The following is a 72,089-nucleotide window of genomic DNA, read 5'->3' as shown; positions in this document are numbered from 1 at the left end:
AATGAACATAGCTAATGCTCTAAGAAGAAAATGGTAATAGAACGATTTTGATTTGTTAAATTACCAGAATACCCTGGAGAAGACCGAGTCATCCAGAAAAATATTCTCTTGATATGTTTAGAGATTAGAAAGAATGTAAGAGTCGTGTAAATGGCACATGATGACGGTACTGTGAATCATCATGCTTCATTAGAAACTCAGCATGACTTACTGTAATATAATGACATTGATCAAGTGTCATTATATTATACTAATCCATGCTTCAGTTCCCAACACTACTTTAAAACATTCATATTTTAAACTCGAAGGTTTCAGAATTTAAAAACTAACACAGTTTCTTTTATGTTGCAGATATTACGGAGAGATAAATGATCTCAGATAAGAATAGTTGTGAAAATATCGCCAGAAATATGGAGGATATTTATAATAGAACATACGAGAATATCTTAGAATTTCTAATATCAATGGATGATGAAGAAGATCTGTCTGTGAAGGTTTAGAATGAGAAATAAGATGTTTGCTAACGATTTCAGCAGGCACAGAATCATTTGGATTCTTTGAAGGCAAACTTATTCTTTGTGATTTGTCCACGGCTTTCTTCATAGTTTCGCATAATCCGCTTTTCGGTACTAAATTTTCTATCGAGCGTTCCTAACACTCCTTTCTTTATCATCAAACTTTTGGCCATTAAGATCATCTACAACATGCTGCTTCATCAGCATTTTCAAAGTTAACTGATCTGGGTCATCGGTTATCAAACCGAGGTAGTTTCAGGAGAATTGTGTTTTTTTAGAATGATTAATCACTGATGGTAATATTGTGGAATATAAAAGGTTCTCCAGTAACAATAAAGAGTACGCATATATATCGCGGTTATAATAAAGTTGTTTCGGATGAAAAGTCGGAGTTGACTTGCTGGAGCTGTGAAAAAATTAGCTACTTTGGAAAGGGATTGCAAAACGATCTTCGGTAATAACAATTTCAAAGGAACTAGAACAGATACGTGTCAAACGTTTACTCAGTTTTCGAGAGTTTTTCAGGTGCATAACTATATGCATCAATCTTTTCTTCCGTAGATGAAGTGCGGTTGGTTTATCCTCTCGATTGAGGTGTTTTTAAGAATCATGATAGATTTGAACGCTGATTGTAATCGTCGAGATACAATGAGGTTTAAGATGAAATGAAGTGGCAATCTTGAAGAAATGTTTAGTTTCATATGTTATAATCAATATTTTAATTCATTTTAATTGTCCAATGTCATTAGTCCACAGTCGATAGTCCACAGTAACAGTCCAATAATTCATATATAGTTTAATATATAATATACGAATTAATTAATACGTGTCGTGACCCGTATACGTCTCAGACTCGATCACAACTCAAACTATATATATTATTGTAGAATCAACCTCAACCCTGTATAGAGAACTCGATCATTACTGCATATAGAGTGTCTATGGTGATTCCAAATAATATATATAGATGCGTCGATATGATATGTCAAACATTGTATACGTGTCCCGATATTTAAAGTACGTAAAATAATTACAGAAATTAAATGACGATAAATAAAAGTGCGATAATTAAATTGCGATAAATAAACTGTGATAAATAAAATGTAATCAGTTAGCTAGGAACAGTTAGCTGGAACAATTAGCGTGGATTCTTAACAAAATTTTTCATAGTTAATTTGTTTGTTTCTAACAGATTTTATTTTGTCATATGTTTTCTTCATATGCCACTTGTTGGATTCTGGGAAGTCAAAATCCAAATATGAAATTGAATGAAAATGGTTATTCTGCGGTGAACGGATACGTATATCGGTGGTTGTAAGTAGGATAGTAAATGACTGTTGAATCAGCTTCGACGAATGTACAATGTAACTTATTAAGATGAAATCTAATTATTCCTCGGGTATTACCTACCCGTTAAAAAAAATTTCACCATTAATATTTTGTACAAAAGAACTTTTAATTACAATCTTTATGAAAACATATATACATATATATTTTCTTCAGATGAAATCATGAATTTAATGAGTTAATATGATATTAATCTCATTTGCTTTTCGGTTTGAGCTTGAATAAGAAATCTCGAAAACTTTTTGAAACCACATATTCTTCGCAGAATATCAATGAAGTTATGGATCAATACTTCATCGTTCATTATTGTTAGTACTCCTTGGTATCTATGGTGCGTATGATGTTGATGTTTGTGGGACAGATTATGATGTCGAGACGTGTGATGCGGATGTTGTTTGTTAGTGGTGATGATGGTATTGTTGATGTTATTGATGGTGGTGCTGATTATGCTGCTGGTGCTGCTGCTGGTGTTTGCAACCTTCGCACCATGTTCTCCAAAGTCGTCACGCGAGCGCGAAGTTCGTTAACTTCTGCTAGTACACCGGGATGATTGGCGGTTGGAGCGAGCGAATGAACAAGATTTGTAATATGGGATAGTATATAATCGTGATGAGATACTCTAGAAATGAGAGAGAAAATGGTGTTTCGAATAGGTTCGCCGGTAAGTGCTTCAGGTTCATCGCCAAGAGGGCAATTTTGTGGATGGAATGGATCACCTTCTTCTTGTCTCCAGTGATTTAGTATATTACGAACCCATCCCCAATTCATCCAGAATAGATGATGGGAAATTGGTTGATCCATTCCGGTGACGCTGCTTTCGGAGCCCGAATGGAAATCCATATCGGCATAACAGTCGGAATCTGAAGAATTCGAACTAGATGCGGAATCCATCTTGTATAAATGGGGAAAATGAATTTTTGGTACGGAATAGATTATAGGAGTTAGATTTGGTACTCTTCAATACATAATTTACATATGTATATATAATACCAAAATCCCGTAAACTACGGAGAATCTTTGAAAAGATATCAATCAAAGTTCGCAATAACAGATATGCTAAGATAAGAATTCGTCTATACACTATCAATGCAGTAAATGCAGTAAAACGTGTCTATACTTATGAATGATAAGCAGGTAATTTTCTAAGGATGATAAGCAGATGATTTCCGACTAGAAATGATAAGCAAAACTTTTGACATGTAGACACGGTCGAAGTCCAGACTCATTAATGCATCCTAACAACTACTAGTTAGACACACTAATGCAAGACCTGGTTCGCTACGACCACCGCTCTGATACCAATTGAAAGGACCCGTCCTAATCCACCTGGACGAAGTCATCAACATTTGGTCCCATTGCAATGATCGGCTCCAAGTAATGTCCTTATATTGAGCAAATGCACAGCGGAAGACTTAATTCGTACCTGAGAATAGATATGCTTTAAAGTGTCAACCAAAAGGTTGGTGAGTTCATAGGTTTATCATAACAATCATTTCAATATGTTAATAGACCACAAGATTTCATAATCATAAACATAATACACTCGCAAGTGTATGTAAAGCATTCTAAGTGGTTGAGCACTTGGTAACCATACTTAACATTTAGTCAACGTCGCATATTCCCTTTATTATGAAATCTCACTACACCGTACCAAGTGTAGTCACCAAAACGAAGTACTGTGCAACCGTTGAATACTGGTCGTCCAGTCCGATTGGGGTTGTCAGGCCCGATAGATCTATCAACAGGATTCGCGTTTACAATACCCATGTAAATAGTAGTTACCAAGCTACAGGGAAATATGCCAGTGGTACAACTCAACGTAGAATATATTTTTAAGTACTTGTGTCTATTTTGTAAACATTTATAAAAGCAGCGCATGTATTCTCAGCTCAAAAATATATATTGCAAAAGCAATTAAAAAGGGAGCAAATGAAACTCACTTTTGCCTTGAAGGTATTTAATTCGACTTGGTCTCCGATAGATATCACGAACCTAACCATATATATAATATATCAACATATTTTCTTTTTAAGTAATCGTTACATATATATATATACTTTTAATACTTTTAATATTTTCTTAGTCCGTAGTTAGCAGTCCGATGTTAGTGGTCCACAATTAGTTGCTTAAATAAAATAAATAAAGACCCCATCGTATTCGTATTGATCAGAATTAATCTCGACCCATGGTACCATGTTTTCAAATGACGTGTTGCGTACATAAAGTACCGTGTTGTCAAATGACGTGTTGCGTACAATCATGAGGTCTTATGATTAATCTTCTCGTGTTGTTTACGGGTGGTCCTGAAATATATAAAATCAAATCATAAGTAATTATATATAAAATATCATATTAATTAGAAAAGATATGATTAATTTACTTTTTCTCCAAATATTTTCGTAGCTAAACTAGCTTCGGATACCCAATCTTGTTTTAGTCGTAGTTTCTTCATTACAACTCCGTTTTTATTGGTTCAACTTGTCACTTCCTTGGATCGAGTCAAATTTTAAGAATATGAACTGAAAATAACTTAGTTTGTATTCAAAATCATAGGTTATAGATCAAACTTTGGTGAAACTTATGAAAGTGATCATTTTCCATCATAAAAACAACATTTAATGATCATTTTTCTAAAAATACTTACACTTTGAGTTAAACCATGGAATTTTTATGTGTTAACATATTCATAAGAAATATCATTTTTCTAGAACATGAACTTCCAATTCAATGTTCAAGATGGTTTTTAATTATCCAACCCAAAACAGCCCCCGGTTGCACTTCGACGACGTAGATTCAGTTTTTAAGATGTTCTTTGTAAAACCAAGTTATATCTTGTTAGGTTAGCATATCATTATGATATATTATAGGTCTTGAAGTGTTTTAAAAGTTAAGTTAGAAGGATCTATTTAGTTTGCGAACAAGTTTGAAATCATTCAAACTATGTTCTTGTTGTTAAAATTTTATACCACAAAATAAGATAGCTATATGAATAAGATTATGAACAAGGTTACTACCTCAAGTTACTTGGACAAAGTTACTGCAAAATATAAGAAATAATCTTGAAATCAAAGAGTGGTAGAGTTAGATCAAAAGGTTGGAAGTAAACTTCTTCAAATGGGTGGTTATTTTGATATGTTCTTGAAAGAGTTTTCTTATGGTGTTTAAGGCTTGTAATTGAAGATAAATGATGGGGAAAATGCTTGGAGATGATCAAGTATGAAGTTAGGAGTATTTTGAGAGAGAAATGAGGGTGTAGGTATGAGAAAATGGAGTGAAGAAATGGTGTTCATTTATAAAAACGTTTTTAGTTTATAAAGAAAGAAAAAGATTCCTAATTTTGTTTTCTTACTAATAATTCATACTACTTGACAAATCCTAGTTACCTCATATCTAGGGTAGTAATAATGTTGATTAAGATGTTGATTTGATGTGTATATACCAATAGTAAATACGTATAGAAGCTGGGTATGATACGGGTACATATACCCTAGATATACGTATAGAAATCTTGAGGAAACGGAATGAGAATTCAAATATAGCTATCTTTTGTGAATATACTTATATTGTTTTATGTATTTAAGTCCTTAAAAAGTGATTAAATACATTATATATACGATACATGTATAAGCATTATAGATTATAAGTATATATATCAAAGAATGTTACGTATAGTTATCGTTTTGAAAACTTAAGTTAGTAGTTTCAAAATATACTTATAACTCATTGTCATTAGTACACAATGAGATGTTAAACCATCCTTAGATCATGTTAAATATATATAAATACATATATATACACAAACGTATAATTATCGTATGTTATATAGTTCGTGATATCATCGGTCATATTGGACGGTCAAACGTTGTGTAAAAATCTTTTCAAAAACACAAGTCTCAACAATTTGGATTGCTTATCATGTTGGTATGGTTTAATTTATGTAAATATTAATCTTATAAGTATAATTTGGTCGGAAAATTCCGGGTCATTACACCATTGAAGCTAGATCCATTTTTCTCTTTTCCAGTAGGTTTATCCAAGGAACTTAAGGTAGTAATGATATTCATAACATCATTCGATTCATACATATAAAGCTATCTTATTCGAAGGTTTAAACTTGTAATCACTAGAACATAGTTTAGTTAATTCTAAACTTGTTCGCAAACAAAAGTTAATCCTTCTAACTTGACTTTTAAAATCAACTAAACACATGTTCTATATCTATATTATATGCTAACTTAATGATTTAAAACCTGGAAACACGAAAAACACCGTAAAACCGGATTTACGCCGTCGTAGTAACACCGCGGGCTGTTTTGGGTTAGTTAATTAAAAACTATGATAAAATTTGATTTAAAAGTTGTTATTCTAAGAAAATGATTTTTATTATGAACATGAAACTATATCCAAAAATTATGGTTAAACTCAAAGTGGAAGTATGTTTTCTAAAATGGTCATCTAGACGTCGTTCTTTCGACTGAAATGACTACCTTTACAAAAACGACTTGTAACTTATTTTTCCGACTATAAACCTATACTTTTCTATTTAGATTCATAAAATAGAGTTCAATATGAAACCATAGCAATTTGATTCACTCAAAACGGATTTAAAATGAAGAAGTTATGGGTAAAACAAGATTGGATAATTTTTCTCATTTTAGCTACGTGAAAATTGATAACAAATCTATTCCAACCATAACTTAATCAACTTGTATTGTATATTATGTAATCTTGAGATACCATAGACACGTATACAATGTTTCGACCTATCATGTCGACACATCTATATATATTTCGGAACAACCATAGACACTCTATATGTGAATGTTGGAGTTAGCTATACAGGGTTGAGGTTGATTCCAAAATATATATAGTTTGAGTTGTGATCAATACTGAGATACGTATACACTGGGTCGTGGATTGATTCAAGATAATATTTATCGATTTATTTCTGTACATCTAACTGTGGACAACTAGTTGTAGGTTACTAACGAGGACAGCTGACTTAATAAACTTAAAACATCAAAATATATTAAAAGTGTTGTAAATATATTTTGAACATACTTTGATATATATGTATATATTGTTATAGGTTCGTGAATCAACCAGTGGCCAAGTCTTACTTCCCGACGAAGTAAAAATATGTGAAAGTGAGTTATAGTCCCACTTTTAAAATCTAATATTTTTGGGATAAGAATACATGCAGGTTTTATAAATGATTTACAAAATAGACACAAGTACGTGAAACTACATTCTATGGTTAAATTATCGAAATCGAATATGCCCCTTTTTATTAAGTCTGGTAATCTAAGAATTAGGGAACAGACACCCTAATTGACGCGAATCCTAAAGATAGATCTATCGGGCCCAACAAGCCCCATCCAAAGTACCGGATGCTTTAGTACTTCGAAATTTATATCATATCCGAAGGGTGTCCCGGAATGATGGGGATATTCTTATATATGCATCTTGTTAATGTCGGTTACCAGGTGTTCACCATATGAATGATTTTTATCTCTATGTATGGGATGTGTATTGAAATATGAAATCTTGTGGTCTATTATTATGATTTGATATATATAGGTTAAACCTATAACTCATCAACATTTTTGTTGACGTTTTAAGCATGTTTATTCTCAGGTGATTATTAAGAGCTTCCGCTATCGCATACTTAAATAAGGACGAGATTTGGAGTCCATGCTTGTATGATATTGTGTAAAAACTGCATTCAAGAAACTTATTTTGTTGTAACATATTTGTATTGTAAACCATTATGTAATGGTCGTGTGTAAACAGGATACTTTAGATTATCATTATTTGATAATCTACGTAAAGCTTTTTAAAACCTTTATCTATGAAATAAAGGTTATGGTTTGTTTTAAAATGAATGCAGTCTTTGAAAAATGTCTCATATAGAGGTCAAAACCACGCAACGAAATCAATTAATATGGAACGTTTTTAATCAATAAGAACGGGACATTTCAGTTGGTATTCGAGCGTTGGTCTTAGAGAACCAGAATTTTGCATTAGTGTGTCTTATCGAGTTTGTTAGGATGCATTAGTGAGTCTGGACTTCGACCGTGTTTACTTGAAAAATGATTGCTTAACAAATTTTGTTGGAAACTATATATTTTTAACATGTGAATATTATGTGATATATTAATCTCCTAATGCGTTTGATATTATGTGATAGATGTCTACCTCTAGAACAAGTCCCATTGACTCACCTAATAAAAATGAAGAGTCAAATGTAAATTGGAATGATTCGTGGACTGATTCACAAGTTCCCGAAGAGGAACCGGAAGAAGAGTCGGAACCGGAAGAAGAATCGGAACCGGAAGAAGAATCGGAACCGGATGAAGAAATAGAACCGGTGGGGGAAATAATAAAACGGTTAAGTAAAAGAAAATCCTCAACCAACCGACCAAGGTTAATTATGGTCAATGGTGTTTCCGCCAAGGAAGCAAAATATTGGGAGGATTACCAATTCTCCGATGAATCGGATTCCGACGAGAATTCCGATGATGTTATAGAAATTACCCCAACTGAATTTAAAAAGGCAAAAGAAAATAATAAGGGAAAGGGCATAAAAATAGAGAAATCTAATTCCAACCCCGATGAACTTTATATGTATCGTCAACCCCCGAAGTCCTTAAGTTGTAACAATGACCCGGGAACCTCTAAACCACCAGGTTTTTCTAAACCAATGTGGATCACGACGGCTCATATTAGGGGAACATCATATATCCCTAGAAACTTGGCAAAACGAACCAAAACCGAAGAAGAAGAAACAAGCGAGTCGGAATAAGATAGTTGTATTCGTGTGGTGTAATATATGTAATATAGTGTGCTTATGCTTTATGATATATGTAAAAATTGCTTGTATTAATAAGTATTTTTTTTATGAATCTAACTCTTGTCTATTTTACAGTATAAAAACACAAAATGGATAGACAACCCAATATTTTAAGAGACCTACCCGGAGACATGATTGATGAAATCTTGTCTAGAGTCGGTCAGAATTCTTCGGCACAACTATTTAAGGCGAGATCAGTTTGTAAGACATTCGAAGAACGTTCCAAGAATGCCTTGGTTTATAAAAGGCTTTCGTTCGAAAGATGGGGGATATCACATTGGGAAATCCATAAGTTACGATGTGTTTACTTTGACGCATATATTGCGGGGAACCCAAATGCTATTTTACGCAATGGGTTAAGAAATTATTTTGACTCAATATATCTGTGATGACCCGGAAATTTCTGACCAAATTTAAACTTAATCTTTGTATGATTAACATTTCCGACACGATAAGCAAAGTCTATGAAGTTGAATCTCAAAATTTTAAACTATTCAAATACTCTTCGATTGTTCTCAACGATTCGCGAACCATTATATGTAAATAGATACATATATATACTATAACTTGAAAACGTAACAAAGTTTTAATTGCATGATACCGTACATTAAACTTATTGGTTTATATATCTATTTGAATATATATGATTTCAAGTTATTTAGTAAACGATAGTAACATTCGTTTATTGATTCGATTGATATTTAGATAAGTTAACTAAAGCGTTTAAGATGAACCAGTAAAACACTAATTTGCTACAGTGTTTTCAATTTGCCACATTACTCAAAATGCTACAGTGTTTTCGAAAATCACTATTTGCTACAGTGAAATTGACTTTGCTACAGTAAAACACTATTTTAAAATGTATTTTAACAAATAGTGAGACGATGATTTATAAAAGCAAATGACCACGATACTTAAATGTATAAGTTATATTTCATAGAATATAATTTAGTGAAGAATAAGCCTAATTATTGACAAAGGTATAGGCGGTAAAACGTAAAATGCTAGTTTTCTCAGTGTACGAAACCACGTTCGAAAAACCGGAACCGGGACATAAGTCGAGTGACGACATACGACTTATCGGAACAACAATTACAAGTTAACTATGCACGTGAATTTAATATAATATATAATTAATTATATAAATTAAATATATTATATTATTATATATAATATAAAATTATGTCGACAAACAAGAAGTTAAAAATTTGTGAGCTGTCCCAGGGTGCCATGCGATCGCATGGCCTTGAAGCACAAATCCCATGCGATCGCATGGGGTGCTTTTTCAGAAAAAGTTCTATAAATTGATCGAGTTTCTGGCTATATTTTCACTCACACATATACAAATATAGATATACTCCGTAATATTATTTATTATTATTATTATTATTATTATTATTATTATTAATAAGATTATTATTAATCTTATTATTTTTATTATTAGTGTTATTATTTTTGCGATACAAAAATAATAATGTACATAAAATATTACGACGGAGTGCTGTCCAAATAATTTTCAAAACAAGTTTTCGAGCAAGCTAGAGCTAAGGAAATTATGGGTTATTGCCAAGAAGGTTATGGGTAATTTTCGGGGGTATTTTTGGGAATCAAACCTCGTGTTTATCATCTCCGATGCATCTACATGCTTTCCTGCAATATTGTATATCAATATTAAACAGTGAGTTTCATATGATCCCTTTTACTCAATATATTTTTGGGCTGAGAATACATGCGACTGTTTATAAATACTGAAAATACTAGATTTATATGCGTGAGTTTCATTACTCCCTTTTTATATATATTTTTGGAACTGAGAATACATGCGCAGTTTTATAAACTGTTTTACTAAATGGATACAAATACTAAAACTGATTTTGTGTGAGTTTCATTTGCTCCCATTTTAATTGCTTTTGCAATATATATTTTTGGGCTGAGAATACATGCGCAGTTTTATAAACTGTTTTACTAAATGGATACAAATACTAAAACTGATTTTGTGTGAGTTTCATAAGATCCCTTTTACTCTCTACATTTTTGGGCTGAGAATACATGCAAATGCTTTATTAACCGATATACAATATTTATATGCGTGAGTTTCATTTGCTCCCTTTTTAAATGCTTTTGCAAACTATATTTTTGGGCTGAGAATAAATGCACTTTATTTTAAACGCAATGGATACAAGTACATACTTAATTCTACACTGAGTTTGAACCGAAAATCCCTTAGCTTTGGTAACTAGTAGCTGCCAGTGCATAGGATATGGACTGGTGGGCGCGAATAACAGTATATGGATCCATAGGGTTTGACATCCCCGTCTGTTCCAGGTATAGAAAGAAACTCTAGCCTGAACTATAAAACAGACGTATGCTATTTGAAGTTAGTACACGTTAGATTGCGTGTATTGTACATGTTGGTTGCATGTTAAACGAAGGGTACTTATTATAAATGTTAAGGCTTGGTTACCAGGTTGCTCAACTTTTGTAGAACCGATTGATAAACGTTCCGGATGAAACAACTGAAATCTTGTGGTCCACCTTTTATTTAAAACATATTGATAAACGTTTTGAATGAAACAACTGAACTTTTGTAATCCACATTGATATACGGATTATGTTTAATATTAAAACTATGAACTCACCAACCTTTGTGTTGACACTTGAAGCATGTTTATTTTCAGGTTTCTAGAAGTCTTCCGCTGTTTGCTTATACGTGATACAAGATATGTGCTGGGAGTCATACATGCTATATACAAGAAACTTGCATTCACCAAACCATTACCATGTACCTTATTTTGACTGTATTGTCAATAGATGTATTATTGTAAACCATTTAAATAGTGATTATCTATACGTAGGAATCATCAGATGTTAAAAACCTAGAATTTATATATTCATTTATGAAATACCTTTTCAAACGAATGCAATGTTACAAAACGTATCACATAGAGGTCAAATACCTCGCAATGAAATCAATGAATGACGTATTGTCCATATGGATTTGGAGCGATCGTCACAATATCCGAATATTGGACTTCGTGATTTAGAAAAAGCGGCTAACATGCAACATAAAGAAGCATGTTATGCTTACGGATTAGTAATGTTCGCTTCTCACCAAAGTGAGAACAAGAACATCGGGCTACAACTATTAAACAAAACGTTCCCACAAGTGACGGAGTCGGTAATTGGGGTAAGAAATGAGGTTTTTAGATTGTTACGGGACTGTTGGACATTACGTAACCCTCGTCCCTTTGACGACGTTACAACACGCTGTCTTATCAACGGCCATAACGGTTATGTTCCACAAGACCAAGGATGGGAAGTAATCCTAGTAAAACCAGAATACATGACTTGTTTATGGACGTATGAATTACGTGTCTTTATTGCCTTTGCTGAACGACTTGTGTACTAGCTAGAATTTTCTTCACAACCATCTTGTATCAAATTTATTGTGTGCTATATTTCATGTTATATGTAAAATAAGCGGTATAGTAAGTTTGTAAAATATTGTGTAAAAGTTTGAACGCGAAATATTATTAAAATCAGTTTTTCATATAGAATTATAGTAGTTGAATTGTATATTAGCTACTAAGTATGAACTTAACGGGTAGGTACTACCCGAATTTAAACTTATAAAACGCTAATATGAAGAAAAAGCTTTTATAAATGAGTTCATATTATGCTACGAAATACTATTAACTACTCTTAATATTCTGTATGATTAACTTGTTCCATTTAACTATTTTGAAGGAAATGGCACCGACTACTCGACACACCGTGAATATGAATGAAGAGGAATTCCGTACTTTTCTAGCTTCAAACATAGCCGCAGTACAGGCTGCGCTACATACCAACAATAACCTTGGATCTAGCAGTATAGGAAATCGTGTAGGATGCACCTACAAAGAATTCACTGCCTGCAAACCTTTGGAATTTGATGGAACCGAAGGACCAATCGGATTGAAACGGTGGACCGAGAAGGTCGAATCGGTGTTTTCCATAAGTAAGTGTACTGAAGAGGACAAAGTGAAGTACGCTACGCATACCTTCACAGGTTCTGCGTTAACATGGTGGAATACCTATCTAGAGCAAGTGGGACAAGACGATGCGTACGCACTACCGTGGTCAGCATTCAAGCACTTGATGAACGAGAAGTACTGTCCCAGAACCGAGGTCAATAAGCTCAAGACAGAACTTAGAGGGTTACGAACCCAAGGATTTGATATTACCACGTACGAAAGACGATTCACAGAATTGTGCCTATTGTGTCCGGGAGCATTCGAAGATGAGGAAGAGAAGATTGATGCATTTGTGAAAGGATTACCGGAAAGAATCCAAGAAGATATAAGTTCACACGAGCCCTCCTCCATACAACAGGCATGTAGAATGGCTCACAAACTAGTGAACCAGATTGAAGAAAGAATTAAAGAACAAACTGCTGAAGAGGCCAATGTGAAGCAAGTCAAAAGAAAGTGGGAGGAAAACGGTGATAAGAATCACCAATACAACAACAACAGCAATTACAACAATAATCGCAACAATTATCCCAACAATCGCAACATCAATCGCAACTACAACAAATGGCCCAACAACAACAACAACAACAACAACAACAACAACAACAACAGCAACTACAACAATCATCCCAACAACAATAATAACCACAACAACAACAACAATCAGAAGCAGCTATGCCAAAGGTGTGAAAAGTACCACTCGGGGTTCTGCACCAAATTTTGCAACAAGTGTAAAAGAAATGGTTATAGTGCGGCGAAGTGTGAGGTCTGCGGACCAGGGGTTAATAGAACGAAAGGAACAAATGGTGTCGAAACGAGTAATGGCGGAGCAAGTAGTGTCGGAGCAAGTTATGCCAATGTAGTTTGTTATAAATGTGGAAAACCAGGCCACATTATTAGAAATTTCCCGAACCAGGAGAACACGAATGGACAAGGCCGCGGAAGAGTTTTCAATATTAATGCGGCAGAGGCACAGGAAGACCCGGAGCTTGTTACGGGTACGTTTCTTATTGACAATAAATCTGCTTACGTTTTATTTGATTCGGGTGCGGATAGAAGCTATATGAGTAGAGATTTTTGTGCTAAATTAAGTTGTCCTTTGACGCCTTTGGATAGTAAATTTTTACTCGAATTAGCAAATGGTAAATTAATTTCAGCAGATAATATATGTCGGAATCGAGAAATTAAATTGGTTAGCGAAACATTTAAGATTGATTTGATACCAGTAGAGTTAGGGAGTTTTGATGTGATAATCGGTATGGACTGGTTGAAAGAAGTGAAAGCAAAGATCGTTTGTTACAAAAATGCAATTCGCATTATACGAGAAAAAGGAAAACCCTTAATGGTGTACGGAGAAAAGGGCAACACGAAGCTACATCTTATTAGTAATTTGAAGGCACAAAAACTAATAAGAAAAGGTTGCTATGCTGTTCTAGCACACGTCGAGAAAGTACAAACTGAAGAAAAGAGCATCAATGATGTTCCCATTGCAAAAGAATTTCCCGATGTATTTCCGAAAGAATTACCGGGATTACCCCCACATCGATCCGTTGAATTTCAAATAGATCTTGTACCAGGAGCTGCACCAACAGCTCGTGCTCCTTACAGACTCGCACCCAGCGAGATGAAAGAACTGCAAAGCCAATTACAAGAACTTTTAGAGCGTGGTTTCATTCGACCAAGCACATCACCGTGGGGAGCTCCTGTTTTGTTTGTCAAGAAGAAAGATGGTACATTCAGGTTGTGTATCGACTACCGAGAGTTGAACAAACTTACCATCAAGAACCGCTACCCACTACCGAGAATCGATGACTTATTTGATCAACTACAAGGCTCGTCTGTTTATTCAAAGATTGACTTACGTTCCGGGTATCATCAAATGCGGGTGAAAGAAGATGATATTCTAAAGACTGCTTTCAGAACACGTTACGGTCATTACGAGTTTATGGTCATGCAGTTTGGTTTAACTAATGCACCAGCTGTGTTCATGGACCTTATGAACTGAGTGTGTGGACCATACCTTGACAAGTTTGTCATTGTTTTCATTGATGACATACTTATTTACTCAAAGAATGACCAAGAACACGGTGAACATTTGAGAAAGGTGTTAGAAGTATTGAGGAAGGAAGAATTGTACGCTAAGTTTTCAAAGTGTGCATTTTGGTTGGAAGAAGTTCAATTCCTCGGTCACATAGTGAACAAAGAAGGTATTAAGGTGGATCTGGCAAAGATAGAAACTGTTGAAAAGTGGGAAACCCCGAAAACTCCGAAACATATATGCCAGTTTTTAGGACTAGCTGGTTACTACAGAAGGTTCATCCAAGACTTTTCCAGAATAGCAAAACCCTTGACTGCATTAACGCATAAAGGGAAGAAATTTGAATGGAATGATGAACAAGAGAAAGCGTTTCAGTTATTGAAGAAAAAGCTAACTACGGCACCTATATTGTCATTGCCTGAAGGGAATGATGATTTTGTGATTTATTGTGATGCATCAAAGCAAGGTCTCGGTTGTGTATTAATGCAACGAACGAAGGTGATTGCTTATGCGTCTAGACAATTGAAGATTCACGAACAAAATTATACGACGCATGATTTGGAATTAGGCGCAGTTGTTTTTGCATTAAAGACTTGGAGGCACTACTTATATGGGGTCAAAAGTATTATATATACCGACCACAAAAGTCTTCAACACATATTTAATCAGAAACAACTGAATATGAGGCAGCGTAGGTGGATTGAATTATTGAATGATTACGACTTTGAGATTCGTTACCACCTGGGGAAGGCAAATGTGGTAGCCGATGCCTTGAGCGGGAAGGACAGAGAACCCATTCGAGTAAAATCTATGAATATAATGATTCATAATAACCTTACTACTCAAATAAAGGAGGCGCAACAAGGAGTTTTAAAAGAGGGAAATTTAAAGGATGAAATACCCAAAGGATCGGAGAAGCATCTTAATATTCGGGAAGACGGAACCCGGTATAGGGCTGAAAGGATTTGGGTACCAAAATTTGGAGATATGAGAGAAATGGTACTTAGAGAAGCTCATAAAACCAGATACTCAATACATCCAGGAACGGGGAAGATGTACAAGGATCTCAAGAAACATTTTTGGTGGCCGGGTATGAAAGCCGATGTTGCTAAATACGTAGGAGAATGTTTGACGTGTTCTAAGGTCAAAGCTGAGCATCAGAAACCATCAGGTCTACTTCAACAACCCGAAATCCTGGAATGGAAATGGGAAAACATTACCATGGATTTCATCACTAAATTGCCAAGGACTGCAAGTGGTTTTGATACTATTTGGGTAATAGTTGATCGTCTCACCAAATCAGCACACTTCTTGTCAATAAGAGAAGATGACAAGATGGAGAAGTTAGCACGACTGTATTTGAAGGAAGTCATCTCCAGACATGGAATACCAATCTCTATTATCTCTGATAGGGATGGCAGATTTATTTCAAGATTCTGGCAGACATTACAGCAAGCATTAGGAACTCGTCTAGACATGAGTACTGCCTATCATCCACAAACTGATGGGCAGAGCGAAAGGACGATACAAACGCTTGAAGACATGCTACGAGCATGTGTTATTGATTTCGGAAACAGTTAGGATTGACATCTACCATTAGCAGAATTTTCCTACAACAACAGCTACCATTCAAGCATTGAGATGGCGCCGTTTGAAGCACTTTATGGTAGAAAGTGCAGGTCTCCGATTTGTTGGAGTGAAGTGGGGGATAGACAGATTACGGGTCCTGAGATTATACAAGAAACTACTGAAAAGATCATCCAAATTCAACAACGATTGAAAACCGCCCAAAGTCGACAAAAGAGCTACGCTGACATTAAAAGAAAAGATATAGAATTTGAAATTGGAGAGATGGTCATGCTTAAAGTTGCACCTTGAAAAGGCGTTGTTCGATTTGGTAAACGAGGGAAATTAAATCCAAGGTATATTGGACCATTCAAGATTATTGATCGTGTCGGACCAGTAGCTTATCGACTTGAGTTACCTCAATAACTCGCGGCTGTACATAACACTTTCCACGTCTCGAATTTGAAGAAATGTTTTGCTAAAGAAGATCTCACTATTCCGTTAGATGAAATCCAAATCAACGAAAAACTTCAATTCATCGAAGAACCCGTCGAAATAATGGATCGTGAGGTTAAAAGACTTAAGCAAAACAAGATACCAATTGTTAAGTTCGATGGAATGCTCGTAGAGGACCCAAGTTCACCTGGGAGTGTGAAGATCAGATGAAGAAGAAATACCCGCATCTATTTCCAGAAGATTCGTCAACACCTTCAACAGCTTAAAATTTCGGGACGAAATTTATTTAACGGGTAGGTACTGTAGTGACCCGAACTTTTCCATGTTTATATATATTAATTGAGATTGATATTTACATGATTAAATGTTTCCAACATGTTAAGCAAGCAAACTTGTTAAGACTTGATTAATTGAAATAGGTTTCATATAGACAATTGACCACCCAAGTTGATCGGTGATTCACGAACGTTAAAACTTGTAAAAACTATATGATGACATATATATGGTTATATATATAGTTAACATGATATTATGATAAGTAAACATATCATTAAGTATATTAACAATGAACTACATATGTAAAAACAAGACTACTAACTTAATGATTTTGAAACGAGACATATATGTAACGATTATCGTTGTAACGACATTTAATGTATATATATCATATTAAGAGATATTCGTACATCATAATATCATGATAATATAATAATTTAAAATCTCTTTTGATATTATAAACATTGGGTTAACAACATTTAACAAGATCGTTAACCTAAAGGTTTCAAAACAACATTTACATGTAACGACTAACGATGACTTAACGACTCAGTTAAAATGTATATACATGTAGTGTTTTAATATGTATTCATACACTTTTGAAAGACTTCAAGACACTTATCAAAATACTTCTACTTAACAAAAATGCTTACAATTACATCCTCGTTCAGTTTCATCAACAATTCTACTCGTATGCACCCGTATTCGTACACGTACAATACACAGCTTTTAGATGTATGTACTATTGGTATATACACTCCAATGATCAGCTCTTAGCAGCCCATGTGAGTCACCTAACACATGTGGGAACCATCATTTGGCAACTAGCATGAAATATCTCATAAAATTACAAAAATATGAGTAATCATTCATGACTTATTTACATGAAAACAAAATTACATATCCTTTATATCTAATCCATACACCAACGACCAAAAACACCTACAAACACTTTCATTCTTCAATTTTCTTCATCTAATTGATCTCTCTCAAGTTCTATCTTCAAGTTCTAAGTGTTCTTCATAAATTCCAAAAGTTCTAGTTTCATAAAATCAAGAATACTTTCAAGTTTGCTAGCTCACTTCCAATCTTGTAAGGTGATCATCCAACCTCAAGAAATCTTTGTTTCTTACAGTAGGTTATCATTCTAATACAAGGTAATAATCATATTCAAACTTTGGTTCAATTTCTATAACTATAACAATCTTATTTCAAGTGATGATCTTACTTGAACTTGTTTTCGTGTCATGATTTTGCTTCAAGAACTTCGAGCCATCCAAGGATCCATTGAAGCTAGATCCATTTTTCTCTTTTCCAGTAGGTTTATCCAAGGAACTTAAGGTAGTAATGATATTCATAACATCATTCGATTCATACATATAAAGCTATCTTATTCGAAGGTTTAAACTTGTAATCACTAGAACATAGTTTAGTTAATTCTAAACTTGTTGGCAAACAAAAGTTAATCCTTCTAACTTGACTTTTAAAATCAACTAAACACATGTTCTATATCTATATTATATGCTAACTTAATGATTTAAAACCTGGAAACACGAAAAACACCGTAAAACCGGATTTACGCCGTCGTAGTAACACCGCGGGCTGTTTTGGGTTAGTTAATTAAAAACTATGATAAAATTTGATTTAAAAGTTGTTATTCTGAGAAAATGATTTTTATTATGAACATGAAACTATATCCAAAAATTATGGTTAAACTCAAAGTGGAAGTATGTTTTCTAAAATGGTCATCTAGACGTCGTTCTTTCGACTGAAATGACTACCTTTACAAAAATGACTTGTAACTTATTTTTTCGACTATAAACCTATACTTTTCTGTTTAAATTCATAAAATAGAGTTCAATATGAAACCATAGCAATTTGATTCACTCAAAACGGATTTAAAATGAAGAAGTTATGGGTAAAACAAGATTGGATAATTTTTCTCATTTTAGCTACGTGAAAATTGATAACAAATCTATTCCAACCATAACTTAATCAACTTGTATTGTATATTATGTAATCTTGAGATACCATAGACACGTATACAATGTTTCGACCTATCATGTCGACACATCTATATATATTTCGGAACAACCATAGACACTCTATATGTGAATGTTGGAGTTAGCTATACAGGGTTGAGGTTGATTCCAAAATATATATAGTTTGAGTTGTGATCAATACTGAGATACGTATACACTGGGTCGTGGATTGATTCAAGATAATATTTATCGATTTATTTCTGTACATCTAACTGTGGACAACTAGTTGTAGGTTACTAACGAGGACAGCTGACTTAATAAACTTAAAACATCAAAATATATTAAAAGTGTTGTAAATATATTTTGAACATACTTTGATATATATGTATATATTGTTATAGGTTCGTGAATCAACCAGTGGCCAAGTCTTACTTCCCGACGAAGTAAAAATCTGTGAAAGTGAGTTATAGTCCCACTTTTAAAATCTAATATTTTTGGGATGAGAATACATGCAGGTTTTATAAATGATTTACAAAATAGACACAAGTACGTGAAACTACATTCTATGGTTGAATTATCAAAATCGAATATGCCCCTTTTTATTAAGTCTGGTAATCTAAGAATTAGGGAACAGACACCCTAATTGACGCGAATCCTAAAGATAGATCTATCGGGCCCAACAAGCCCCATCCAAAGTACCGGATGCTTTAGTACTTCGAAATTTATATCATATCCGAAGGGTGTCCCGGAATGATGGGGATATTCTTATATATGCATCTTGTTAATGTCGGTTACCAGGTGTTCACCATATGAATGATTTTTATCTCTATGTATGGGATGTGTATTGAAATATGAAATCTTGTGGTCTATTATTATGATTTGATATATATAGGTTAAACCTATAACTCATCAACATTTTTGTTGACGATTTAAGCATGTTTATTCTCAGGTGATTATTAAGAGCTTCCGCTGTCGCATACTTAAATAAGGACGAGATTTGGAGTCCATGCTTGTATGATATTGTGTAAAAACTGAATTCAAGAAACTTATTTTGTTGTAACATATTTGTATTGTAAACCATTATGTAATGGTCGTGTGTAAACAGGATATTTTAGATTATCATTATTTGATAATTTACGTAAAGCTTTTTAAAACCTTTATCTATGAAATAAAGGTTATGGTTTGTTTTAAAAATGAATGCAGTCTTTGAAAAATGTCTCATATAGAGGTCAAAACCTCGCAACGAAATCAATTAATATGGAACGTTTTTAATCAATAAGAACGGGACATTTCAATATTCATATGTTAAAAATATATAGTTTCCAACAAAAATGTTAAGCAATCATTTTTAAAGAAAACACGGTCGAAGTCCAGACTCACTAATGCATCCTAACAAACTCGATAAGACACACTAATGCAAATTTTCTGGTTCTTTAAGACCAACGCTCGGATACCAACTGAAATGTCCCGTTCTTATTGATTAAAAACGTTCCATATTAATTGATTTCGTTGCGAGGTTTTGACCTCTATATGAGACGTTTTTCAAAGACTGCATTCATTTTAAAACAAACCATAACCTTTATTTCATCAATAAAGGTTTAAAAAGCTTTACGTAGATTATCAAATAATGATAATCTAAAATATCCTGTTTACACACGACCATTACATAATGGTTTACAATACAAATATGTTACAACAAAATAAGTTTCTTGAATGCAGTTTTTACACAATATCATACAAACATGGACTCCAAATCTCGTCCTTATTTAAGTATGCGACAGCGGAAGCTCTTAATAATCACCTGAGAATAAACATGCTTAAAACGTCAACAAAAATGTTGGTGAGTTATAGGTTTAACCTATATATATCAAATCATAATAATAGACCACAAGATTTCATATTTCAATACACATCCCATACATAGAGATAAAAGTCATTCATATGGTGAACACCTGGTAACCGACATTAACAAGATGCATATATAAGAATATCCCCATCATTCCGGGATACCCTTCGGATATGATATAAAATTTCGAAGTACTAAAGCATCCGGTACTTTGGATGGGGCTTGTTGGGCCCGATAGATCTATCTTTAGGATTCGCGTCAATTAGGGTGTCTGTTCCCTAATTCTTAGATTACCAGACTTAATAAAAAGGGGCATATTCGATTTCGATAATTCAACCATAGAATGTAGTTTCACGTACTTGTGTCTATTTTGTAAATCATTTATAAAACCTGCATGTATTCTCATCCCAAAAATATTAGATTTAAAAAGTGGGACTATAACTCACTTTCACAGATTTTTACTTCGTCGGGAAGTAAGACTTGGCCACTGGTTGATTCACGAACCTATAACAATATATACATATATATCAAAGTATGTTCAAAATATATTTACAACACTTTTAATATATTTTGATGTTTTAAGTTTATTAAGTCAGATGTCCTCGTTAGTAACCTACAACTAGTTGTCCACAGTTAGATGTACAGAAATAAATCGATAAATATTATCTTGAATCAATCCACGACCCAGTGTATACGTATCTCAGTATTGATCACAACTCAAACTATATATATTTTAGAATCAACCTCAACCCTGTATAGCTAACTCCAACATTCACATATAGAGTGTCTATGGTTGTTCCGAAATATATATAGATGTGTCGACATGATAGGTCGAAACATTGTATACGTGTCTATGGTATCTTAAGATTACATAATATACAATACAAGTTGATTAAGTTATGGTTGGAATAGATTTGTTACCAATTTTCACGTAGCTAAAATGAGAAAAATTATCCAATCTTGTTTTACCCATAACTTCTTCATTTTAAATCCGTTTTGAGTGAATAAAATTGCTATGGTTTCATATTGAACTCTATTTTATGAATCTAAACAGAAAAAGTATAGGTTTATAGTCGGAAAAATAAGTTACAAGTCGTTTTTGTAAAGGTAGTCATTTCAGTCGAAAGAACGACGTCTAGATGACCATTTTAGAAAACATACTTCCACTTTGAGTTTAACCATAATTTTTGGATATAGTTTCATGTTAATAATAAAAATCATTTTCTCAGAATAACAACTTTTAAATCAAAGTTTATCATAGTTTTAAATTAACTAACCCAAAACAGCCCGCGGTGTTACTACGACGGCGTAAATCCGGTTTTACGGTGTTTTTCGTGTTTCCAGGTTTTAAATCATTAAGTTAGCATATCATATAGATATAGAACATGTGTTTAGTTGATTTTAAAAGTCAAGTTAGAAGGATTAACTTTTGTTTGCGAACAAGTTTAGAATTAACTAAACTATGTTCTAGTGATTACAAGTTTAAACCTTCGAATAAGATAGCTTTATATGTATGAATCGAATGATGTTATGAACATCATTACTACCTTAAGTTCCTTGGATAAACCTACTGGAAAAGTGGAAAATGGATCTAGCTTCAACGGATCCTTGGATGGCTCGAAGTTCTTGAAGCAGAATCATGACACGAAAACAAGTTCAAGTAAGATCATCACTTGAAATAAGATTGTTATAGTTATAGAAATTGAACCAAAGTTTGAATATGATTATTACCTTGTATTAGAATGATAACCTACTGTAAGAAACAAAGATTTCTTGAGGTTGGATGATCACCTTACAAGATTGGAAGTGAGCTAGCAAACTTGAAAGTATTCTTGATTTTATGTAACTAGAACTTGTAAAATATATGAAGAACACTTAGAACTTGAAGATAGAACTTGAGAGAGATCAATTAGATGAAGAAAATTGAAGAATGAAAGTGTTTGTAGGTGTTTTTGGTCATTGGTGTATGGATTAGATATAAAGGATATGTAATTTTGTTTTCATGTAAATAAGTCATGAATGATTACTCATATTTTTGTAATTTTATGAGATATTTCATGCTAGTTGCCAAATGATGGTTCCCACATGTGTTAGGTGACTCACATGGGCTGCTAAGAGCTGATCATTGGAGTGTATATACCAATAGTACATACATTTAAAAGCTGTGTATTGTACGAGTACGAATACGGGTGCATACGAGTAGAATTGTTGATGAAACTGAACGAGGATGTAATTGTAAGCATTTTTGTTAAGTAGAAGTATTTTGATAAGTGTCTTGAAGTCTTTCAAAAGTGTATGAATACATATTAAAACACTACATGTATATACATTTTAACTGAGTCGTTAAGTCATCGTTAGTCGTTACATGTAAATGTTGTTTTGAAACCTTTAGGTTAACGATCTTGTTGAATGTTGTTAACCCATTGTTTATTATAATAAATGAGATGTTAAATTATTATATTATCATGATATTATGATATATAATATATCTTAGTATGATGTATATACAGTTAAATGTCGTTACAACGATAATCGTTACATATATGTCTCGTTTCGAAATCATTAAGTTAGTAGTCTTATTTTTACATATGTATTTCATTGTTAATACACTTAATAATATATTTACTTATCATTTAACATAATTAACCAAGTGTATCAATATCTTGATATGATTCATATGTACCTAGTAAGACGTTGTTATAACGATAATCGTTATATATATCGTTTTCGAGTTTCTTAAATTAATAGTCTCATTTTTATGTATATAACTCATTGTTAAAATACCTAATGAGGTACATACTTATAATAAAAACATGTTAACTATATATATAACCATATATATGTCATCGTATAGTTTTTACAAGTTTTAACGTTCGTGAATCACCGGTCAACTTGGGTGGTCAATTGTCTATATGAAACATATTTCAATTAATCAAGTCTTAACAAGTTTGATTGCTTAACATGTTGGAAACATTTAATCATGTAAATATCAATCTCAATTAATATATATAAACATGGAAAAGTTCGGGTCACTACAGATGAAGGTAACACAGAAATAACATGGCACTATTAAACAAGACGATAGATCCATTGACTAATCTCCTACTGATTTTTCAACAGGCCATAGAGACATCCTTATTGGGCACGAAAATCGAGTAGTCGATGATTTAGATGGCTCAGTTGGGTTTATTTTGCATCTCGGGAGCAATATTTTAGGCGAAAATCTTTCTTACACTACAAGAAAAATGCTCATTTTGACGATCTTTTAGTGACGATTCAATATTTGGTCACTAATAATGTTATTTAGTTATCATTAAAAAGTGATCACTAAATTTTGGTCATTAAACGATATTAGTGACCAAACAAATGGTACCTATAGTGACCAATTTTGGTATTTTGGTCTCTAAAAATATTTTGGGACGGATCAATAGTGACGAGAAGTGACCAACTTATTTTGGTCACTAACTTGATTTAGTGACCATTTTAGTGTTATTAGTGACCAATGGCCTTCGTCACTAAAGCTCATTTTTCTTGTAGTGTTATTTTTAGGTGACAAAAAAGAAGCGGCACGTGAGAACGGTTATTTGATTGTACTTATTTAGCCGAGTTAGCACGTGAGAACGGTTCCTCCCCTCCGCCCAACTAGACGCCGATGACAGCAAGGCATCCAGGCATCCGCCCTACACTTCGTCCGATTGAATGTCTTCGTATGAAATGTTGATGGATGGATACATATGGATATTAAGTGGTACTTTTTTTTTACGTGCACATTGAAATAATTAAATAATATAGGGGGCTCAATTTTTATGGGAAAATATGTTATTGTTGGTGATTTTTAGTCATGAGAACAAAGTGTTGATGTGGCGTTGATATAGCAGTTAGTCCTGAGAAGGAAGTATGTCATTGTTGAAAGCACTCTAAATCTCGATTTATATAATTGACAAAAAAAGGTTAAAAGATGCATATTAGCCAAAACAAATAGATAAAATAATTGGATAGTCCCCCAAAAAAAATGATAGTTATGGAGTATAACTTATAAATTGTAGTCCGTATTTTAAATCTTTATAACTTGAAAACAAGATACTAAAGTTTAAGAGGTAGATGGATGATAAGATTGTTATTTACCCCTCGCTCAATAATTTTTTTTTTTATTTATTTGGTAACCAGGTTATGACGAGCACATTAACTCCTTCATAGCAGGTAAATTTCAGATATTGATCAATCAAGGTGTCACCCCGATGCCAAATGAAGCATATTTTCACTATAAATACCTAATTTTGTTAATTTGGCTTTGCCAAAGACGAGAATTCAAGACCAGCAGCTTCACTGGGAGTCCTAGTGCTACCTATACATGTGTATAAATATTTAAATATATTAATAAATACATATATTATACAGTACCATATTGTATGTATTATGTATTTATATATATTTATATGTATATGTATATAAAAGCAAACATGTAATCTTCTATATACCATTTGATCTCCATATCCAATCCAATTTTATAACAAAATAAGTACTCCGTAATATATATAGTCGATCTTTCTAAACTTGGAATCTAAAAGTTTATGTTTTGATTTCACAAAAAACATTAGAAAATCATGCTGAAAATCACAACAAATATTACTGCTGCCATTCCATCTATGGGAATATTTCCAGCTTCAAACCGGAAAAGTTGCCAGTTTTTTGGAGCGTCTACTGATGTTTTTCCGCCATTTTTGATCAAAGAAATGGAGAAAATCAAAGACCCGTTTGCTCGAAACTTAATTTCAAGGATTGAAATGCTGCCTGTTGAGGTAAATTAAACTCAAATATCTTGAATTCAAAAGGTGATATTTACTGTTACTTCACCAAAAATATAAAAGTGTAAATGGTGCATTCGTAGTTACGTAGTAATTAACTTGGTTTTAGTTTGATAGTAAAATATTAGCTAATAAAAATCGGGACTACTGCATGCAAGATTATTGAATGCATTTGTTACAATATGTATATATTCGTCATAAGTGCCTGTACGAGTATATTTTTTCCTTTCAAGAAGAAATTTACCATTTTTGTATTTGTATAGCTTTTAAATACCATTTATGAATGTATAATAGTTTCTGAAATCCAGAGGTATCATCATTTTTTGTGAATTTAAATTTATATGATTATAGATCAAACTCTGATTTGGATATTCATATATATATATATATATATATATATATATATATATATATATATATATATATATATATATATATATATATATATATATGTATATATATAATGTAGTTTTCTTCTTCTGACAAATTGGTAGTATAGTTTTTGAACTTGATAAAGGCTTGTACTTAACTGTTGCATAGTTTGTCCCAGAAATAATAAATTTGTGCGATTTCTAGTTGATTGTATCCATCCAAAGGCCAAAGCATAATGAAAAGATTGTAATTTTCTCTTGGCATTAAAACTGCAGCTTAGTGTCTCAAAGAATCGTATTATGAGTAGTTGTGTGACACCAATAGTACAGGACACTGCCAATAATCCACTTGTTCTACTTCATGGCTTCGACAGGTACGAAATGCAACTGCTATGTTGAATCCCATATATTTTACAGCATTAATCATGGTATATTTAGATAAATTTTTTTCATTTAAATGAAATGTTTTAAGGTACACTCCAAAATCTACAAAGAAAGGAACTTATGACCAAGTGCATGTTTACTTTTCATTAAATTATCTGTTTCTGTAATTCAGCAAGTAAAATATTGTTTGTTTGTCACTTAATAAGTCATTTAATCTGAAAATTGGTCTGTTTCTAGAAGACATAAAATCAGACATCCTTTCCCATTAACACCCCTTCCCACTAAGAGGCAAATGAAAACAGACAGAAAAAAAGTAAACAACACCTAAGTTTTGTATGTACTTATTTCATGGTTCCGTTGCACATATTTGATTGGTTTGTATCCTTCAGTTCGTGTTTAGAATGGAGATACACACTCCCGTTGCTCGAGCAGGCTGGTTTAGAAGCTTGGGCACTTGACATTTTAGGATGGGGCTTCAACAAATTAGGTTTCATTTTTAAGTTACATCTATTTTTCAATCATATATTTAATTTAATCGAAAGTAGACGTTAGTACTAATTCAAACATGTTATGTACTTATGTACTTTTTTCTTCTTGTGTATTCACCTATATCAGAAACACTTCCACATTGCGATGTAGAGTCTAAGCGTGATCACCTCTTCCAGGTAACTATTAAGCTTCAAATAAATGTGGGACAAAACGGGCATACTAATTATGTTCGTATCTCGATTTATCAGTTCTGGAAATCATACATTAAACGGCCTATGCTTCTAGTGGGTCCCAGTCTTGGAGCTGCAGTTGCAATTGACTTTGCTATCAACCATCCGGAAGCTGTAAGTGTCGACAGTTTTACTCTCAACAGTCAACGTTGACTTTGAGACATAGAGAACTACGCGTAACTGATACTTCGGTTTATTTAAATTTTCTGTTTCTTTTGGCAGGTTGATAAGCTAATATTGATTAATGCAAGTGTTTACTCAGAAGGCACAGGGAACATGTCCAAGTTACCAAAAAGTGTTGCCTTTGCCAGTGTGAGTAATATGAACTATTTACTATAATCATTTCGGATTAAGTACAACATGTAGATTAGTAGATTTAATCACCCTGCGTGTTTATTTTTGGCAGGTTTCGTTGTTAAAAATCCTCCCATTGCGATTTTATGCTACTAATCTGTCATATAATGCATTGCCATTCAATACATGCATAGATTGGACTTATGTAAGTTCTAACTTTGTTTTTAAAGGCCAAATTTCATGTAAGAGAGAATTGTGATTAGTGTTCTTATTTTGTTGCTATTTTAGATTACTCGATTACATTGTTTGTTACCGTGGTGGAAAGAAGCAACGGTTGATTTTATGAGAAGTGGAGGATACAATGTATCTGCGCAGATTAAACAGGTTTTTGCACATCCATATGGTCATTTGAGTCCACTTTGACTTTCTGTCAAAAATACAAATTTTCGAATCCAAATTACCTTTGTCATTTTATGCTTCTAACCCAAATTACTTACTATTCTAAATTTCACCTATTACAGTTAAAGTCACTTTTCATTTATTTTCCTTAAAATAAAACAGGTCTTATGAATTTCCAAACTGTTTTGACTTTTGAAATTTGACTCTTAAAACAAACAGGTCTCGTGAACTGAGAGGATATAAGACTCGTAATTGACGATATTCTGAAATGTGTAACATGGTCAATTTCAGGTTATGAATAAAACCCTCATAATATCGGGAGAAAACGACAGGATCATTGACAGCAGACTTGCAGTGGTAAGTAATTAAACCACTTAATTTGCCCTATGACTATGATTTATCTCTAAAGTTGAAGTTGCAAAATATAGTTATAAAGGAGATAGGCCAAATGGGTCAAGCATGTTGAATATTATTTTAATGCATAAAATATTCAAAATATTTATTGGAAAAAAATATGGACTATATTTGAAATAATACATTGTGTATAATTTTATATAAAGCATTGGACAAATTGTTTATCCAAGAAAAATAAGAATAAGAAAAGTTGTACTTTGGGTTAAAATGACCCGTTTCAAACAGGACAAATATCACTGCATTGACCCATTGGTCAGTCTGCCCATTTCGACACCTCTAATCGAACGCGACATTGATGTTACAGCGACTACATTGTGAACTCCCGAATGCTGTTATTCGCCAAATATCAAACTGTGGTCACATCCCACATGTGGAAAAACCACATGTTGTTGCAGACTTGATCAAAGATTTTAGGTGTAAATCGCACAATGAAGTCAGTTTTCCTCTTCCGTCAAAGACTTTGCATCAAACTGCGGTCACATCTCACGCAATATAAATTTTCCGCTTCCATCGTTGCTCAAGAAGCAGGAAAATATTTTACTTCTTCAAATATAGTCATTAGCAATTTTCTGCTTCTATCGTTGACAAAATGAGACCCATTTGTCAAATACATTGTGTAGACATGCTACAAGCTACATCATTGTATATATAAAAATCAGTGTTGTATCATTGTATATATAAAAATCAGTGTTGTATTTTCAAATTTGGAAGTTCAAAATGTTATGCATGAAGGCTACTTGAACCGAACCATTTATTAGAGTAGGTGTTTGATAAAACTGAATGATTTAATATTTTAAATGATTCAAAGCTCCAGAATTAATCTCGTTCTAAATAAAAATGGTCTGTTTAATAACCATTTTGAATGAAAACTCTAATAATATATATTTTTACCAGAGTAATATTCATTTGAATCCATAAATTAAGTTGAGATCCAAGGGACCAATGAAAGCACGACCTGTGGCGCGAAAATCACATATGATTGAAAAAAAATTCAATAAAATTTTTTTTTTTTTAAAAAAAGAAAATTTCAATTTTTTTTTTTTACACTCACATTTTATTTACCTGCACAATCACATGTGATTAGATTTGACATGCATAATCACATGTGATTGGGTGACATTCAAAATCACATGTGATTTAAAAAAAAATCGAAAAAAAAATTGAAAATTTTTTTTCCCAAATTTTTTTTTTTTTCAATCACATATGATTTTCGCGCCACATATCGCGATGTCATTAGTATCTTGGATTTCAAGCAAATTAATAAATGCAATGGATTACGACTCATTTTTACACTATTAACTTTTAAATGAATAAATAAATAATATAATTTTGATAATTGTTTTGAATATAATTTAGATAACTTCAAATTCAGATTGATGTTTGTATAGCACCTTTTGTAGATTCTATACATTGTTTGTTAGATTAGCACCCATTGCATTATTATTAATTAATAATATAAATAAAATAATGGTACCATTATGCATCAACCCTGGAGTAAAAAGTGGTCATAGAATCTAAACAAATTTAAAAAGGTGACCTTTAGATACAAATAAAAAGATGAAAACTTCTAAAAGTCATCAAGAACATATTTGGCAGCCTCGTTTTAAAAGGCACATATTCTCCACAAACAAAAGATAGACGAATAAAAAAAATACCCTATCATGGATTACAACCAATATTCGATTCCCTACTACAAAGTACAACCTGACCACCGCGTAAATTACATCCCGACTCATGGATTAATCATAACCACACAACATAATGTACCCTCATCATTACATCAAACTCAACAATAAGATCAAGCCCTGAACCGAAAGAGTTAGTAAAGTCAATGAGTTAGAAGACTCGGCCCTACTGTTATCTGTCGTGCCACTTGGACCAAGACCAAACGATGGCGTCAACCCGGTACCTGTTCCTGTGCCTGTACCCGTGTTAGTACCCGTTCCAGTCCCGGTTCCTCCAGTGCCGGTTCCTGTTCCAGTGCCTGTGCCGGTGCCTGTGCCGGTGCCGGTCCCAGTGCCGGTGCCAGTCCCGGGTGGTGATGAGGTGGTCGGCGTTGTTGAGCTGACACATTCAAGAATCACAAGACGCAACTTAGGATAAGGTTTCTAAAACTGGATAGTTACTGTCGATTTCATACCTTGTATGCACGATTATAATGTAGGTGGAAAGAAATTAACAAGTAAAACATTAAAGAGATATAGTACAAACTAGTGAAATGAAGCGTGGAACCACGTGTTTGTTTAAATGAAACATTTTAATGATATATTTTAGGTATTAAGTGAACGTAAATGCTAAAGTTATTTAGTTTAATGACCCGTGGAACCCCAGAGTCCGACTAAGAAACTCGTCAGCTGAACATTTCATCAAACACCTAAAATGCATATTGAACAATCAACATCCAATCATAAGTAATAATATTATTTGTCATTTTATTTTTAAAGTGTAAATTAAAATATAAATTTATAATTGGTTTCCTTCTGCCTAGCTTTTATACCTTCTCGTACTCAATTTAAAATAATTAATTAAAATAATTCAAAATTATTTAATTTTAATAATTAAAATAATTATTAATAAGATTTAATAATAATAATGAAATTATAAGATTTTATTTTAATTTAAAATTATTTAGATTAATGACATTACCCATCATGCTTAGGTTTTTTCTTTTTCTTTTTGATTTTTTCTTAACAAAGAAATTAGCCTAATAATGACATCATCATTATAAGATTTTAATATTAACTATAGATACTATGATCAATCTTATTAACAAAGATATTAACTATAGATACTTTGTAACCTTGTTTCATTTCATTAATATAATCAATCTTATTGCTGTTCAAAAAAAAACTATAGATACTATGATGATGAACATGAATCATAAATACTCTGATTTGTCTTTAAATGCATTTAAAAATGTTACAATTCATTTAATTTTGTGGTCAATTATTGTCTAATTTTTACCGTTATCAACATCACACATATTAACAGGCATGAGTAATCTTGCTGGTCTGCGTACATCAAAGTATTAGGTCAGGTAAACCAACATTATGCCTTTTAGCTTTTTAACATCACACACATGCACGCGCGATGTAATACAAATGCCACCAAAAGAATCCAGTTTAAGCTAGAATACAACTTTCGCCATGAAAATATTCACATTGAAAGCATTTTAAGATGATATGCTCCATCAGATTAAATTAACTAACAAAAGATACTACTTCCTCTATTATGGTAATAAAAAGAGCTGGCTACTAAAATTTATCCTAATCTCAATTGCTAGTGCTCCGATACACTATGGTAAAAAATTAGAGCTTCTATTACTTTTTTATCCTAATCTTGACTACTAGTACTTCGATAGCTAACCTAATATGATATTTGCATATCTTGTTATAACCACCGTCTTAGAAAAATAAGAAGAAAAATGTGGTAAGCCAATTTGACCCAAAGAGTCAAAGATGGTTGTCCTTACCAACCATTACGTTTATCATATGGAAAACAAAATGTGACCTAACATGACCTTTGCTTGATTTATTGTCAAAAAAATAAGACCAAACAAACATAAACAACTCACATTTGTACTAAATAAGCAGGCAGTACCTAATCTATCAAACTCGATCTACCACATGATTTTCAAAAGCTGTCTTTACAAGCATATACAACTTTCAATGCACGATGTACAATACCTAAAAACTTACTCTATTTGGCTCTTGAAAAAATAAATTTAGGAGGCATCTGCAACTACAAGCAACTACAAGCAACTAAAGTACTGGACAAAGAGTTTCCCAGGGCTGAAAGTAAACAAATCTAAAGCAATGACGATATGGTGATTTGTACATTGTTCATCAAAGCTTGTACATTGCTCTGGATTTGAAATTTATACATTGGGAATATAGGGTTTCCCCAAGAAACATCAAGATGGGCACTACTACTATGAAAGATGAGCTTCTTGGGATCTGAAATCATTACCTTTTTGAATTCTTACTTCAATCTAAAGGTGTATTATCTCTAAAAGTGTATTATCTTCAATCTAAAAGTGTATAATCTTTTTATTTGCACCTTTTTATTTAGCTGATAAAAACAACTTTAAACACACGAAAATGTAAAAATGAGATCTTTAAGCAACAAGAAACATACCCACATAACTTTAAATCCAAAAATGATGAAATCAGTTAACAATTCAATATAACGTGGATAAAGGTGCAGGATTTAGTTATAAATATGCTTACCCTGGGCTCCCAGAATAACAAGCAGAAGTTGCACCTGTAAATCATCAACAAAAAACAACAAAAACGTTAAGAGTAGAATTTAAAAAAATAAAAAAAATAAAAAAAAAAGCAACACAAGTGCCTAACTTGCAGGAATGCAATGTACAAGATTTGATGCACAGCGTACAAGTTACTCAGATATATTTCCAAGTTTTTTAAGATTAGGGATTTCAGAAAGAAAGAGAAGTTTGGTCACTTACTCACTTTGGTGTGTTAGTTACTACATAATGTATAAGTTTTATTTCATAAAGTACAAGTGAATATAGCTGTGCTGCTCAAATAAATGGTTTGAAAAACATACCAGCTGGGGCTGTTTGGCTGACTGTAGCTGTGCCTGAAAAATCACAGCTTCCTTGTATCTGACCCTTCCTTTGATAATAGCTGTTAACAGCATAATTGCAGTGATCTTTAACAGTATTTGGGTTGAAACAAGCACCATTTTGAAGGATTTGAGCACAATCAGCTCCATTTCCACATGCATAATCTATGTTCTTTTGAAGAACTGAGTCACTCTGTGCAGAGTTACAGACACAATATGCTGCACCTGTTGATGACAATTAGTAATAAAAGGTGTTAAATTGATGCTCAAAACACAAATCTGAGTAAAACCCATTTGAGAAAGAAAAAAAATAATATAAATAATATAAGACTAATAATCAAGAACCACTTGAGAAAATTAAAAGTATACCAAACCCATATAACAAAAATCAAAATATGATAAAACCCAAAATAAAAGAAACAAAATGTGAAAAACACATTTGAGAGAATAATACCGTACTTGAATAACCGGTCATGGCCAAGAAAATCACAATGGAAAGTGCAAAAACAACCATGTTTGTAACCAGATGCGTTGGATTGTTGCTTAATTATGACAGAATTTGGTGTTAAAAGGAGCAAAAAATTGCAGAGATGGTGAGAGAGAGTGGAAAGATTTTATTTTATTTTATTCTATTTTCTCTAGAGTGGACAAGAAACAGAGGACGAAGTTGAAGGGACCGGGGTGATGAGTGCTTTATATGTATATGTTTGTTACAGTGTATTTGTATCCATGTTACATTACATATTACTCCGTACATATATAGAAGAGTAAAACACTGAAAATATTAACGGATCTATTTTATCAAGTGGCATTAAATTATGTTCATCGATCGATCGATTTCTATACATTATTGTTGATGGTAAATTCTTCATAGTGCTCTCAATGTAGACATAATTTATTCTCATAATTAGCTATCGCATTAGCGTCACATCGGTAAATTTTTTCAAAACTAATTCAAGACTAAATATTACCAACAATTACGTACTTCCTCGTACAATTTATGACCCACTATCTTAATTAATTAATAAAAGACAAAATTACGCTCGTCGTCCCTAAACTTGTATTCAGCCTTCTCACGTCATCCTTATTCTTTTTTCTTGCTTGCGTCGTCCCTCATGTTGTACATATGAACACATGTCGTCCTTCTGTCAACATTCCGTCCAAATTTTCTGTTAACCTCAATCATGTGCGAATCATGCGAGGGTGTTTCAGTCTTTTAACAAGTTGAGGGATGACAGACGTAATTTTTTCAAACTTGTATTTCAGTCTTTTTTTGTCCTTTCTTCCATTATCTTCATATCTATATTTATTCATATTTATCCTCAATCCTCAATAATTTATCATGATCATCATCTTCGTCTTCCTCGTAGATTCATCATCTTTATCTTCCTCACAGATTCATCATCCTTATCATGATTGATTCATCATCTTCATCACCACCCATTATTCAAATTCAATTAAACACAACAATTTACAAAGCAACAAGAAAGTAAACCCTAAATCAAAGCAACCAAATTACATACAAGTTGATGGTTGTCAATCGAACTGAGATGGCGAGGTTTCTAATCCGCAACGATGGCTGTGGTGGAGGCTCAGATTCCATCAACGATTCGGGGTTTCCAATCGAACTGAGATGGCTGTGGCGGCGGCTCAGATTGCGGCGGTGTTGACGGATCTAAGCTGAGATACAATATGAAACCTGAAACAAAAGTACTAAAATTGAACACGCTACTATCATCAACCATTGTCGCCGCCATCTTCATCTACAACCACTGCCGCTGACTTCTTCAACCTCCGTCACTACCGCTATTCGATTTCGGGTTGATTAGCGTGGTTCTAAATAATAGTAGTAGTTCTTATGGAGAATGTGAAATGGAAATGACAGCCATATGGATGTGAAATTCCTATGTAAATTGATGGTTATTTGAATTTATTTAGTGAATTATCTAATTCGAAGTTATATGTGTTTTGTATTTGTGTATTAATCTTGAATTGGTTAACATTTTGACACTATAATATGCTTATAAATATGCTAGATTTTCTATTTGTAGTTTAGATTGAAATATTCAGTTAGTTCGTATGCGATGATGGATATATACTTTTTATTTTGAAATTGATATCATTTATGTGATTTTTAGATCTGGATTTGTAAATTGATCAAGCCAAAATTGACTTGAGTGCAATTAATTGAAATGACTAATATAACAACCCTCACTTTTCGACTTCCGATTTTACTAAAATACCTAGAGTTGTTATATACGAATAAATTTAATGTTGACCGAATAAACGTACGCTTAAAATATATAATATAATTATAAATATTATAAATAAGATTATGATATATAATATAACATAATTACATCAATGAATATATATATAATATTTATATTACTTTTGTTATTTAGTTAATAGAATATATAATTAACTAAATAATACATAATATTATAACATTTATAAAACTAATAAAAACTATAAATTAATAATCATAAATTTTAATTTTTATAAAAACTAAATATAATAATAATTTTTATATAAAATTCGTATTTAATAATTAAACAAATATAGAAATAAAATGTTAAATGTTCTTAGAAATATATTAAACAAATTTTCTTTTTAGAATTTTATACAAAAAAAAAATCAAAACTATATCTACTTTTAATAAATAAATACAAAAATACAAACTACTTTTTCTTTTAAGATTTACTTTTAATAAAAATACAAACTACTTTTATTTTAAGATTTACTTTTAATAAAAATACAAACTACTTTTTCTTATTTTAACTTTTAAGATTTACTTTTAATAAAAATACAAACTACTTTTTATTATTTTAACTTTTAAGATTTTACTTTTAATAAAAATACAAACTACTTTTTTTTATTTTAACTTTTAAAATTTACTTTTAATAAAAATACAAAATACTTTTTCTTATTTTAACTTTTAAGATTTTACTTTTAATAAAAATACAAACTACTTTTTCTTATTTTAACTTTTAAGATTTTACTTTTAATAAAAATACAAACTACTTTTTCTTATTTTAACTTTTAAGATTTACTTTTAATAAAAATACAAAATACTTTTTCTTATTTTAACTTTTAAGATTTTACTTTTAATAAAAATACAAACTACTTTTTCTTATTTTAACTTTTATGATTTTAGTTTTAATAAAAATACAAACTACTTTTTCTTATTTTAACTTTTAAGATTTACTTTTAATAAAAATACAAAATACTTTTTCTTATTTTAACTTTTAAGATTTACTTTTAATAAAAATACAAAATACTTTTTCTTATTTTAACTTTTAAGATTTTACTTTTAATAAAAATACAAACTACTTTTTCTTATTTTAACTTTTATGATTTTAGTTTTAATAAAAATACAAACTACTTTTTCTTATTTTAACTTTTAAGATTTACTTTTAATAAAAATACAAAATACTTTTTCTTATTTTAACTTTTAAGATTTTACTTTTAATAAAAATACAAACTACTTTTTCTTATTTTAACTTTTATGATTTTACTTTTAATAAAAATACAAATTACTTTTTCTTATTTTAACTTTTAAGATTTACTTTTAATAAAAATACAAAATACTTTTTCTTATTTTAACTTTTAAGATTTTACTTTTAATAAAAATACAAACTACTTTTTCTTATTTTAACTTTTAAGATTTTACTTTTAATAAAAATACAAACTACTTTTTCTTATTTTAACTTTTAAAATTTACTTTTAATAAAAATACAAAATAATTTTTCTTATTTTAACTTTTAAGATTTTACTTTTAATAAAAATACAAACTCCTTTTTCTTATTTTAACTTTTAAGATTTTACTTTTAATAAAAATACAAACTACTTTTTCTTATTTTAACTTTTAAGATTTACTTTTAATAAAAATACAAAATAATTTTTCTTATTTTAACTTTTAAGATTTACTTATTTTATTTTAATTTTTTTTACCTAACATTTTCAACTATAAATACCACATACATTTCTCATTTCAAACTTACACCTTAATCTCTCATTTCTCTCTTAAAGAACTACTTCTAGTTGATATCTCGGTCACTTACTTGCTTTACTTTCCTTTCTTGCGTGGAATACTTCAACTGCTATTTAAGGTGAGTTTCATTACTCCCTTTTTATATATATTTTTGGGCTGAGAATACATGCGCTGTTTTATAAATGTTTTACGAAATAGGCACAAGTACTAAAACTAATTCTACGTGGGTTTAAACTAGAAATATACCCTTAGCTTGGTAACATTAAACTACTTGTCTATGTACGGTAGGCGCGAATCCTAAAGATAGATCTATTGGGCCTGACAAACCCCATCCTGACTATGGGATGCTTTAGTACTTCGAGGTTATTTTAAACACACCTGATCTGGTGTACTTCAGAGGGTAAAACATGAACGTTAAGGCTTGTTACCGGGTGCCTACAACTTATAGAATGCTTTTATACACTTGCTAGTGTACGGATATTTATGAAACTGAAATCTTGTGGCCTATTATTATAACGGAAATGATTGATTTTGATAAACTAATGAACTCACCAACCTTTTTGGTTGACACTTTAAGCATGTTTTGTCTCAGGTGACGAATAAGATGATTGCCATGATTGCTACCTGATGAATTGAATGCTGCTACATGGAGTCTTCATTTCATTACATTTACTTTGCATTAAGACTATTATTATTATTTCAGTTTAAATTTGATGTAAAACTTGTAATGCTTCCGCTGTTTTATTAATAAATGTTTTATTCAAAACGTCTCATATAGAGTCGTTCTCGTTTATACAACTGTGATTTGATATAATTAGTCACAAATACCCTAGGCCCTAATTTGGGGGTGTGACAGATTGGTATCAGAGCAAGGTTATTGTAGAGAACCAGGATTGCATTTTATGTGTGCCTTATACAATTAGGTACCTTAGCAATGTAGGACTACAACTTTCCTTGACCATAGTGCCTTTAATTGTTGCCTTTAATTGATAAATGCTACACTATACCTTAGAAACTATACTTAAATCTTAAGATTATAACATACACGATAATGTGAAATTACTCGAACGTCAACGCTACTTAAGGCCTAGGGTGATCCTTGGTACCACTATGGGACGCTTGCGGATTTCGAATGCCAAATTTAGATTTTGGTCGAGAATTCCTGGGCCAACCGGTAACAATTGATCATTCAAGTGACTCGGCGGTGGCATAGATGTTTGGGTATGGTGCACAATATCAAACCTGACTATAGTGATCATACAACACTTAGTCACTTACGCACTTAATAAGTGGTGAACTTATTAAGAACAACTCACCTAGTCATCTATCCTGGTTTTATGTATTACATATGTATTACATGAAATATTATCCAAGATTTTTGAAACTCCTATAATTCATACTCAAACGTATATAACTCCCTGTTATATCACGAACCTATATGCCTTATGCCTTTATGCATCGGTTTGCGAACCGGGAAATGTCATTGGGTTATCACAGTATACGAATTGAAAGTCTTTAATCGAAAGATTATTAGATTACATACTTATCATTTTATAATCTCGACACGTCATACTGCCATTATTAGAGTATAGACAAATCATATCTTAGCATATCTATTCCCAATAGACCTTGTCTAACACTTTTCCTAAATTTCCTCCGTAAATTACGGAAATCTTTCTGCTATATATACGTATTCAAGGAGATGAATATATCATTCAATATTCAACACCCATTTCATATCAAACCCTATTCCAAACACATAATATGGATTTCTCACCTAATTCATCAAGTTCTTCTAGCTCCAAAGATAGCGTGACAGGAGCACACCCACCGATCAATTACCGTGATTTCTTTAGAAAATGGGGATGGGTTCGCGAAATACTCACCCTATGGAGAAATGAAGATGGTACTCCTTATCACGAGCCAAACTTACCACCAAACGTCGGAGTACTCGATCCTCTTACTGGCGAACCTGTTCGCAATACCGTTTTCACTCTTTTCGCAAGGATTTTCTGCCTCGAAGGTCGACTCGATGTAACCAACGACAATATTCGTCCTCTACTCTCGAATTCTAACCAGAAAGGGTTATTAGAAGAAGTTAGAAGACTTCGAACTAAATATCAAGAATTGAAAAACCTTACAGAGGAATGGGTAGAACAAATCCATAGACTCGAGCGTAAAGTAGAAACCCTGGAGGAAATAGTGCGCGATTTGGTAGCTAGGCTCACACTTACTAACCAAGTACCACAAGCAGCACCAACAGCAGCACCAGCACCAGCACCACCAGTACTATCAGCATCACCACCAACAGCATCAGCTTCACCAACAACAACATCAGCATCCCACGTCTCAACATCATAATCGGTACCTCAAAAATCGACATCATACGCCCATAGATACTAAGGAATATTAGTAATAATGAGTTAAGATGTATTGACTCATTCTTCCTGAAGAATTATATATGTATACTTTATATATATATGGTTTGGAACAATAATAAATCTTTTCGTACTAAACTATTACGTGTGAATCTTAACTAGTATGTACTACTTGGTTAATTCATATCACTAATACGCTATGATGTACATCCTTCGTTAATGACTTAACAATCATTAATCACTGCTTCAGTACAATAAACTCCATTTCATAATAAACTAAGTGTATTATTCAAATGCATGTGTGATTTTACACTCCTCTTTTTCGATGTACTCGAAAATTTCTCGAAAACATCATTTGTGCCTTATGAATTTCACAAGAAATCTACGAGCATCAACATCATTTACTGAGGTATATTAATAACAATGAACGATGAAGTATTGATTCATAACTTCATTAAAGAAATATTCCGCGACGATTATGTAATCTCTAAAGTTTTGGAGATTATTTATTCTCGTTTCAACCGTAAATCAAATGAGTTTAATATTATATTAACTTATTAAATCCATAATTACATCTGAAGAAAATATATATGTATGTATATTTTCATAAAGATTGTATTTAAAAATTCTTTTGTACAAACTGTTAATTGTGAAAATATTTTAACGGGTAGGTAATACCCAAGAAATATCTAACATTCACATTAATATATTACATTGTACATTCTTCAAAATCCTTGAAAACATACCAGATTGATAATCAATGATTCAGATCAGTTAACCTTGAGAATGCTGATGAAGCAGCAAAAGCTGTAGATGGCCTTAATGACCAGAAGCTTGATAATAAAGAATTGTGTGTTGGAAAAGCTCAAAAGAATATCTGGTATTGAAAGACGGATTGAGCAAAACATGAAGGAGACCAAGGACAAATCCCAAGGAGTAAACCTATAACCAAAGAATCTAGATGATTCGATTTCTGAAGGAAATCACAGAAGATCTTTTTACGCATTCTAAATCCTTACAGAAGAATTTCTTCATTATCCATCGATTTTAGAAATTCTAAAATATCATCATATCTTTCGTTATAAATATCCTCGATATTTCTAAAGATATCTTCATAACGATTCTTGTCCGCAATTAATTATCTCTTTGCAATATCTTTATTACATCATAAAGGAAAACTGTTTAAGTTTCTATATTCCGTAAAATTTAAATTCAAATTTTGAATGATTTGAAGTAGTGTTGAGAATTGAAGCATGAGTTAGTATAATATAATGACGTCAGGCCAACATGATTATATTACAGTAAGTCATGCTAAATTTTTAATGGAAGATGATGATTCATAGACTTTATAATCATCATTTGCCATGTTACACGACTCTTACATTCTACTTAATCTCTGAACATATCAAGCAAATATATTCTTGATAGTTCTATCCTCAGTAATTCTGGTAATTTACCAAATCAAATCGTGACATTACGCTTAGAACAGTAGGTCCATTCGAAACTTCATACCTACAAATTCTGGACCATTACTCGCTTTACTTAGAGTCGAGAGGAGAATAAAAAGGCAAAGAGATCCGACATATAAGGGAAAATATGTAGCCCGATAACGATACCGAAATTACAAACCGTGTATATCAATACGTATTGCAACGTAAAGACATGGGAGAATTAAAAACACTATAACCCCAAGGTAATAGTAGAAGAAAACAAATTCCTCTAGTGGTAAATGAAAAAGAAGAATGACTGAAATGATAGTCAGAAAAATATCCAGGATAAGAACTGGATGGAGCATTCTCACAATCTTTGGAAGTATGAATTGAGGAAGAAAGTATAGAAGTGGTGAAGATAATGAAACGGAAGAAGCTAATTTATAGCAAAATTCTAAACACAGCAATTGAAGCAATTCACCTCATTTAATCAAAGAAAATTTCAAATTCCTTAATTACCGGAGAATCAAATCTTATGGATTACGAAGATTTCCTTTAATCCCTTGAATTCCAAAAATCAATCGTGACTACGTCAAAAGTTAAGGCGAACATTTAATTTCTCATTCACTCTTTTACAATAGCTTCGTTTATACGCTTCCTATAATCAAATCGTTTTATCCATATTATTCAGTAGTGATAAAACTTTATTTTTTCAACTTATATTCATCATTACAATATTCTTGTTGTAAACAATGATGATCTCTATCAAACTTCATGACTATAATTTTCATGAACTACTCTCTGTTTTGTCTACCCTAATATTGTGACATAAACACTCAAAGTTTTAAATAAGCTCAATACTATTCATAACACATTTCATGTGTTCAGTTTACTAAAATGCTCGTATAACACCATCATCCCTTTTAAGGATAACCTAGTCAAATGACACTCTTATTAATCCTTTAGATAACCTCCGCATTAATGATAAAATGCACTTTACAGAAGAACCTGTAAGAAATTAGGGTTCGTATTATTTAAATGCATGAAACAGAACAATATTCTATCCGTTGGAATTCACGAAAGGCCCCGAACCTACCTGGGAACGTGAAGACCAGATAAAACGTAAATATCCTCGTTTAGGTACGAACAACGCTGATTGATGGCAAAAACTAAATTTCGGGACGAAATTTCTTTTAACGGGTAGGTACTATAACAACCCTCACTTTTCGACTTCCGATTTTACTAAAATACCTAGAGTTGTTATATACGAATAAATTTAATGTTGACCGAATAAACGTACGCTTAAAATATATAATATAATTATAAATATTATAAATAAGATTATGATATATAATATAACATAATTACATCAATGAATATATATATAATATTTATATTACTTTTGTTATTTAGTTAATAGAATATATAATTAACTAAATAATACATAATATTATAACATTTATAAAACTAATAAAAACTATAAATTAATAATCATAAATTTTAATTTTTATAAAAACTAAATATAATAATAATTTTTATATAAAATTCGTATTTAATAATTAAACAAATATAGAAATAAAATGTTAAATGTTCTTAGAAATATATTAAACAAATTTTCTTTTTAGAATTTTATACAAAAAAAAAATTAAAACTATATCTACTTTTAATAAATAAATACAAAAATACAAACTACTTTTTCTTTTAAGATTTACTTTTAATAAAAATACAAACTACTTTTATTTTAAGATTTACTTTTAATAAAAATACAAACTACTTTTTCTTATTTTAACTTTTAAGATTTACTTTTAATAAAAATACAAACTACTTTTTATTATTTTAACTTTTAAGATTTTACTTTTAATAAAAATACAAACTACTTTTTTTTATTTTAACTTTTAAAATTTACTTTTAATAAAAATACAAAATACTTTTTCTTATTTTAACTTTTAAGATTTTACTTTTAATAAAAATACAAACTACTTTTTCTTATTTTAACTTTTAAGATTTTACTTTTAATAAAAATACAAACTACTTTTTCTTATTTTAACTTTTAAGATTTACTTTTAATAAAAATACAAAATACTTTTTCTTATTTTAACTTTTAAGATTTTACTTTTAATAAAAATACAAACTACTTTTTCTTATTTTAACTTTTATGATTTTAGTTTTAATAAAAATACAAACTACTTTTTCTTATTTTAACTTTTAAGATTTACTTTTAATAAAAATACAAAATACTTTTTCTTATTTTAACTTTTAAGATTTTACTTTTAATAAAAATACAAACTACTTTTTCTTATTTTAACTTTTATGATTTTACTTTTAATAAAAATACAAATTACTTTTTCTTATTTTAACTTTTAAGATTTACTTTTAATAAAAATACAAAATACTTTTTCTTATTTTAACTTTTAAGATTTTACTTTTAATAAAAATACAAACTACTTTTTCTTATTTTAACTTTTAAGATTTTACTTTTAATAAAAATACAAACTACTTTTTCTTATTTTAACTTTTAAAATTTACTTTTAATAAAAATACAAAATAATTTTTCTTATTTTAACTTTTAAGATTTTACTTTTAATAAAAATACAAACTCCTTTTTCTTATTTTAACTTTTAAGATTTTACTTTTAATAAAAATACAAACTACTTTTTCTTATTTTAACTTTTAAGATTTACTTTTAATAAAAATACAAAATAATTTTTCTTATTTTAACTTTTAAGATTTACTTATTTTATTTTAATTTTTTTTACCTAACATTTTCAACTATAAATACCACATACATTTCTCATTTCAAACTTACACCTTAATCTCTCATTTCTCTCTTAAAGAACTACTTCTAGTTGATATCTCGGTCACTTACTTGCTTTACTTTCCTTTCTTGCGTGGAATACTTCAACTGCTATTTAAGGTGAGTTTCATTACTCCCTTTTTATATATATTTTTGGGCTGAGAATACATGCGATGTTTTATAAATGTTTTACGAAATAGGCACAAGTACTAAAACTAATTCTACGTGGGTTTAAACTAGAAATATACCCTTAGCTTGGTAACATTAAACTACTTGTCTATGTACGGTAGGCGCGAATCCTAAAGATAGATCTATTGGGCCTGACAAACCCCATCCTGACTATGGGATGCTTTAGTACTTCGAGGTTATTTTAAACACACCTGATCTGGTGTACTTCAGAGGGTAAAACATGAACGTTAAGGCTTGTTACCGGGTGCCTACAACTTATAGAATGCTTTTATACACTTGCTAGTGTACGGATATTTATGAAACTGAAATCTTGTGGCCTATTATTATAACGGAAATGATTGATTTTGATAAACTAATGAACTCACCAACCTTTTTGGTTGACACTTTAAGCATGTTTTGTCTCAGGTGACGAATAAGATGATTGCCATGATTGCTACCTGATGAATTGAATGCTGCTACATGGAGTCTTCATTTCATTACATTTACTTTGCATTAAGACTATTATTATTATTTCAGTTTAAATTTGATGTAAAACTTGTAATGCTTCCGCTGTTTTATTAATAAATGTTTTATTCAAAACGTCTCATATAGAGTCGTTCTCGTTTATACAACTGTGATTTGATATAATTAGTCACAAATACCCTAGGCCCTAATTTGGGGGTGTGACAACTAACCTTCGGAAGGGATTCCTCCGGTTAACGTGATGTGTGATGTCCCGTACAAAACCATCGTGTACGAATCATCAACAACTGGATCATTACAAGGTCAAATACTATATGCAGTTTCAAAATAAGTTTGCATTCATAATAAAAGGTGATGTCTTAACCAACATTGAATGTTTAACAACCAAAAATATGCTCCTACGAATAGCAAGCAATAATAGTACGTGACCCATAGGTCGTTACAAATACATCATTTCAAAAGTAATAAAGTTTGAATGCAAATTAAACGTTTCATGCGGTGACATCTCTAATAAGCGCAGCGGGTGTCTACAAAGCATGACTAGTACAGCGGAAGCAAGCAAACCTTAAGCACCTGAGAAAAACATGCTTAAAAACATCAACACAAAGGTTGGTGAGCTATAGTTTAAGTATAACAGTAATGTAAGGTAGGCCACGAGATTTCAGTCCTTCAACAGCGTTTCAAAACAGTATGAAAAGTATATGTATAACCGTGGGCACTTGGTAACTAACTTAACGTTTATCACCCCCTAAAAGTACACTTGGCGAGTGCGTATGTTTACGAAGTATTAAACACCCTTTAAATGCTAGCGCTACTAGCCCGAGTGGGGATGTCAAACCCTATGGATCCATATCTAAGATTCGCGTTCACCGGTTCAAAGACCAATGACTAAACGTTACCGAGCTAAGGGGAAAGTTTATGTCGTTGTATAACCCACACATATATAAAGTTTAAGTACTCGTGCCTAGTATGTAAAACGTAAAATGCGCATGTATTCTCAGCTCCCAAAATAGTTTAAAGTAAAAAGGGATGCTATAACTCACAGTGGAAAGTAGTAAAAGTCTATACGCGGAAAAAGTAAGCAAGTGGTTGGTCCGAAAGTCCTCAACCTAAGTCAAAAGTACTAAGTCAGTAAATCGTTCCCAAAGGTTTAAATGTATGTAAATTAGGTCTTAAGTATCATCATCATTCATCATTAAGTCAAAAGGGTAAAGTAAGTTTTCATCCAAGAATAGGGTTTAAAACAAAGGCTGACTTCGTTCAGTCGCCACGGCCTCTATACAAACTGAATTAAGGTGAGACCAGTGGACATGGCTTCGTATATGAGTCCCCTAGTTTCTGACCAATTTCCAGAACCAAAATTGTCTTCGTTTGACAGTGGTGACGGTTTAAGTGCGAGTAGGTCTGAAATTTCAGCACAACGTTAATAGGGTGTAGTGACTTTCGGGAGGCCATAGATCCTAAACCGTAACTCGGATTAAGACAAGGTCTAAACGGAAAATCATCTACTCGAACCGAACTAACTGAAAATCAACTTTCTAGGAGCCCAGATAGTCTGGTCAGTTCCATAAACAGTAAGAAAGGTATTCCGGTGGGTTCTTGGTGCTTGATGCTCATCACGGTTCTCATCCTTGATGCGTATGGCTTCAAGTGTACAACTCGTTGATGGGTTTGCATCATTTTAACCAAGTTTTGACCATCATAACACTAGTGTAAGTCTAAGATATGTAGCACAACTCACTTAAGAGTTGTATGTAGTTTGATGAACCAAAGTTACATCAAGATCTTAGATCCGACACATACATGAGTTCTACTAGTAATATTAAGCTACAAACTTGAAAGTAAACTAAATAATCAAGATAATAAGTTGTAGAACTTAGTTCTTAGTTAGACCTTAAAGATCCTAGACTAGAAAGTCTAGATCTAGTGTTCTTAAGTTAGATCCTAATTTACAAAACTTGGATCTACACTTTAATGAAACCATAAGTTATGAAACTTAGATTCTCAACTTGAAAAATGTATGTAAGCTTGTAAGCTCTTGTTTACAACAAATTTAGAAGACCATAAGTTATATAAACTTAGATCCAACATAAGTATATGAAGTTATAACTAGAAAGTTATACTTCCATGTTCTTGAACTTATAAAGTTAACTTTAGTTCAAGACAAATGAGATCAAGATTAACTAGTAACACTTGACCAAGTTTAACAACAATCACGAATTTAAAGCATGTACAAAAGGAAGAAATAAGTTAAATTTGCAAGTGACAAGTTCATGGTTGTTCATACTTTAAAGATTCAAGCCAAGGCTTTGATCTTTAAGAAAGTAAACCTTAAGTTTACAAACATGAACTCAAGTATGGTTTTTACAACTCATGAACTTTCTTTAACAAGTTTTATGGAAGAATCAAAATATAAACTTGATTCTCCTTGGTTCTTGTATGTTCTTGAATGAACAAGATAATATGAAGAACAAACTAGAAAGTTTGATTCTTAACAACAACAAACAACAAGTAAGTAATCAACAAACAAAGATCAAGTAATTAACAAGTAAGAATGATGATGTTCTTATTGATATATTTCGGTTTTAATAAAGAAAAAGAAAGAAGTATGAAGCTTGTTACTTACAAGTCTTGAGAGAGAAAAAAAAATGAGAGAAAGTTGTAAGTATTTTGTGTGTGTAAATGTGAGATGATACTAGTGAATAAGTAACCAAAACTTGAAAAGAAAACTCCCTCCTAGCTTCCATTTGGCCGACGGTTTTATCACAAAAGGGGAAGGGTCAAAAGCTTTCTTTCATGCATGGGGAGAAGGTGTTGGCTTGAAATGGTATTAAAGCAAATTGGTGTTGGAAGATGGTGCAAGTATACAAGTAACTAGATTCCTTTCACTAATGTTAATTAATCCATGCTTATTCTTAATGTAATACTAGTATGAAAGATGGGCTCACTAGTCCATTAAGTGTGTAGGGTGGGCTTCCAAGTCCAAAACCATAAATAAAAGTCCAAGTAAGTATGCAATTAATCAAATAAAGCCCAAGTAATTAACTAGTAACCTTAGTTAATTAAAATGACTAATAATAATTAATCATGAATGTAAATAATATTTGAAAATATTATTCGTGAAAAGTTCGTGTGTCACAGAGACAAGTCGGGACATGTAAAGTCAAGTACGATAACAAGTAAACGTATAAAGATACATTTATTAATGCGCATGTCTTAATAATAAATATTAATAAATAAACGTTGAAAAATCCAGGGTCGTTACATTACCCACCTGTTAAAGAAAATTTCGTCCCGAAATTTTAAGCTGAGGTAGATGGAGGAGTTGGGAAAAGGTGATGATACTATTGCATCATTTGATCCTCTCGTTCCCAGGTAAACTCAGGTCCTCGTTTGGCATTCCATCGTACTCGGACGATCGGAATCTTGTTGTGTTTCAAAGTTTTGACCTCACGGTCCATAATTTCGACAGGCTCTTCCACGAAGTGGAGTTTGTCATCAATCGTAAGTTCCTCCAATGGTATGACATGTTCCAGTTTAGCAAGACACTTCTTCAAATTCGATACATGAAAGGTAGGGTGAACTGAGCTCAATTGTGTTGGAAGATCCAAACGGTAAGCAACGGGTCCAACACGCTCCAAGATTTCGAAAGGACCAATGTATCGCGGGTTTAACTTCCGACGTTTTCCAAAACGGATCACACCTTTCCAAGGCGCGACCTTCAACATTACACGGTCACCCATGTTGAATTCAAAGTCTTTACATTTAAGGTCGGCATAACTCTTTTGGCGATCACGAGCCGTCTTGAGTCTCGCTTGAATCTGGACAATCTTCTCAGTTGTTTCATGGACTATCTAGGGTCCGGTGATTTGCGTTTCGCCTACTTCGGCCCAACAAATAGGAGATCGGCACTTGCGGCCATACAACGCTTCAAAAGGTGCAGCATTAATACTCGAATGATAACTGTTGTTGTAAGAGAATTCGGCTAGCGGAAAATGCCTTTCCCAAGCCTTTCCAAAATCAATAACACAAGCACGCAACATGTCCTCCAAAGTTTAAATCGTGCATTCGCTTTGTCTGTCGGTCTGTGGGTGATACGCAGTACTCATGTCGAGACGGGTTCCCAAGGCTTCTTGCAAAGAACGCCAAAATCTGGAAGCAAAACGGGGATCGCGATCTGAGATGATCGATAAAGGTACACCATGACGAGATACAACCTCTTTTATGTATAGTTGAGCGAGTCTCTCCATCGTATCTGTTTCCTTCATGGCTAAAAAGTGTGCAGATTTAGTAAGACGGTCAACAATAACCTAGATGGTATCGTATCCGCCCGTCGTCTTTGGTAACTTTGTAATGAAATCCATTGTTATCCTTTCCCACTTCCATTGCTGGATTTCCAGTTGTTGAAGTAACCCAGATGGCCTTTGATGTTCGACCTTAACTTTCGAGCAAGTCAAACACTTCCCAACATAAGTTGCAACGTCCTTCTTAAGATTAGGCCACCAGTACTGTTTCTTAAGATCGTGGTACATTTTGCCTGCTCCTGGATGAATCAAATATCTCGACTTGTGGGCTTCATCTAATATAAGGTTCCGTAGATCTCCATAATGAGGTACCCAAATTCTTCCGGCATAGCATCGGAGTCCAGTCTCCTTAACTTCAAATCGAGAAACGAGAATGTTCAAGTATTCATGATATATATTCTCTTCCTTGAGAGCCTCATCTTGGGCTGCTCGGATCTGGCTATTGAGGTTCGAATGAATGGTGATGTTCAGTGCCCGAACACGAAGAGGTGCCATCCTCTCCTTTCGGCTCAAAGCGTCAGCTACAACATTGGCCTTGCCAGGGTGATAACGAAGTTCACAATCATAGTCGTTTAGTGTCTCGATCCATCGACGCTGTCTCATATTCAGTTGCTTCTGATCAAAGATGTGTTGGAGGCTTTTATGATCGGTGAAAATAGTGCTCTTAGTTCCATAAAGATAGTGTCTCCACAGCTTTAATGCAAAGACAACGGCTCCAAGCTCGAGATCATGAGTAGTGTAATTTCGCTCGTGAATCTTCAGTTGACGAGAGGCATAAGCGATAACCTTTGTTCGTTGCATCAGTACACAACCAAAACCACTTTTCGAAGCATCGCAATAAACGACAAAATCGTCACTGACTTCAGGAAGTGATAAGATAGGTGCGTTGGTTAACTTCTTCTTCAAGTTTTGAAATGCAGATTCCTGTTCGGATTCCCAAATGAACTTCTTCCCTTTGTGAGTCAGCGCGGTCAAAGGACGCGTAATCAGAGAGAAACCTTCAATAAATCTTCGGTAGTAACCGGTGAGACCTAAAAATTGGCGAATATGAGTCGAAGTAGTGGGGGTTTCCCACTTGCTGATAGCTTCAATCTTTGCGGGATCAACTTTGATACCCTGGTCGCTCACAACATGACCCAGAAATTGGACTTCCTTCAACCAAAACTCACACTTGGAGAATTTTGCATAAAGTTGATCTTGTCTCAAGAGTTCCAACACTAGACGAAGATGTTGTTCATGTTCTTCTTCGCTTTTGGAGTAGATGAGGATATCATCTATGAAGACGATAATGAACTTATCCAGGTATGGCTTACAGACACGATTCATGAGTTCCATAAACACGGCAGGTGCGTTGGTCAAACCGAATGGCATTACGAGAAACTCATAATGACCATAACGAGTTCTGAATGCAGTCTTCATCACATCGCTCTCTTTCACCCTCAACTGGTGATAACCGGATCGTAAATCGATCTTAGAGTAAATGCTCGATCCTTGCAGTTGATCAAAAAGATCATCAATTCGGGGAAGAGGATATCGGTTCTTGATCGTCAATTTGTTGAGTTCACGGTAGTCGATACACATGCGGAAGGATCCGTCCTTCTTCTTCACAAATAAAATAGGCGCGCCCCAAGGCGAGAAACTTGGTTGGATAAATCCACGGTCTAGAAGTTCTTGTAATTGGCTCTGCAACTCTTACATTTCGGAAGGTGCAAGTCGATAAGGTGCGCGAGCTACGGGTGCAGCTCCTGGCACTAAATCGATCTGAAACTCTACTACTCTCGATGGCGGTAATCCAGGCAATTCTTCCGGAAAGACATCAGAAAATTCGTTCACAATTCGTACGTCATCCACGCTCTTCACCTCAATTTCTAACATTTTCACATGTGCTAAAACAGCAAGACGTCCTTTCTTCATGATCTTTTGTGCTTTCATGCAACTAATGAGATTCAGTTTCAATCTACATCTCTCTCCGTAAATAATCAGTGGCTCACCATCTTCGTGTGGTATACGAAGAGCTTTATCTCCACAGATAATGTCTGCCCTTATCTTGGTCAACCAGTCCATACCGACAATAACATCAAAGCTTCCCAACTTAATGGGTATCAAGTCAATCTCGAAATCTACACCAGCTATGTTGATAATAGCTCCTCGGCTAATTTGGTCAACTTTCTCAAGTTTTCCATTGGCTACCTCTACAAGCATACTCTCCTTTAAAGGAACTAATGACCAATTTATCTTAGAGCAAAAGTGTCTACATACATAACTTCTATCGGTACCAGTATCAAATAGGACAGAAGCTAATAAATTGTTGATAGTGAATATACCTGTGACCAAGTCGGGGTTCTCACGAGCATCCCTTGCATTTACATTGAAAGCTCGTCTACGCGGTGATCCGCCGTCCTTTCGCTTGTTGGGACACTCATTTCTGAAGTGGACCGTCTGTCCGCATTCGTAGCACTTTCTCAGTCCATTGGGGTTCGACTTCCAAGTCATGGTGGTGATCTTGCAGTCCTTGCCAATATGCCCGGTCCTTTTGCACTTTTCACAAACAACGTTACAGTACCCGGTATGGTGCTTGTAGCACCTCTTGTACTGTGGTAGACTGCCCTTGTAGTTGGGGTTTGAGTTGGTGTTCGGATTGGGACTCCCACCGTTGTTGTGCCTCTTAGCGAGGGTTTGATCATAGGTTCTCCCCTTGTTGTTATCCCACTTACGCTTATCACTACTACCCGCTTCGGATTTTGCCTTTTTCGGTTCATCGATGATGATTTGGTTCATTAAGGTATGTGCCATGCGCATTGATTCCGGGATGTTTGGTGGCTTAGACGAGGTGACATTTCCCTTAATGGACTTAGGAAGTCCCCACAAGTACCTTTCCATGCGCTTAAACTCCGGGATAACCATGGTAGGACACATCAGGGCTAATTCTAGATACCTACGGTTGTAACCATCGAGGTCGTTTCCCACAACCTTCAACTGCATAAACTCAATCTCCATTTTCTGGATCTCAGTCCTAGGGCAATATCTTCAATCATGGCCCCCTTGAATTCCTCCCACGGAGTGGCATACGCCTCATCAATACCCTTTGCTTGAGCCAGTGTGTTCCACCATGTTAGTGTGCCGTCAGACAGCGTACATGAGGCATACTTGGTTTTGTCCGTCTTTGAGCAGTTACTAACTCGGAACACAGATTCTAATTTCTCAAACCACCTAGTGAAACCAACTGGCCCCTCAGTTCCACTAAAGTTGTGGGGCTTGCAGCTTTGAAACTCTTTGTATGTGCATCCATTATGACTGGGCGGGTTAACTGGTGGAGCTTGGGGGTTCCTTTCCGCTAAAGCTGCGGCCACACGTTCAGCGATCATTTCCTCGATTTTTGCCGCGGTTGGCGTTGATCTTCCATTTGCCATTGATGTTCTAAACAAAAATTTTGACTCAAGTCAAAATCCAGTATTCAAATAGTAATAATACAGTATATGGTAACCAGCATGGAATCAACACAACACATGTTAATTAAGTAATGCAAATAGATTCAGATACCACAAGATCATCATACAGTAACGTAAATAGAACACCGTACAAGGATTAAACAACACAAAGTTCCATTCATTAATAATAAGTTGCATACATCAACATAGGTTCGCACAATACATAAGTAACACATAAAACTACAAATGAGATTACATAATGAAATCTACTACAAATGTCCTATGGCGATGGTGGGTGTAGGATGTCCATTACGTGAGACATCTGGTCCTTGAGCTCAGCTACCCGAGCATGGAGGGTCTCCACTTCCCTTGTCAGTTCCTAGACAGAGGGAGATGGTGGGGCAGGCGGTGCAGTCGGTACGGGTGGTGCTGGTGGTGCAGATGGTCCGGCACCAGAAGTAGATGCTGCGTAACGGTAAGGCTTACGGATGAAGGGATCAGCAGGATACGGCACAAGTCGCTTACAGGCGGTGACTCTAGTCCTCAGTCCATGTGCGTTAACGGATGATCTCCCTCCGTTAACCCCAGGAATAACAGTACCGTCGAAACGATACCGCTTCTTCGGCGGGGTAGAGGGTGGCTGCACGGGTGCCTCATCAGGGTCCTCATCGGAATCCTCGTCACTGGAGTCGTCAGAGGATGAGTCGTCAGATGATGAGTCGGCAGATGATGGGTCGTCTAGATCGGCTGGGGGTGGCTGCACGGGTGGCTCTCCTCGGGCGGCCATCATCAGTCGGTATCTGAAAGGCGGGATCGGCACTAAATGTCCATCAGGAAGGCATCAGCACCAATGTTTATGCTTATTACGAACTGGACCTTCCCCAAGTTCTGCGGGAATCACAGCACCACCGGTGAAATGTCCCGTTCTTATTGATTAAAAACGTTCCATATTAATTGATTTCGTTGCGAGGTTTTGACCTCTATATGAGACGTTTTTCAAAGACTGCATTCATTTTAAAACAAACCATAACCTTTATTTCATCAATAAAGGTTTAAAAAGCTTTACGTAGATTATCAAATAATGATAATCTAAAATATCCTGTTTACACACGACCATTACATAATGGTTTACAATACAAATATGTTACAACAAAATAAGTTTCTTAAATGCAGTTTTTACACGATATCATACAAGCATGGACTCCAAATCTCGTCCTTATTTAAGTATGCGACAGCGGAAGCTCTTAATAATCACCTGAGAATAAACATGCTTAAAACGTCAACAAAAATGTTGGTGAGTTATAGGTTTAACCTATATATATCAAATCATAATAATAGACCACAATATTTCATATTTCAATACACATCTCATACATAGAGATAAAAATCATTCATATGGTGAACACCTGGTAACCGACATTAACAAGATGCATATATAAGAATATCCCCATCATTCCGGGACACCCTTCGGATATGATATAAATTTCGAAGTACTAAAGCATCCGGTACTTTGGATGGGGTTTGTTAGGCCCAATAGATCTATCTTTAGGATTCGCGTCAATTAGGGTGTCTGTTCCCTAATTCTTAGATTACCAGACTTAATAAAAAGGGGCATATTCGATTTCGATAATTCAACCATAGAATGTAGTTTCACGTACTTGTGTCTATTTTGTAAATCATTTATAAAACCTGCATGTATTCTCATCCCAAAAATATTAGATTTTAAAAGTGGGACTATAACTCACTTTCACAGATTTTTACTTCGTCGGGAAGTAAGACTTGGCCACTGGTTGATTCACGAACCTATAACAAAAATATATATATATATCAAAGTATGTTCAAAATATATTTACAACACTTTTAATATATTTTGATGTTTTAAGTTTATTAAGTCAGCTGTCCTCGTTAGTAACCTATAACTAGCTGTCCTCGTTATCTTGAATCAATCCACGACCCAGTGTATACGTATCTCAGTATTGATCACAACTCAAACTATATATATTTTGGAATCAACCTCAACCCTGTATAGCTAACTCCAACATTCACATATAGAGTGTCTATGGTTGTTCCGAAATATATATAGATGTGTCGACATGATAGGTCGAAACATTGTATACGTGTCTATGGTATCTAAAGATTACATAATATACAATACAAGTTGATTAAGTTATGGTTGGAATAGATTTGTTATCAATTTTCACGTAGCTAAAATGAGAAAAATTATCCAATCTTGTTTTACCCATAACTTCTTCATTTTAAATCCGTTTTGAGTGAATCAAATTGCTATGGTTTCATATTGAACTCTATTTTATGAATCTAAACAGAAAAAGTATAGGTTTATAGTCGGAAAAATAAGTTACAAGTCGTTTTTGTAAAGGTAGTCATTTCAGTCGAAAGAATGACATCTAGATGACCATTTTAGAAAACATACTTCCACTTTGAGTTTAACCATAATTTTTGTATATAGTTTCATGTTCATAATAACAATCATTTTCTTAGAATAACAACTTTTAAATCAAAGTTTATCATAGTTTTTAATTAACTACCCCAAAACAGCCCGCGGTGTTACTACGACGGCGTAAATCCGGTTTTACGGTGTCTTTCGTGTTTCCAGGTTTTAAATCATTAAGTTAGCATATCATATAGATATAGAACATGTATTTAGTTGATTTTAAAAGTCAATTTAGAAGGATTAACTTTTGTTTGCGAACAAGTTTAGAATTAACTAAACTATATTCTAGTGATTACAAGTTTAAACCTTCGAATAAGATAGATTTATATGTATGAATCGAATGATGTTATGAACATAATTACTACCTTAAGTTCCTTGGATAAACCTACTGAAAAAGAGAAAAATGGATCTTGCTTCAACGGATCCTTGGATGGCTCGAAGTTCTTGAAGCAGAATCATGACACGAAAACAAGTTCAAGTAAGATCATCACTTGAAATAAGATTGTTATAGTTATAGAAATTGAACCAAAGTTTGAATATGATTATTACCTTGTATTACAATGATAACCTACTGTAAGAAACAAAGATTTCTTGAGGTTGGATGATCACCTTACAAGATTGGAAGTGAGCTAGCAAACTTGAAAGTATTCTTGATTTTATGTAACTAGAACTTGTAGAATATATGAAGAACACTTAGAACTTGAAGATAGAACTTGAGAGAGATCAATTAGATGAAGAAAATTGAAGAATGAAAGTGTTTGTAGGTGTTTTTGGTCGTTGGTGTATGGATTAGATATAAAGGATATGTAATTTTGTTTTCATGTAAATAAGTCATGAATGATTACTCATATTTTTGTAATTTTATGAGATATTTCATGCTAGTTGCCAAATGATGGTTCCCACATGTGTTAGGTGACTCACATGGGCTACTAAGAGCTGATCATTGGAGTGTATATACCAATAGTACATACATCTAAAAGCTGTGTATTGTACGAGTACGAATACGAGTGCATACGAGTAGAATTGTTGATGAAACTGAACGAGGATGTAATTGTAAGCATTTTTGTTAAGTAGAAGTATTTTGATAAGTGTATTGAAGTCTTTCAAAAGTGTATAAATACATATTAAAACACTACATGTATATACATTTTAACTGAGTTGTTAAGTCATCGTTAGTCGTTACATGTAAGTGTTGTTTTGAAACCTTTAGGTTAACGATCTTGTTAAATGTTGTTAACCCAATGTTTATAATATCAAATAAGATTTTAAATTATTATATTATCATGATATTATCATGTATGAATATCTCTTAATATGATATATATACATTAAATGTCTTTACAACGATAATCGTTACATATATGTCTCGTTTAAAAATCATTAAGTTAGTAGTCTTGTTTTTACATATGTAGTTCATTGTTAATATACTTAATGATATGTTTACTTATCATAGTATCATGTTAACTATATATATATATATATATATATATATATCCATATATATGTCATCATATAGTTTTTACAAGTTTTAACGTTCGTGAATCACCGGTCAACTTGGGTGGTCAATTGTCTATATGAAACATATTTCAATTAATCAAGTCTTAACAAGTTTGATTGCTTAACATGTTGGAAACATTTAATCATGTAAATATCAATCTCAATTAATATATATAAACATGGAAAAGTTCGGGTCACTACAACTGGGATGGTGATGTGGCTCTGGAGGTCCTGGGGCAAGTGGAGCTGGAATCTCCGGTGGGTCCTCGGCTCCGTCTGAGGTAATCACTGGGTCGGGTGCATGGCTACTGGCTCCAGAGGATGAAGCGCCAGAGTCACTGGAAGGTGTCGACGACGGGATATGAGAATCGGAAACAATGGCAGGCGAGGTGGCGGATAAGTCCGAGTCACTCTCCAAAATGATAACAGGTGAAATATCCGACATCTGAACAAGGAAAAATAACTTTTTCCATGTCAGTAAGTCATAAAGCAAGCACGTATTAGGCAAAGTAACTACGACAGTCCAGATCATCAACAGCAGTAAGTAGCATGGCAATAACGACAAGTATCATGAAATCGAAAGCAGATAGTAGCATGCAGTAGTGAAATCATGTAGTAGCATACGGTATATAGCAGCAAAAATAAGCAGCAGTGTGCAGTAAGTTTCGCGGAAACAAGTAAACTAGCAAGTTGTAGATTAGTCCTATTAGTGAATCCTACTCGGTCGGGTCTTGACTCACTAATGCAACCTAATTCCCTACAACCAATGCTCTGATACCAAATGTGATGTCTCGTACAAAACCATCGTGTACGAATCATCAACAACAGGATCATTACAAGGTCAAATACTATATGCTGTTTCAAAATAAGTTTGCATTCATAATAAAAGGTGATGTCTTAACCAACATTGAATGTTTAACAACCAAAAATATGCTCCTACGAATAGCAAGCAATAATAGTACGTGACCCATAGGTCGTTACAAATACATCGTTTCAAAAGTAATAAAGTTTGAATGCAAACTAAACGTTTCATGCGGTGACATCTCTAATAAGCGCAGCGGGTGTCTACAAAGCATGACTAGTACAGCGGAAGCAAGCAAACCTTAAGCACCTGAGAAAAACATGCTTAAAAACGTCAACACAATGGTTGGTGAGCTATAGTTTAAGTATAACAGTAATGTAAGGTAGGCCACGAGATTTCAGTCCTTCAACAGCGTTTCAAAACAGTATGAAAAGTATATGTATAACCGTGGGCACTTGGTAACTAACTTAACGTTTATCACCCCCTAAAAGTACACTTGGCGAGTGCGTATGTTTACGAAGTATTAAACACCCGTTAAATGCTAGCGCTACTAGCCCGAGTGGGGATGTCAAACCCTATGGATCCATATCTAAGATTCGCGTTCACCGGTTCAAAGACCAATGACTAAACGTTACCGAGCTAAGGGGAAAGTTTATGCCGTTGTATAATCCACACATATATAAAGTTTAAGTACTCGTGCCTAGTATGTAAAATGTAAAATGACCATGTATTCTCAGTTCCCAAAATAGTTTAAAGTAAAACAGGTATGCTATAACTCACAGTGGAAAGTAGTAAAAGTCGATACGCGGAAAAAGTAATCAAGTGGTTGGTCCGAAAGTCCTCAACCTAAGTCAAAAGTACTAAGTCAGTAAATCGTTCCAAAAGGTTTAAATGTATGTAAATTAGGTCTTAAGTATCATCATCATTCATCATTAAGTCAAAAGGGTAAAGTAAGTTTTCATCTAAGAATAGGGTTTAAAACAAAGGCTGACTTCGTTCAGTCACCACGGCCTCTATACAAACTGAATTGAGGTGAGACCAGTGGCCATGGCTCCGTATATGAGTCCCCTAGAGGCTGAACAATTTCCAGAACCAAAATAGTCTTCGTTTGACCGTGGTGACGGTTTAAGTACGAGTAGGTCAGAAATTTCAGCACAACGTTAATAGGGTGTAGTGACTTTCTGGAGGCCATAGATCCTAAACCGTAACTCGGATTAAGAAGAGGTCTAAACGGAAAATCATCTACTTGAACCGAACTAACTGAAAATCAACTTTCTAGTAGCCCAGGTCATCCAGTCAGTTCCAGAAATAGTAAGAAAGGTGTTCCGGTGGGTTCTTGGTGCTTGATGCTCATCACGGTTCTCATCCTTGATGCGTATAGCTTCAAGTGTACAACTCGTTGATAGGTTTGCATTATTTTAACCAACGTTTGACCATCATAAAACTAGTGTAAGTCTAAGATATGTAGCACAACTCACTTAAGAGTTGTATGTAGTTTGATGAACCAAAGTTACATCAAGATCTTAGATCCGACACATACATGAGTTTTACTAGTAATATTAAGCTACAAACTTGAAAGTAAACTAAATAATCAAGATCATAAGTTGTAAAACTTAGTTCTTTGTTAGATCTTAAAGATCCTAGACTAGAAAATCTAGATCTAGTGTTCTTAAGTTAGATCCTAAGTTACAAAACTTGGATCTACACTTTAATGAAACCATAAGTTATGAAACTTAGATTCTCAACTTGAAAAATGTATGTAAGCTTGTAAGCTCTTGTTTACAACAAATTTAGAAGACCATAAGTTATATAAACTTAGATCCAACATAAGTATATGAAGTTATAACTAGAAAGTTATACTTCCATGTTCTTGAACTTATAAAGTTAACTTTAGTTCAAGACAAATGAGATCAAGATTAACTAGTAACACTTGACCAAGCTTAACAACAATCACGAATTTAAAGCATGTACAAAAGCAAGAAATAAGTTAAATTTGCAGGTGACAAGTTCATGGTTGTTCATACTTTAAAGATTCAAGCCAAGGCTTTGATCTTTAAGAAAGTAAACCTTAAGTTTACAAACATGAACTCAAGTATGGTTTTTACAACTCATGAACTTTCTTTAACAAGTTTTATGGAAGAATCAAAATATAAACTTGATTCTCCTTGGTTCTTTTATGTTCTTGAATGAACAAGATAATATGAAGAACAAACTAGAAAGTTTGATTCTTAACAACAACAAACAACAAGTAAGTAATCAACAAACAAAGATCAAGTAATTAACAAGTAAGAATGATGATGTTCTTTTTGATATATTTCGGTTTTAATAAAGAAAAAGAAAGAAGTATGAAGCTTGTTACTTACAAGTCTTGAGAGAAAAAAAATGAGAGAAAGTTGTAAGTATTTTGTGTGTGTAAATGTGAGGTGATACTAGTGAATAATTAACCAAAACTTGAAAATAAAACTCCCTCCTAGCTCCCATTTGGCCGATGGTTTTATCACAAAAGGGGAAGGGTCAAAAGCTTTCTTTCATGCATGGGGAGAAGGTGTTGGCTTGAAATGGTATTAAAGCAAATTGGTGTTGGAAGATGGTGTAAGTATACAAGTAACTAGATTCCTTTCACTAATGTTAATTAATCCATGCTTATTCTTAATGTAATACTAGCATGAAATATGGGCTCACTAGTCCATTAAGTGTGTAGGGTGGGCTTCCAAGTCTAAAACCATAAATAAAAGTCCAAGTCCAAGTAAGTATGCAATTAATCAAATAAAGCCCAAGTAATTAACTAGTAACCTTAGTTAATTAAAATGACTAATAATAATTAATCATGAATGTAAATAATATTTGAAAATATTATTCGTGAAAAGTTCGTGTGTCACAGAGACAAGTCGGGACATGTAAAGTCAAGTACGATAACAAGTAAACGTATAAAGATACATTTATTAATGCGCATGTATTAATAATAAATATTAATAAATAAACGTTGGAAAATCCAGGGTCGTTACATGATGGGTATGAGGGGTGTTGTGGTGGTTGACTTTTGTTGAGCCTCCAAGGTGAGCTTAGAAGAGTGATCAGTGGTGTTAAGTGCGATTGTTTTGAATGTGTGATTATGAGTAGTATTTATAGGCATAAGATGACGGTTACCAAGGATAACCGCCATTTGCCCACTAGCTGACAATTACCACTCCTGGAATCCTCTAATCATGCCTACTACCAACTCCACATTCTCCTAATTTGTCAGACGGGTAGGCAGCCGAGTGAACCAAGTCAAGTGATTAACGCTACGCTACGGGTGGCGTAGCGTAGGAATAATCGTGGCTTAAGAACAAGGTTAACTTAGCAGTAATCTAGCCTGAAGTTGAAGCCAGGGGTCCAGCTGGGAGATACGTCATGCATCACACGTGACGGCCATGGCAGGACATACGTCATTAAGTCCCCCCAGTTTGGTTGGAATCGAAATGTCTTTGATTGTGACCAAACTAAATTGAGTAAAATATTATAAAGAAGCCATCATTACTGACACGACGTAAACGTCAAATCCTGTTCCCCGTAGGTCCCACTAGGAAATGACATCAGTAATCATTATTTTTACAGTTGTAACACTGAAACGCCATGAATCCAACGGCTGTGGATCAGCCTTAACATGACACGTGTTCGATCAGGATCAAAGCCCAATAATCGGGCCCATGGTAAATTTGCTCTATAAATACAGCGTTTTTAACTCTTCATTTTCACACCTTTCTCTCTGTCTCCTGATTATTTAAATAATTTCTTATTCGCTTTCTCAAAACACGTGCCGGTTACTTTTAAAGGTAAAAAATTCTAAAAAATGTCTAAGGCTAATGTCGCTACAGAAAATACAACCGTCATGACGGAGCAGATGGAGAAATTCATAGATGAGTATCCAGTACTGCGTGACGTACCGCTATTACCTCACCAACTAGCTAATCAGACGCGAGCCCCTCCTCGGGCGGATTCCTCCTTTTGCTCCTCAGCCTACGGGGTATTAGCAGCCGTTTCCAGCTGTTGTTCCCGCGTGCCGATGAGCCGCCGCAAAATTATTTTACCCTCTATTGGAAGGCAGTTGCATTAGGCAACTTACACTTCCCGTTAATCCCGGTTGTAGTGTCTGTATTAGAGCACTACCATATTGGCGTTTCGCAACTACATCTACATGCGTGGCAGCGTGTTACTATTTTTGAGATGTTCTTTGTAGTGACCCGAACTTTTCCATGATTATATATTATATGAGATTAATATTTACATGAATAAATGTTTCCAACATGTTAAGCAATCAAACTTGTTAAGACTTGATTATTTGAAAAGGTTTTTGTGTTAACGTTTGACCACCCAGTTTGTCCGATGATTCACGAACGTTATAACTTGTATATGACATGATATTATATATATGAACATATATATGTGTTTAACATGATGAAATGATAATTAAAGTATCTTATTATGTATATTAACAATGAACCTTATACATAAAACAAGACTACTAACCTAAGAAATTCAAAACGATATCTATACGTAACGATTATCGTTGTAATAACGTCTTAATATTTATATATCATATTAAGATATATTAGTACATCATGTTATCATAATAATGTAATAATTTAACATCTCATTAGATATAATAACAATGGGATTAATTACATTTAATGAGATCGTTAACTTAAAGGTTTCAAAACAACACTTACATGTAACGACTAACGATAACTTAATGACTCAGTTAAAATGTATATACATGTAGTATATTAAGATGTATTAGTACACTTTTTAAAGACTTAAAGACACATATCAAAGTACTTCTACTTAACAAAAATGCTTACAATTACATTCTCATTCATTTTCATCAACAATTCTACTCGTATGCACCCGTAATCGTACTCGTACAATACACAGCTCCTAGATGTTCATACTATTGGTATATACACTTCAATGATCAGCTCTTAGCAGCCCTTAATGAGTCATATAACATGTGGGAACCATTCTTTGTAATCTAGTATGAATTATTTAGCAAGATTACAAAAATATTATTAATCATTCATGACTTATTTACAAGAAAACAAACTTACATGTCCTTTATATCTAATCCATATATCACGACCTAAAACACATACAAACACCTTCATTCTTCAATTTTCTTCATCTAATTTAACTCTCTCAAGTTCTATCTTCAAGCTCTAAGTGTTCTTTATAAATTCTATAAGTTCTAGTTTCATAAAATCAAGAATACTTTCAAGTTTGCAAGTATACTTCCAAGCTTTCTAATCCATTCCAAGTAATCATCTAAGATCAAGAAACCTTTGTTACTTACAGTAGGTTATCATTCTAATTCAAGGTAATACTCATATTCAAACTTTGATTCAATTTCTATAACTATAACTATCTTAATTCGAGTGGAAAATCTTACTTGAACTTGTTTTTGTGTCATGATTCTACTTCAAGAACTTTCAAGCCATCCAATATCCTTTGAAGCTCTAGATCATTTCTTGTTATTTCCAGTAGGTTTACCTACTATACTTTAGGTAGTAATGATGTTCATAACATCATTCGATTCATATATATAACTATCTTATTCAAAGATTTAAACTTGTAATCACTAGAACATAGTTTAGTTAATTCTAAACTTGTTCGCAAACAAAGTTAATCCTTCTAACTTAACTTTAAAATCAACTAAAAACATGTTCTATATCTATATGATATGTTAACTTAATGAATTAAAACCTGAAAACACGAAAAACACCGTAAAACCGGACATACGCCGTCGTAGTAAAACCGGGGGCTGTTTTGGGTTAGATAATTAAAAACTATGATAAACTTTGATTTAAAAGTTGTTCTTCTGGGAAAATGATTTTTCTTATGAACATGAAACTATATCCAAAAATCATGGTTAAACTCAAAGTGGAAATATGTTTTTCAAAATGGTCATCAAGACGTCATTTTTTTGACTGAAATGACTACCTCTTTAAAAAATGACTTGTGACCTATATTTCCGACTATAAACTTATACTTTTTCTGTTTAGTTTCATAAATTTCAGTTCATTTTGAAACCACAGCAGCTTGAATCACTCAAAACAGATTTGAAACGAAGAAATGACGGGTAAAACAAAATTGGATAAATTTGCTAGTTTTAGGTACGAAAATTTTGTAACAAATCAAGACTAACCATAACTTAACTAACTTATATTGTATTATACATGTATTCTAACATATATTATGTAATCTTGGGATACCATAGACACGTATACAATGTTTTGACATATCATATCGACCCATCTATATATATTATTTGGAACAACCATAGACACTCTATATGCAGTAATGCTCGAGTTAGCTATACAGGGTTGATGTTGATTCCAAAATAATATATATACTTTGAGTTATGATCTAGCCTGAGATTTGTATACACTGGGTCGTGGATTGATTCGAGATAATATATATTGATTTATTTCTGTGCATCTAACTGTGGACAACTAGTTGTAGATTACTAACGTTGGACCGCTAACTTAATAAACTTAAATCATTAAAACGTAATAAAAAATGTTGTGAATATATTTCGATCATACTTTGATATATATGTATATATTTGTTATAGGTTCGTGAATCGATCCGTGGCCAAGTCTTAAATTTCCGACGAAGTAAAAATCTGTGAAAGTGAGTTATAGTCTCATTTTTAAAATCTAATATTTTTGGGATCAGAATACATGCAGTTTTATAAATGTTTTACAAAATAGACACAAGTATGCGAAACTACATTCTATGGTTGGATTATTAAACCAAATATCGCCCTTCAAGTCTGGTAACCTAAGAATTAGGGAAATGGACCCTAATTGAAGCGAATCCTAAAGATAGATCTATTGGGCCTAACAACCCCCCATTCAGGTTATGGATGGCTTTAGTACTTTGAGATTATTATATAGACGAGAGGTTATATTTGGGGATATTTTATGCATTAAGTTAATGTCGATTACCAGGTGTTCAACATATGAATGATTTTTATCTCTATGCAGTTTGCAAAATGCCTGATATGAGATGTGTTTATAAAAATAAAATCTTGTGGTCTATTATTATGATTGATAAATATATAGGTTAAACCTATAACTCACCAACATTTTTATTGACGTTTTAAGCATGTTTATTCTCAGGTGATTGTTAAGAGCTTCCGCTGTTGCATACTAAATTAAGGACAAGATTTGGAGTCCATGCTTGTATGATATTGTCTAAAAACTGCATTCGAAAGTTTTCTTTGCTGTAACATAATATTTATTGTAAACCATTATGTAATGGTTGTGTGTAAGCATGATATTTTAGATTATCATTACTTGGTAACCTAGGTTATGTCCTTTAAACCTTTGTCGAAAAAATAAAGGTTATGGTTTGTTTTAAAAACGAACGCAGTCTTTGTAAAACGTCTCATATAGAGGTCAAAACCTCGCAATGAAATCAATTAATATGAAACGTTTATAATCAATATGAACGGGACATTTCAGTTGGTATCCGAGCGTTGATCTTAGAGAACCAGAAATTGCATTAGTGTGTCTTATCGAGTTTGTTAGGATGCATTAGTGAGTCTGGACTTCGACCGTGTTTTCTTTAAAAACGATTGCTTAACACTTTTTGTTGGAAACTACAAATTGTTAACATGTAAATATTATGTGATATATTAATCTCTTAACGTGTATGATATTGTGTGATAGATGTATACCTCTAGTACAAATCTCATTGACTCACCGAATAATAATGAAGAGTCGAATATATATTGGTAAGATTCACAAATTCCCGAAGAGGAACCGGAAGAAGAGGAACCGGAAGAAGAAGAGATTCCGGAAGAGGAAATTTTATGAATCACAGAAAAACAGATAAATAAAAGAAAATTCTCAACCAATGGACCAAAGTTAAAAATGGCCAATGGTGTTTCCGTCGAGGAAGCAAAATATTGGGAAAATTACCAATTTTCTGATGACTCGGATTCCGATGAGGATTCCGATGATGTTATAGAAATTACCCCAATCCAATTTGAAAAAGCAAAAGAAAACAATAAGGAAAAAGGCATCAAAATAGAGAAACTTAATTCCAACCCCGATGACCTCTATGTTAACATGAAATATCCCGATGGGAAATACCGTCAACACCCGTATTTCTTAAGTTTTAGCTATAACTCGGAAACATCTAAGCCACCAGGTTTTTCTAGACCATTTGTGAAAAGAACGGCTCATATTAGGGGAGTACCATATATCTCTAGGAAATTAGCGAAACAAACCAAGTCCGAAGAAGAAGAAACAAGTGAGTCAGAATAAAGATTTGTAATCATGCGATGTAATATATGTAATATAGTGTACTTGTGCTTTTATGATATATGTAAAAATTGCTTGTATTGTTTGTTAGGTATCTTTTATGAATCTAACCCTTGTCTATTTTTACAGTATAAAAACACAAAATGGATGTTAAGGATAGACAACTAAAAATTTTAGAAGACATACCCGGGGACATGATTGATGAAATCTTGTCTAGAGTCGGTCAGAATTCGTCAGCACAATTATTTACAGCAAAATTAGTTTGTAGAACATTTGAAGAACGTTCTAGGCATGCCTTAGTTTATAAAAGGCTTTCTTTTGAAAGATGGAGTATATCACATTGGGGAGACCTTAAGTTACGCCGTGTTTTCTTTAAAGCGTTAAATGCGGGGAACCTAAGTGCAATTTTACGCTACGGGTTAAGAACATATTTTGACTCAACATATCCCAACATAGGACTTCGTGCTTTAGAAAGAGCTTCTAACATGCAACATAAAGAAGCATGTTATGCTTACGGGTTAGTGATGTTCACTTCTCACCAAAGTGAGAAAAAGAACATCGGATTACAACTTTTAAATAAAATCTTCCCACAAGTGACGGATTCGGTAGTTGGGGTGAGAAACAAGGTTTTTAGATTATTACGGGGCTGTTGGGCATTACGAAACCCTCGTCCTTTTGATGACGTTACAACATGCTGCCTAGCCAACGGTCACAATGGTTATCTTCCACATAACCAAGGATGGGAAATAATATTAGTACAACCAGAATGCATGACTTGTTTCTGGACTTATGAATTACGTGTCTTTATTGCCTTTGTTGAACGACTTGCATATTAACTAGGATTGTCTTCGAAACTACTTTCTATCAAAGTTATTGTGTGCTATATTTTATGTAACGACCCGCACTTTTTCGATCATACTATACTTATAAGATTAATATTTACATAAATTAAACCTTGCCAACATGATAAGCAATCCAAATTGTCGAGACTTATATTTCCGAAAAGAGTTTTACACAACGTTTGACCGTCTAGTTTGACCGATGATATCACGAACTATACAATATATGATAATTATACGTTTGTGTATATATATGTATATATACATATTTAACATGATTAATGAATGTTTTAATATCTCATTTTGTATTAATAACAACAAGTTATATGTGTATTTTGAAACTACTAACTTAAGTTTTCAAAACGATAACAATACGTAACGTTATTTGACTTAAATACTTAAGACTATAATGTTTATACATATATTGTATAAGTAATGTATTTAATCACTTTTAAAGAACTTAAATACATAAAACCATATAAGTGTATTCACAAAAGATAGCTATATTTGAATTCTCATTTCATTTTTCACAAAATTTCTATACGTATACCTAGAGTATTTGTACTCGTATCATACCTAGCTCCTATACGTATTTACTAATAGTAAATACACATCAAAATCACCACCTAACCAGCCATTATTCATGCCCTTAGAGCTAGGTAATTACTTTTGAATCATTGCAAGACTAATTACAAAAATACAAACTAAAATTTTGTCATGTTATCCTTAAAGATCACATTTTTAGGAGTATATATGTATCATCATTTTTGATTCATTTTTACTTCAATCTCTTAACTAAAAACACACACTCTTTCTTACTCTCTAAACTCCATAACAATCCAGCAAAGTTCCATAAAGATCTAGCTTCAAAAACCATACTAAAACACCATAAGAAAACCATACAAAAACACTTCAAGAAAACCCTCCAAGAACACCAACTTACTTCCAATCTTTCATCCACTTCTATCACCCTTTTGATTCTAGCTTCTTACTCCTCTTTTACAGCAAACTTATCCAAGGAACTTGAGGTAGAATCTATGTTCATAACCTTATTCGATTCATATATATATAGCTATCTTATTTTGTGGTACAAAAGTTTAACAACAAGAACATAGTTTGAATGTTTTCAAACTTGTTTGCAAACTAAATAGATCCTTCTAACTTAACTTTTAAAATACTTCAAGACCTGTAATATAACTTATGTATATGCTAATTTAACAAGGTAAAACTTGGTTTTTCAAAGTATAAGTATTTTTAGAAAAATGGTCATTAAATGATTTTGTTGTAACAAAAATGTTTAACTTCATATGTTTCACTAATGTTTCACTTATGCCGTATGATTTTGAATACAAACCAAGGTATTTACAGTTCATAGTCTTAAAGAAGAACTCGATCCAAGAAGATGGCAAGTTGAATCAACGAAAACGGATTTGTAACGAAGAAACTATGACCGAAACAAAATTGGTTATCCTAGATCATTTCAACTACGGGATCAATTGGAAAAAAATGATATAAATCACATATTTCTAAGATAACATGATATTTTATATATATGTACTTATAATTCAATTTTATATGGTTCAGGATCACCCGTAAACAACACGAGAAGATTAATCATAAGATCCCATGATTGTACGCAACACGTCATTTGACAACACCGGTACTTTATGTACGCAACACGTCATTTGACAACACCGGTACCATGGGTCAAGATTAATCTCGACCAACACATATACGATGGGGTTTTATTGATTTCGTTGGGGGTTTTATTTATTTCATTGCGGGTATATTAAACATCTAAAAATGAACCATTAAAATTGAATTACTAACATCGGACTACTAACTACGGACTAAGGAATTATTCAAAGTATTAAAAGTATAACAAGTATATATTTATAACGTTTGTTTAAAAATGAAAACATATTGATATATTATATATGGATAGGTTCGTGATATCAACCGGAAGACCGAGTCAAATTATTTATATCATCAAGACAAGAGTGAGTATATAGTCCCACTTTTAAACTCTAAATATTTCGGGATGAGAATACATGTATTTTATGTTTTACATTATGGACACAAGTAACTGAAAAATATATTCTACGTTGAGTTGTACCACTGGCATACTTCCCTGTAGCTTGGTAACTAATATTTACAGCGGTAATGTAAACGCGAATCCTGTTGATAGATCTATCGGGCCTGACAACCCCAATCGGACTGGACGACCAGTATTCAACGGTTGCACAGTACTTCGTTTTGTGACTACACTTGGTACGGTGTAGTAAGATTTCATATTAAAGGGAATATGCGACGTGAAAATGTTAAGTATGGTTACCAAGTGCTCAACCACTTAGAATATTTTTATTGAAATGTTTATATACGAAATCTTGTGGTCTATATATATATATTGCTGCGCACTAAACCTATATCTCACCAACTTTATGTTGACGTTTTTAAACATGTTTATTCTCAGGTGATAATTAAAGCTTCCGCTGCATTATGTTGAATCTAAGCAGGATCATGCGTACTCATATTTGTGTCAAAAATAAAACTGCATATCCGAGATGTTGCATTGTAAAATATGCTAGAAACCGTGTTGTTGTCATCATTTGTAAAGTTTGTAAGTCGAAGATTATCGCTAAACGTTAATCTTCTTTTTATTGTCTAAAGCTTGTAACAAAAATAATGGTTTGGTTTGTAATGTATAATATATGCAGTTTTCCTTTTTAAAAATGTCGCATATAGAGGTCAATACCTCGCAATGAAATCATACGTTATCTAACACGTTCTTATGGCTAAGGACGGGTTATGACATGTGGTATCAGAGCGTTGGTCTTAGCGAACCAGGTCTGCATTAGTGTGTCTAACCGAGAAGCCGTTAGGATACATTAGTAAGTCTGGACTTTGACCGGGTCTGATTTAAAAAAAAAAAAAAAACCATTGCTTATCACTGTTGGTTAAAATTTATATGTAAATATTATATAAGTACTAATGGGTTAGTTGTTGTGTGATAGATGTCGAGCTCAAAAATTGTTATCACAATCAACGACTCCGAATCAGAATCTTCAGATGGCGTTCCAGTCATTAACCTGTCCGATGACGAAAATGATATCCTTGGGGAAGACTCACAAATTCCGGATGAACCAACTATAGAGAACCCGGAAAGTGAACCCGAGGAGGAAAGTGAACCCCAGGAGGAAAGTGAACCCGAGGAGGAAAGTGAACCCGAGGAAGAAATACAGGAAATTACAAAAGACGAGTTCGAACTAGGAAAGAAACGAAAGGCTAATGAATTAGAAAATCCAAATTCCGAGTTTAATGAGAATGATGTGGCACCAATTCCACTCAACACTACCACCCCTATCCCCGCTATTCCTATTCGTTCTGTCCCGGCATCCAGTTCTTCAGTCCCACAGCCAAAATATAGGCAGACAGTTAGGATAAGCGTTAAGCAAATCTTTGTGTCTAAACGTCCTAGAAAATAGATCAAACGATGCGCTGCTGTGTCAAACCATGGAACCGAATAATGTTTTGTATAATATTAATAGTGTGGTTTGCTTAATGTTCGATGTAAGATAAGCATATGTAAAATATTGAAGTATGAAATGCAATAATTTTCCATGGTTAAGTATTATTTAGATTGTAGTAATTGATTCTGTACTAAGCTATTAAGTATGAACATTAACGGGTAGGTACTACCCAAGATATAATTATAAAACGCTAATAAGAAGAAAAGGCTTTTATAATAATACCTAGTTCATATTATTAATAAGCTATAATGTACTATAAATACACACTACATCTATAATAATCCATGTGAATAATTATTAGGAAATGGCGCGATTGAATCGAATGACGGAACAAGAACTCGAGGAACTCATCAACCAGCGAGTGAACGACAGAATGTTATGGGTTGAGGCTGCAAGAGCTGCTGCAGTTAATCCAAATCCTCGTGTAGGATGCTCCTACAAGACGTTCCAAGCTTGCAAGCCATCATCATTCAGTGGAACGGAAGGACCTATCGGTTTAACCCGATGGATAGAAAAGATGGAGACGGTGTTCAAAATCAGCGGTTGTGATGAAAAAGACATGACCAAGTTTGCATCGTGCACTTTACAAGATAGTGCACTCACATGGTGGAAGAATTATGTGAAGGCGGTAGGAGGAGATGTAGCTTATGATACTCCATGGGAAGAATTCAAAGCAATGATAATCACCGAGTATTGTCCAAGGAATGAGGTTATTAAGTTAGAAGATGAGTTACGAAGTTTGAAGGTGGTTGGTACTGAAATCACCAACTACAACCAGCGATTCATGGAATTAGTTTTACTATGTCCTGAATTGGTTCCAACCGAAGCACGGAAGATTGAAATGTACAAAGGTGGTTTGCCCAAAAAGGTCAAGGCAAACGTTACAGCATCGAAACCTAAAACAATTCATGAAGCTATAACCATGGCGAACGAGCTAATGGATCAGGTCATTTTGGACAAGAAAGCATTCAATACTGAGGTGAAGGTATTGGGGAACAAGAAAAAGTGGAATGGAGGTTATGATCGAGGTAACCAACAACAACCTTATAAGAAACAAGAAACCACGAAAGGTGCGGGTAGCGGTTCAGGCTTTGGTTACAAAGGACAAAGTCCTTTATGCAACCGTTGTCACAAACATCATTTTGGTTACTGTAGTGTGTTGTGCACTAAATGCAATAGACAGGGACATCTTGCTGAAGATTGTAAGGCTCTCGTTACAAATGCAAATGGTAACAAGACTCCTGCCACCAACGCAAATAGAACTGCTTTGGCTAACATTACTTGTTTTGGGTGTGGAAAACAAGGTCATTATAGGAGCCAGTGCCCGAATCAGAATGGCGGACCTGCACGTGGAAGAGCGTTTGTTATTAATGCTAGAGAGGCACGAGAAGACCCGGAACTTGTTACGGGTACGTTTACCATTAATAACTTATCAGCATCTATTTTATTTGATACTGGCGCCGATAGAAGTTATGTGTGTAGAAATTTTTACACTAAATTGAATTGTTCATCATTACCTCTAGATGCTAAGTACTTGATTGAGTTAGCTAATGGTAAACTAATTAAAGCCGATAAAATTTGTCGTGGTTGTGAAATAAATCTAGCCGGAGAAACGTTTAAAATCGACTTAATACCCGTAAAATTAGGAGGTTTTGATGTAATAGTCGGCATGGACTGGATGTCCAAAATAGGAGCGGAAGTTGTTTGTGCTAAGAAGGCAATTCGTATTCCTGGTAAGGATAAAATACCGGTGATGATTTATGGAGAGAAGGGTAATTCAAAACTAAAACTCATTAGCTGTTTGAAAGCCAAGAAGTGTTTAGAAAAGGGATGTTACGCTATTTTAGCACATGTTAATAAAGTCGAAAAGAAAGAAAAGTGCATCAACGACGTGCCTGTGGCAAGAGATTTTCCTGAAGTTTTTCCGGAAGAATTGCCGGGATTACCTCCATTTAGATCGGTAGAATTTCAAATAGATTTAGTACCAGGAGCTGCACCAGTGGCTCGTGCTCCATATAGACTTGCACCGTCCGAGTTAAAAGAACTTCAAAGTCAGTTAAAAGAATTACTGGACCGTGGATTCATACGACCGAGTACTTCACCGTGGGGAGCTCCAATTTTGTTTGTTAAGAGGAAGGATGGATATTTTAGGATGTGTATAGACTATCGTGAATTAAATAAGTTAACTATCAAAAATCGATATCCACTACCGAGAATTGATGACTTATTTGATCAATTGCAAGGATCATGTGTTTATTCGAAAATCGACCTAAGATCGGGCTATCATCAACTACGTGTCAAAGAAGAGGACATTCCGAAAACTGCTTTTCGGACACGTTATGGTCATTACGAATTTTTGGTCATGCCGTTTGGGTTGACAAATGAGCCAGCTGTATTCATGGACCTCATGAATCGAGTTTGTAGTCCGTATTTGGATAAGTTTGTTATCGTTTTCATTGATGATATTCTTATCTATTCCAAGAGTGAGCAAGAGCATGAGCAGCATTTAAGGTTGATATTAGAGTTGTTGAGAAAAGAACAGCTATACGCTAAATTTTCTAAGTGTGCTTTCTGGTTGAAAGAAGTGCAATTTCTTGGTCACGTTGTTAATAGCAAAGGAATTCAGGTTGATCCAGCAAAAACTGAAGCTATTGAAAAATGGGAGACTCCTAAGACACCAACACAGATACGCCAATTTTTGGGTTTAGCTGGTTATTATAGAAGGTTTATTCAAGATTTTTCCCGAATAGCTAAGCCGTTGACAGCATTAACACAAAAAGGGAAGAAATACGAATGGACCTCGGAGCAGGAGAACG

At 33.4% G+C, this 72,089-nt stretch overlaps 2 protein-coding genes across 2 annotated transcripts; one reads left to right on the top strand and one right to left on the bottom strand.

The window, feature by feature from the left end:
* Positions 1–25,496: 25,496 nt before the first annotated feature.
* On the top strand, positions 25,497–28,774 carry LOC139840841 (alpha/beta hydrolase domain-containing protein VTE7-like). Its single transcript, XM_071831084.1, has 10 exons — positions 25,497–25,691; positions 26,345–26,442; positions 26,842–26,939; positions 27,068–27,117; positions 27,190–27,285; positions 27,394–27,483; positions 27,578–27,670; positions 27,754–27,849; positions 28,156–28,221; positions 28,583–28,774. Exons 1-10 carry the CDS (start codon positions 25,497–25,499, stop codon positions 28,772–28,774), a joined length of 1,074 nt encoding a protein of 357 aa, XP_071687185.1.
* Positions 28,775–29,775: 1,001 nt separating this feature from the next.
* On the bottom strand, positions 29,776–33,540 carry LOC139841074 (PLASMODESMATA CALLOSE-BINDING PROTEIN 1-like). The gene is made up of 4 exons (XM_071831306.1): positions 33,325–33,540; positions 32,848–33,090; positions 32,508–32,541; positions 29,776–30,342 (listed from the first exon to the last, which is right to left on the bottom strand). Exons 1-4 carry the CDS (start codon positions 33,377–33,379, stop codon positions 30,054–30,056), a joined length of 621 nt encoding a protein of 206 aa, XP_071687407.1. The 5' UTR covers positions 33,380–33,540; the 3' UTR covers positions 29,776–30,053.
* Between the last annotated feature and the right edge of the window lie 38,549 nt (positions 33,541–72,089).

This window comes from Rutidosis leptorrhynchoides, chromosome 4, assembly GCF_046630445.1.
Source record: "Rutidosis leptorrhynchoides isolate AG116_Rl617_1_P2 chromosome 4, CSIRO_AGI_Rlap_v1, whole genome shotgun sequence".
Classification (NCBI taxonomy): domain Eukaryota; kingdom Viridiplantae; phylum Streptophyta; class Magnoliopsida; order Asterales; family Asteraceae; genus Rutidosis; species Rutidosis leptorrhynchoides.
The sequence above is the reverse complement of the archived record's forward strand: the minus strand, read 5'-3'. Positions and strand labels throughout refer to the sequence as shown.

What these genes read in the sequence shown, in the direction of transcription:
- LOC139841074 (XM_071831306.1), bottom strand. Translation starts at nt 33,379, where the DNA reads ATGGTTGTTTTTGCACTTTCCATTGTGATTTTCTTGGCCATGACCGGT. An exon ending in GGCCATGACCGGTTATTCAA is followed by an intron (nt 33,091 to 33,324) that starts GTACGGTATTAT and finishes TGTCATCAACAG; the next exon opens with GTGCAGCATATTGTGTCTGT. An exon ending in CAGCCAAACAGCCCCAGCTG is followed by an intron (nt 32,542 to 32,847) that starts GTATGTTTTTCA and finishes GATGATTTACAG; the next exon opens with GTGCAACTTCTGCTTGTTAT.
- LOC139840841 (XM_071831084.1), top strand. Translation starts at nt 25,497, where the DNA reads ATGCTGAAAATCACAACAAATATTACTGCTGCCATTCCATCTATGGGA. An exon ending in TTGAAATGCTGCCTGTTGAG is followed by an intron (nt 25,692 to 26,344) that starts GTAAATTAAACT and finishes TTAAAACTGCAG; the next exon opens with CTTAGTGTCTCAAAGAATCG. An exon ending in CATGCATAGATTGGACTTAT is followed by an intron (nt 27,671 to 27,753) that starts GTAAGTTCTAAC and finishes TTGCTATTTTAG; the next exon opens with ATTACTCGATTACATTGTTT.